This window comes from Argiope bruennichi, chromosome 2 (genome assembly GCF_947563725.1).
Source record: "Argiope bruennichi chromosome 2, qqArgBrue1.1, whole genome shotgun sequence".
NCBI classification, from domain to species: Eukaryota; Metazoa; Arthropoda; class Arachnida; order Araneae; family Araneidae; genus Argiope; species Argiope bruennichi.
Genome location: NC_079152.1, coordinates 84,237,799 through 84,309,887, shown reverse-complemented (window position 1 = coordinate 84,309,887; position 72,089 = coordinate 84,237,799). Strand labels below are relative to the sequence as shown.

General features: G+C 27.2%; 2 protein-coding genes across 2 annotated transcripts; one reads left to right on the top strand and one right to left on the bottom strand.

Annotated features, from left to right (window-relative positions):
- Positions 1-25,452: 25,452 nt before the first annotated feature.
- On the top strand, positions 25,453-36,210 carry LOC129954523 (cytochrome P450 307a1-like). Its single transcript, XM_056068148.1, has 6 exons — positions 25,453-25,559; positions 28,807-28,980; positions 29,911-30,135; positions 31,009-31,794; positions 31,938-32,037; positions 32,818-36,210. The coding sequence occupies exons 2-6, from the start codon at positions 28,833-28,835 to the stop codon at positions 33,074-33,076; spliced, it is 1,518 nt and encodes a 505-aa protein (XP_055924123.1). The 5' UTR covers positions 25,453-25,559; positions 28,807-28,832; the 3' UTR covers positions 33,077-36,210.
- Positions 36,211-40,082: 3,872 nt separating this feature from the next.
- Positions 40,083-64,900, bottom strand: LOC129954507 (junction-mediating and -regulatory protein-like). Its single transcript, XM_056068147.1, has 9 exons — positions 64,799-64,900; positions 61,179-61,994; positions 58,804-58,976; positions 52,446-52,611; positions 49,776-49,933; positions 48,798-48,878; positions 48,606-48,704; positions 45,327-45,954; positions 40,083-42,711 (listed from the first exon to the last, which is right to left on the bottom strand). The coding sequence occupies exons 2-9, from the start codon at positions 61,990-61,992 to the stop codon at positions 42,581-42,583; spliced, it is 2,250 nt and encodes a 749-aa protein (XP_055924122.1). The 5' UTR covers positions 61,993-61,994; positions 64,799-64,900; the 3' UTR covers positions 40,083-42,580.
- Between the last annotated feature and the right edge of the window lie 7,189 nt (positions 64,901-72,089).

Genomic DNA, 72,089 nt, shown 5'->3' with positions numbered 1-72,089 from the left:
TTTAAATGTTCTTATTTGATCCCAAAACGTTATTGTAAAATTGCTATTAAAATTTATAAAATTAACATTTAGTAAGAATAATTTTAAAAAAATAATATACTACAAATTTACCTACGGCATTACTGTAATTTATTTAATTTATTACAGTGTGAATAATAGTAAAATTTACATATAGAACAGAGTTTTAGAAGGGAATGATCAATTTAGTAATAATTCATATCATCCCAAATTAAACAAATACGATTTTAAATTAAATTTTTTGAATAACTTCTTTATTTATGTTTGGATCAAAATGCATATGATAAAACTGTACATTTTTTAAATTTTCGCTAAAGTATGTTTTTTTTAATTGCATTCAAAATTCACTAGTATAAGAATATTCTAAAATTAAATGATGGATTCATTTATACTTATTTTATTGCTGAAGTTTTGGAATTTCATATTCTTGTTTAAAATTTCTAAATAATTTACTTAACAATTTTTGTACTTTCTCTTAAACCTAACTGCAGCTGAAAAGCTCGCAAAATGCTCATAAAGATTGCGAAACCTACAATTTTCTAAGGCTACCATACTTGAGAAATTATGCTTGATTAAGTGATTGAAACAGATTTTTAATATTTCTTTTATTATTTTGATTATAGAACAAGCTATTAAGTACTTAGAATAAAACTGTTTTTTCAGAGTCGGTTTGTAACTTTCAATCGCTCACTTTTTCTAAAAATTGAAAATTAAAAAAAGAAAAGAAAAATGATGTGTAATTATTACAATATGCAATACTTTGTTCTCTAATCATTGCTATTATATTCACAAGTAATCTAATTGAAGAATTACAACAGGTAAAAGTATAAATATCAACATTTTTTTTATTTAAAAAATGACAGTTTCATTTATTTTCTTTGTTTATGGTGATGTGTCTATTCAGTCCTTAAAATAACTTTCTTTCTAAACATTGAAGACCAAGCTCAAAAATTGTATTACTTATTCATTAGTTATTTATTGTATAGATGTTTATTTATTAATTAAATTCAGAAAGAAACAAATATTTAGAGACCCCTGAGAAAACATTTCAGGCATTAAAAAATCTTTAATTGTCTTAAATGTTTTGCATCCAAAACAAACCAGATGAGAATTCATCTGTAGTAAATGGATTATTCTGGATTTACATATGTCAAGAAAGGTGTAAATTACTAACAATCACTACAATATACATAATATAAACTTCCATACATATTATTCTATCAAATATGGATCAAATGCTTTGTTCCGGGAATATTTTGTACGAAGCCTAGAAAAGAACATAAAATAGGCCATTCTTCTTTTATGATGGATCAATTTCTATTCACCATATAATTATTTTATTTAGACCATTATCTGATCATTTGGAAAAATCTGTTTCTGCGTGAAATTTGCCAGAATTTATTTTCAATATAATGGAATGTCGACACACTCATCTCTTTATCTATGCGTTTTAGTGGATGGATATTAAACTTAAAATAGGAATATTATAAGGACTCACGATTATTACCAGATTTCAATTCTTGGGAGTAATTCTTCCGATTACCAGATTTAAATCCTTTAAATGCTTTGTTTAAATAAAATCAGTGAAGGATTTTTTCAAAAAAAATCTGCGTCGGCAAATAAAACAAATATTCTCTGTTTCATGACATATAAATCTGTAAATCAACAATTTTGCATGATGTGTAAGAAGAATGTATTTCAAGGAGCAGCTCTGTATCTTCTCTCAAAGAAGCAACTTCAAACAAATATTATATCAAAGTGATTTTTTTTTATTAAATTTCCTCCATTTCTTGATTCTAACCCATATTCTTCATTTTGTAATGAAATTAGGTTGTTATTTTAATTACGATGTTTATCTCAGAAGAAGTGTTTAATTTCATTTATTTTTTAATTGAAATTGTATATCTATGTTACTCTTTTCAATTTGGACATTTAAAGAAATAAACTCCAAAGACATTTTTAACTTGGTTTTAAAAGCTAATAATTTTTGTTTTGAATTAATTTGTATAAGACCCTCATTTAACTTTAAACCTCAATTATTCGATCAACTTTAATCATGAAGAAATATAAATTTATTCTTGTATTTTTCAGGATGTAGTTAGGAGTTTTTTACTAGATGTAACTGATAGAATAAGAGGATTGCATAAAAATGTAAACTTCGCAACTTTTTCAGTAAAGCATTTGCTGGCCCTTATAGCATATAATTATCTACCTTATTTAAAGTATTTTTTCCTTTTGAAAGCGTATGCCCGTACTCGAAAGTTTAAATATTAGCTATTGATACAGGATTGCAGTGGATGTTCTGTATATAAAATTGAATGTAGATAAATATAGCTTATTAATTTTTTTATATACAAAGCCTAATAATCTCTAACATATATCATTTAAGGCATGTATGTTAAATTTTAAAAGGCCCAAACAAGGTGAAAGAGATTTAAAATACAGCACGAAAAGGTTTTATTTTCCAGTTTTAAGGGTCAATATTTATTTTTCAAGATATAAATATTGTTTAATAATTGTAAGCTGTATCATTTAGTTTTAATGTATTTTTAAATCCCCTATGGTTACGTAACTTTACTGGATCCTTTTTATACCAATGAAGAAATCTAGCACCCTAGATGACCAGCTGGTCATGTGATACTTACTTTTGTGCACCAGTGATACTTAATTTTATTTAAATCGTATAAATATTCGCGAATTTTTGAGAAAAAAAATCTGCTCTAAAAGGCTTGTATTTACCAGATACAGGACAGCATAAAATTCTCTTTTTTTCCCACGGTTCAAATTGAATGTTCATGGCAACCATCTTATTTGTTTAAGCAATAAAAGATAATTCGAAATGAATCCTGAAGGAGTTCCTCGAAAAGACTTTGAACCGTGTTTTGAGAATCGGAAAAATTTTGACAGAAATATATTGAAATCGGATGAGATCACTTTGAAGGAGATGTAATAATTATTGATCCATAAACTGATAAGTTTTATTTTATGATTGCATTCGTAATACTTTTGTTTCTTGGTAGAACATTCAGAGTTAGTTATAAGTACCACAATAACTATTAAAAATCAAGGTAATTCTGTAAAATGATGTAATTTTTGAAATTCAGAATTGTTAACTGTCCTGTCCGTGACAAGGATGGTTCCTAAAAACTTTGACTAGACAAATAAAATTTGATATATGATTATTATATGAAACTAGCCGCCTTTGGCGACCAGCCGGTTCGCCAATCTTAGTGTTCGTTAAAATTTTAATAATTAAATATTTTATGCAATTCCAACTTCTTCAGCAAAATATTTTATTCTTCAGCAAAATATTTTAAAACTTCAAATTTTGATAGTCATATAATTCACTCATAATATTATAAAGGCTTTCAGTCATAACGTGATATGTATCTCTCTAATTTTCTGTTACCCCTCGTAGAATTTATGCTTTAAATTAAAGTGTAAAGGATTAATCTGCAATTAATATAACAATATTTTTTACTGAAACAAAGCATTTTTTTAATAATATGATTACTGATAATAGAGTCACTGAGCGTTTAAACTTTATGGGCACTAAAGAATATCTTTCTTAATTTATGTAATATCTCAAGCATTTGTCAACAAAATTTTCTCAGATTCATCATGAATGGATCGATTCATTAACAATGTTTCATTTTAAATGCATCAAACACTCAGAAAATAAAATGAATCGTTTAAAATAATCTGTCGAAAACAGGTTTAAAAAAACTACTTAAAAAACGATGTACTTAAAACTATAAGCATATATAAAAAATATATATAACTAACATAAATACAATTTAATTACAAAAGCATGCAACTAACCTAAAAATAATTTAAATCATTGAAAACAGGTTAAAAAAAACTACTTAAAAAACGACGTACTTAAAACTATAAGCATATATAAAAAATTTATATATAACTAACATAAATACAATTTAATTACAAAAGCATGCAACTAACCTAAAAATAATTTAAATCATTGTAAACAGGTTAAAAAAAACTACTTAAAAAACGATGTACTTAAAACTATAAGCATATACAAAAAATATATAACATAAATACAATTTACTTACAAAAGCATACAACTAACCTAAAAGTAATTTAAATCGTCCGTTGATAATGGTTGCCATGCCAACGATCAGAACACAGTGCGCATGCGTGAATTTTCTTCGCCTTTTACGTAACGCAAATGCGTGAATTTTTCTACGCCAGTTGGGGTAACGCTATGAAGATTAGACATTTTTAATTTCCTTTATTCTGTGCTATTTTAATTCAAAAGTACTTCAGAATGAATCTGAAACATGGATTAATTAACAATGTTTAATTTTAAATGCATAAAACATTAAGAAAATAAACAGAATCGTTTGAAATAATCCGCCGAAAAATCTTAACCCTAGCCTCATTACTGTTGGGAGAAAAAAAGAACTAAAGCCTAAATCATTTGGCGTTGGGGAAAATTGAAGATTTTTTTGGCGGAAAAGTTGGCGGTGGGGAAAATGGAAGATTTTTTTGGCGGGAAAGTTAGTTTTTAATTAATAATTGACTACCCCTAACATTTAGGGGGATGAAAAATAGATGTTGGCCGATTCTCATAGATACCGGATAAGCACAAAAAATTTCATCAAAATCGGTCAAGCCGTTTCGGAGGAGTATGGCAACGAAAACTGTGACACGAGAATTTTATATATTAGATTTGTAAATTTTTATTAAATATTGGGCAAAATTCATTCAAAGTCGGGTTGTCCGACTTTGAATGATAACTGCAAAGCGAAGAGAGCCCGATGGATAAAATTCGGCATACAGACTTCACATTTATTATGAAGACACGCCTTCAGCTCCCAGAATGTCCCCAAGACTAACTCTATCACATTTGGCAAAAGAAATTTTTAGAATTAAAAATATAGAATAAATTTAGAACTAAAAGTATTTTTTATTTAAAAATTGGAGTTGCCAGAATGGTTACCTAAACACGATTCCTTAGGGCCAATGGACTTTATAAAAGTTAGACATAAATTTTTCCAAAAAACATTTATTGCCTGAAACAAAATAACATATTATTAATTTTTTATTTTTTCAAACTAAAAACTGAATTGTAAGATGCATCAGAGAAATTTCTATTGAATAATTCTTTGGGATATTGTATAAATTATTAAAAAAATATTCTGTAGTGCATATAAAATTTCAATGCTGAATGATTGTGTTTTATATTTTCATATGTAATTTTTAAATTTGTTTCCAGCAAAATGTTTTTGTGTTAATGGAAGTTTATTCACTTGTACTTCAATTTAAGGTTCCAACTTTACGGGAACTTATAAAAAAATTAGAGGGGTGCATTATACAATGAACGTAACGGCGTAAGATTTCTTTTATAATAGCATGAGTTAAACTATCAAAATTTAAAAATTAAACATATTTTGTTAAGGAAGATATTAAGAAATTAAGTTACATAAAATAATGAACATTTTGATGAGCATTCATCCCGGCGAACCAAAGCTGGCTGGTTTTACATAAAATAAGCATTTACAGCAAAATAAAGCAGCATAAAGATGTTCTTGCATATCTTCAAAGTATCAAGTCGCGTCTATCAAAAAATATTTCGTTTCTAAATTACATCAACTGAATTAAGTATCTGTCACTTCTTATAGTACTTGTTTGGTGCGAATGGATGGGGCTGCACAATGAGTATAATCGTTCTGAAACTTCTTTATTGTTAAATAATTTTAAAAAGCGTGTTCAATTAGTCTAAATATTTATCCAGATATAAGCTTCTCTAGATCTAGAGATGAAGTAGTTTTCAAATGCCAAGGATTAAATACTTTAATGGTTCTGAATTCACATTTCAATAAAGTAGCGAATTTCTGTTCGTTATTACTCAAGAAGAGAATTTATGTGGTCTACGCATTCTAGTCGCCGTTGGCGACAAGCTGATTCGCCGGGATTAATGCTGACTAAAATTTTCAATTAGATATTTTATGTAACTCGGTCTCTTAATAGCTTCTTCAGAAATATTTTTAAGATTGAAATTTTATTAATCGTATAATTCATATTATTATAAGCTTAAGCTTTTCTGTTCATTATACTATGCATCTCTCTTATTATCTTTCAGAACCTAAAACTGGAACAAATTAAACTAAAATGGAAATGATTAAACTTCAATTAATATAAAAGCCTTATTTTTGCTGAATACTAGCATGTTTTTTAAAAATATGAATACAGGAAGAATCGTTCAGCACTGAAGTTTTATGTGCAAGACAAAGTAATTTTCGTAATTTATGTAGTATCTCAAATAATTATTCAATAAAATTTCTATAGTTCATCATACAATTATATTTTTAGCTTTACTTTCAAAAGGATTTAAATGGCGTAAATAATAATATTTTTTGTTTCAGTCATTAAATACAATTTAAAAAAATATGAAGTCTAAATTTCATACAGTTCTTAGTGCCTAAAAATCGTATTAGGGCCACAGTGGCCTGGTGGTGAGGTCACGCCCCGTGAGTCGTAGGGTTTCAGGTTCGAGACACGATTCCATCGAAGAACCGTCGTGTAAGGGGGTCTGCTGCATGCTAAATCCGACAGGGCCAAACGTCCTCCGCTGGTGCGGTGTGGTGTGAAGAGGCGGGTACCAGCTCAGGTCCTCGTCATCTGACCGCGGCTCGAAAATACGAGATGCGTCCCAAAATAGCCCTAGTGTTTCTTTACAACAGGAAGGTAATATAACCATATATAAGAATCATATTTTGCGATATATTCTTAACACTTTAACTTTTAATGAAAAAAAAGAAGAACAAATTTCTAAGTTCTAAGATCAAATCTGACTGAATGAAATACTGAATATCATAATTTTAGAACAATCAACATTTTCAGAATTTTACGCCACTCAATCTTGGAGAAACTGGGTGCTGATTGATATATCTTCTTTGAGAGGATCTATGGAATGGTTTAAAATCATGCCTTTTTATAAAATAGTAATAATCAAATTTTCATAATTCACTGAGTTTTTATCGCAATAGAGCAAGCCTCTCTTTTTATTTAAAACAATTCACCTCTGGCAACCAGCTGGTTCACTGTGAATATTGGTTATATTTCACTTTTTTTAATCTTGTAGTAATAACTTCATGTGTATGATTCCACCAATTTTCATATATTAAAGCCATATTATTTTAATTGTCTCTTATATATAAGCTCTGTATATTTTGTATATGAACTTTTCTAATGTAGATCAGTCTCATGACATAATGGAGCTATTGAAAACTTAAATATTTGCTTCATTTATTTTTTTAAATTTATGACAATAATTTTATAAAATGTTAAAATTATGAAATTTATTTTGAAAATTATTTAAATTATGAAAATTTATGAAATGTTAAGATGAAAACAGTTTGAAATTTAAGGCAAAAATCTATGAAAATCAGGCAAAAGTCTATTTTTAAAAGATCGACAAAATTCAGCAAAAAAATTACTCGACTATCAAATTAGTGTAATGATAAGGTGTAAAATTTAATCTTGTGTAAAATTAAATTTATTAACAAGGTGTGAAATTTAGTTTTGTAAACGCAAAAAAAGAAAAAAGTAATTTTTGGAAGTTATCCAGAAAAAAAATTCTAGATTTCGCTCAAATACTACTTAATTAAAATTCCCAATAAAATCATTCCGACTTCCAGGTTATGCACGTGCCAAACTTGGTATTTGTAGATCTCTGTGTGTGTGTGCCTGGACAGGCACACACACACTTTCTCACTCTCTCTCTCTATCTTTCTCTTTTACACGCACATTCACTTTTATTAGTAGTAAGGATGGCCATCTTGTGGATAAGTAAAATAGACTTTGAAGGATTTCCTAGTATTTAATCTTATTTTCTAAAGATTAGTGATTTCTACAAAGGATGAAATGTAATATTATTTCTTTACAAGAAGTCCAGGGAAAACTTTTTATGAGTGAACTTCTTGGATTGCTTCGTGAGTAGTACATAGTAACATAAGAAAGAAATTCATACAAGATGATGCACGGTTTCTGTAATGAAGTCAATACTGTTTCATGTTTCATGTTCAAGTATACAAGCAGACAAATATTATTCTTATGAAAAGGTCTAAACTGAGCAATTGTTTAATTCCAAAACATTAATTCCAAATTTTGGTAGTGTTTGATGGTTTAAATCATGGGAATTTTGAAAATTTGTTGAAAAATTCATAATTCTTTCGGAGCATGGAAAATTCCATTTAACATTTGTAGACATATTTATTTTCTTCAAGTTCCTAATTATTTTTACATTTAAAGAAATAGGCTTGCATAATAGAACAATGGGCAACACTTTGTTTTCGAGCAAAATTATTTAAACTAGATTAAGCGGATATATACGTTACAAGATGCAAACCGATCCTTGAGGGGTCGTGGTTCTCAATTATAATACTTAAAAAAATAATGCACGAACTCTTAATTAAGATTTTATTTTCTTAGAAATAAGCTTTGTTGGATATGTTTAGTAAATATTTATTTGGTATAATATTTTGCTTAATTTTACAGCTGGATATGAGAAATAAAGAGTAAAATTGAACATGTAATACCCATTAAGGCCAAGGGGAAAAATTAGAAAAATTGTCGGCGTCTTTTTCGTGTACTGTGCGAAAAATAACTTCTTCTCATAAATATTGCGGTTTAATATACAAACATTTTGATGTCTCAAGGCAAAAGCACTACACGTGGCAGAAAATTACAATAGGAAATCGAAAGTATTGCATCAATAAAGAGTGCAGAAGATCTTATAAATTCATTACAGATATTAAATAAATTACGTTTTCTAGTGTGAGAAGCATTATAAGTTAAAAATTATTTCCGGCTCTCCCTGGCCTTTTTATACGAAACCTTGATCGAAAGATCTAAAACCATATACGTAATTACAAGGTTAAAAACACACTATTCTGTTTATATTAAAATTTTTTTAGAAAAAAGAATGCATCTGCAGTTTAGCGAAGCCTATTTAAATTACATCATTAAGAAAATCTGCCTGTTGTTGAAAACAAGGAAAAAAAATCTGTTGCCTGCATTTGTAGCGGAAAAACTAGTTAAAGGAAATTAGGTTGCCAATTAATTAAAAAATGTTTTAAAAAACAAATTCAATGTTTTAATTCTTATAATGGAAATACGCAGATGCTTTTAAAACTTAGACAAAATCTTTTTTAAGATACTTTAGTTCAAACATGTTTTCCAGTTTTCTTTACATGATAACAGTTAATTAGTCATCAATTGTTATTTTTTATTACTTTTTCCAGTTTTCTTTTTATATCCATCCATATAACAAACATTGTGTCATTAAAATAAGAGATCTTATTGACTTTTATTAAATTTACTAATAAAATTATATTAAATGATGAAATTAACTTATTAATTATGGTTTCATAATTCATTTTTCAACTTAACATCATTTGAAGTTGACACTTCTAAAGGAAAGGTATTTGTCTAACAGTAAAAAAAAAGAAAAAATCTTTTGACCTGAACTACTGATTTTTTCGAAAACTAGGATATTAAAAAAAAATGATCTCAGAATTTTTATGCAAGACATTCGTGATGAATAACTTCTCATAAAATAATTAGAAAAACAAAACTTCATTGAAGTTTTCAAGAATATTTTTTACACTGCTTTAATTATATTTTAACTATTATTTTATGATGAGCTACAATGTTAATAAAAGTTTATTCAGAAAGTAAAATATTATTTTTAAATAATCATATGGTTTTCTATATGTGTCAAACTGAACAAAAAGATTCAACTGATTTCAAAGCTATATCCACATAACTCATATAAGTTATAATAGCTGAAAGATTATGCTTTACCAAATTGTTGATAAATATAGTCAAACTCTGCTCATTTTATATTTCAAATTTTGTAAATAGAAGGACTTTAAATGTTTTCATTTTTTTAAATTAGTAGCTTTAGTCTATGCAATACATCGATTTTAGAATATTCAAAAGAATTACTTATTTCCAAGTGTTTTGGAAGCTCTGCATCAACATTAAAAAAAATCATTAGAGAGGCTCTGAAACTGAAAAAAAGACCTTAAAAGTCATAAAGATAGAAGAAAAGAAGATCATTAATGAATTGAATTTGAAATATCTTGTCCAATAAATTGCTTACAATGAAATATATGTACTGCAATATATAGTAAGCCTAATCTATTCCATCCGATATATTTTTTTCCTAAATTCGAAAGTCACTATGGATTTCTTTGAAGACTAAAGTTTTGATTATTTTAATTTTTATTTAACGCATTTAATTCCAATAACAACTGACAGCAAAATTATTGTATGAAAAAGAAATAACCGGAGTGCTCGCATATTTCAAAATATAGAATTCACATTATAAAGAGAGTGATTATACATTTTTTATTGTTTTTTTTAACTAAGTTTAAAATTTTATCTGCATCAACAATTTTTGTGTCCCCATTCCATTTATTACGTTTCTTCCATTTTTCTTCTTGGATTTGATCTAGTATTAGTGCAAATTTACAATTCTAGTTAGAAAATCTTACTGCACATTTCATTCATTTGCTTTTCTTTGCAACTTTGAATTATTACGAAACAAATTCCTTTAAAGAATATCGTCCAATATTTGTATGCAATTCTACAATTATGATATAAAAAACTTCAGCAGATTTCCTTCAATCTATCTTGTTATATTTTGGAGTTATACAGGCATTATTAAAAAGCTGATTTCTTTTTTTTTAATTTCAGAATGGCTGAAAAGTGAAATTAGTTCGAAGTCTCAAGTTCAAACTTTGGAAACAGTTTAAATTATAAAATACCACACACGTACGCTGCATGAACTTTTTCAATTTTTGGAACCTTTTTTTTTTTATTGTAATATTGAAAACGAAATTTTAAACACTATGAATTAAAAAAGAAATATTTAGAAATAAAAGAATAACATTTAACACAATTTTGGGTCGCATTAGGAAATTCACGTAGGGGACTCGAACATTATTTTTTTTATTATTTTGATTCAAAATTTATTTTTATTTTATATCAAAAGGACATGATTGTTATAGAATTCCACTTTTCAATTCAGTTATCTCATATTCGAAAATAATCGTACATTTTACAAGTTAATCTTGAAACTTAACCAATTCTGTAAAAGGCGAACATCTTTTAGACGCTTCTTTCGATAATATCAAAATATAACAAGAAATCCAACATACTACATTTTTTTAATTTTCTTTACCACACATTAAAAATAGTCCAAAATCCATCCTATTGCATAAATCATTAAGAGATTCTTTAAAGGATTATGATGTTTACTTTCTTGTCCATTTACAAAAAAAGAAGAAAGTGTAGAAAATGTACTAAATTCAATGCTTTAATTTTATATCCACCAACTTTAAAAAAGACTTTTTAAAAAGTAATTTAATGACTGGAAAGATGTCTTAGATATTGCTAAATTTCTCAAAAGATTACAATTTTTAACAACAACAGAAATTGTGGTTATCTCGAGAAAAGTGGTATCAACGGTCTGAAACATTATGAAAATTGCAGTAAGATAGAAATCCGACTTAATCTCTAGTAATTCAGATAATTAAAGTTAAATAAAATTCATCCAAGAAGGAATAAAAATCAATCTCTTTAGATTTATTTTTTTTATCTCGCTGAATATCTTTATTATCACCAGTTGTTGCATATAGAAATGTCCAATTCAACTCTTTGAGTGACTCATCAAGAATCTACCCAATCGTGATGATCAGGAACTTGAAATTTGGTAGATTTTTATTAAGAAATCAAAGTTCTGGAGATTCATTCTGTAAAGCAAATGTCATCCTCTACTTCACCGCCAGAAACGACGTATTCAAATGCTTATGCTTAACAATATTGCCATGATAATTACTGGTCATTATCAAAACGAATCACTATTTTAACATAGTAGCGATTGTAAATCTTAGATTTTTACACCCATTAATAGTAATAAAGAGAGCCAAGAAAGATCCGCTAGAAGTAGAATTGGTAAGAAAGGCGTTGTTAAGGAAGACATGCTGTACATCTGACAATCATTAGATTATCATTTTTATCCAAATTTTTCAAAGTTATTATTTTATGGGATGTTTCTAGGATGTCAAAATATTACTTTTTTTATAGTCATTTCCTCTGACTACTTGACCATTCTCCAGCCTTGTCGTCTTGTCTGGTCTATTGGTCAGCATGCTAGTCTACGGTTGCATGTCTTCTTGAAGGAAGAGCTACAAATGTTGTGAAATGGAAGTTATTTAAAATAACTTGTATTCTATACATTTTTTTTTCTGCCTTGTTGTCTAAAGATATAATAAGTCAAAAAATATATTTTATTCTTCTTTCGTAGTTGCATATTGGGGGGAGGGGGTCATACAGTCATTGGGGGGGGGAATGGTAGTCATAGATTAAGTTTAAAATGAGTCTTTGATTAATATATATAGAAATACTTGCATATTTATAGACATCAAAAAGGTTTCAATGAAGAAAACCTTTCTTGTATAAAACCATTTTTGATATTTTATCAAATAAGAAACACTGATCTGTAATTTATTTGACTAAACTTTTCTTAATATCGTATCTTCAATTAGGTCTTGAAATAAGTCATTGCTATAATACTGGAAATACAATAAATTTTCTCACTAATGGGTGGGATTTTTACAAATAAAGAAAAAAAATTGAAATATATTAAATTAGATTTGAAATTTAATTCAATGATAGCAAATAAATAGGTTTTAGAAACTGTCTAAGAAATCCGCTGTTCGCAACAGCCTAATTAATATGTATCATACCATGCTTCATCCACACTGCAGTCATTGTAAATGTCTAACATTTTAGAATATATTAGACAACTGATACAAATGCAAATTGAAAAGCAACTGAGTATTTCTTTTATCTCCTTTCTAATTGTAATTGTAATGGTGATCGTTTTTTATCCACTTCTAAAATATTCGCCGATGAAAAATTATTAGGTTATTTTACTGTAATCTGTTTCTGGAGCTGTAGTGGTGATCATTTTTTTACCAGTTTCAAAAAGTATCTGCGGTTGAAATCAATTATACCATTTTATTGTATTTAGCTAGAAAATTAGAATTCATCTTTCTTTTGACAAGCAGAAATTCTGTGTGTGGTCATCATGACAGGTTTAAAAATTTTAATATTTCAGACCTGCATATCATTCGAAATGACAATTCAATATAAAATAAATTTTTAATTAAAAATTAATTAAATGTATAATGCTATCAGCACATATGGTAGAATATCGTACAAAAATGAAAGCATTTATTCTTAAAAATGTCTTTCGAATTAATTATTGATTTCACACCTAATGCATCCATAAGAATTTGACAAGAAAAAAATACCTCCGAGTGTAGAAAAAAAAATAGAACATTTTTTTTTTATCACAAAACATAAGAAACACTGAAGCAAAACAATCTAGTTGACATTTTCCTTCGTAACAATTAACACTCGGTTCCATTTAATCTTTCACAACCTTACCTTCAAAATCCGCTGAGACCATGAACTCAACTTTGAACAGACCCGGTTTCCCATTTTTTTTTTTTTTTTGAGTGCCGATAAAATGCCGCCTAGATCATCTTACATATTTTAAAGCACCTTTTTGAGGCCTCACTTCTAAGGTTGGTCGCTCCCACCTTTTTTTCTTCTTACTCACGGTTTCAACGAGGCATTTGCAATTCCCCATTCTCTCAAAGCAGTTATTTGGTTTGAAGTGTGGTTCAAGCATTTCATGTTTCAATCTCAAGGTTAAGTTGCCGTTTTAGTTATAATTTTGGATGCGTTATATTTGCTGTCGTAAAGGGCATATGAAGAATGTTCCATCATATTTACCTTATTACCGAAATTCTATTCATAAAATTAGAAGTACATTTTAAGGTCCATATTTTAGTTTTTTTTTCAAGGTGGTGATTTTTTTTATGGTTAGAACAATTAATATGCTCTTTAAATAGGTTGAACACTTGTGAGAACTGCAGCTTTCTTTATTATAGAAATTTTTAAGGATTGAAATCATTACCAGAAATTTCGTATATTATTTAACAGTTTAATTCTGAACCAAATCGAATTTCTATCAGGCATCGTAAGCAATTTTCCTACATCTAGGTGTTGTTACCTTCCAACCTTATATGACAAAACATATTTCCTTCTTTGTGCCCATAAAGACATACTTCCTTTAAAAGAATTTTTATATGGTTCAAGAAGAATTGCATCACATAGTAATTTTTAAGTAAGCTTTTTATAAGGGTCTAACTACTTATTTCAAATTATCTTCGCACCGCTCGGTATTTCCACTCGGTATTTTCACAAAACTGATTTTTTATTTATTTATTTAAGAAATAGAAACAGTATATACGTTTCATGACGATGCTACAATACCTTAGCTCTCGGAAAAGTAATTCCATCATAACTACTCAACTGATACAAGAATTTTGTTTATTGGTCCGAAAAATGAATTTATAATTGTTTTAAAATGAATATTCTCTGAAAAGGAATACCACTCTATAGATATTTTCAACAATCAAAATATAAGAAATAATAAATAAAACTTAAAAATTCCACTCGGCAAGCTGGAAAGCAAAGCTAGATTTCTTGACATCTGAGTTATTATCTGGCAATATAAATTATTGATGTTAGAAACATTCAAAATGAGGGTGTGAAAATAACTTTTCAGTTCATAACTTCTACGGTATTGCAGTTATAGAAAAACTTTAAATACAAAAGTTTTTTTTGTCTTAATAATGCGCTAATTTGGCTAATTGGATTTATTTTTTATATTCAGTATTAAGAAAGTTATAGCGAAATGAAAATGTCACCACTCCACTATTTCCACCGCTTTGAGCTAGACGAGTCATTTATGAATGGGTCCGAGATTTTTACATTTCTAACAACACATTCCAAGCCAGTTAAAATTCAAACAAAATTACTCTAATTATCCTGTTCACATGGGAAAAGCGTTATACGCAAATATATATAAACGTTTGAACGTAGGGTTGTTTTGGGGTTTTAAGGACTATGATCGGTGAAGAACTGCAGAGATTTTTCCGCAATCCTGTCATGTGAATCATTGCAATAGGCAGTCTTTCTATAGTAATCTACTTAAAATGAAGCACCGTCTTGTATGGGTGCCTGAAAGAATCATCTGAATGCAAAAGGTTAAGTTCAACAATTTTCGGCAGGTTCAGATCGAATTAAAACTATTTTATTGAACTTACACCGTTCTTATTAACTGAGTTACCTTATAATGAAGTAAACATGCACACAATATATATCGCATATTTTATGTGATAAGTAGAAAAAAGGATTTATTTATAATTTCTATTTTCTTAAGTTTTAATCTTTTTTTAAGCAATTTATTAATGAAAACAAAATACCTTTTAATCTAGAACTCAACAGTATTTTTATTTCATTGTTAATTTCATAAAAAGTCTTAAGAAACAAATAGGATCCAGTTGGAGATGACTTTTTCTGGATTTCAGTTGAACACAATTAAGATCAAAATATCCTGGCTATGAATTGTCTTAAAACGAATCATTATACTTTTCAGTTTAGACCCAATCTTCAGGAATAAAGTAGTGTAGAATTCTGTCTTGGATTAATCTTAATAAATTGCAACAATGAGTATGACGTTAGGAAATAAACTTAAAATTATTTCTTAAATTAATCAGCGGGAGTGATCCCCAAAATTCTCTCGCATATTCTTAGATAAAGATGTTATTCCCTCACTCCGCACAAAATATTGGATCTTGGTTAAGGCAGAGAACGTCCTGCATAACATCGACATACAGTTGTTAGAAAATATTAATCTTTGACATGAACTTAGAATTTTTATTGAATCCATCGTTGATCTTTGGCATTTTTTTTTTTTGGCGATCGATTAATAGTACCAGAAAATCGAATTTGTGTTTTAGCTCCGTTTTTTTCCAAACTATAATTGACATAACTATAATTGTAATCACAAAATTATGTAACATATTTGATATATTTAAGTGATTGAGTCTTTGATTTTTAAAGCTTACATGCTTCTCAAAATACCGACTGACAGTTGGCCAACTCTTTGTTAGCTTTGATTCAAAATTTTATAGATGTCTACACAATAAATATTAAATCTGTGTACCAAATTTTATCCATCTTGCTTTCTTCGCTTTTTATCATGTTAACTTATATCTGAAAAATTGGGCAGTACGACTTCCTCCAAATAGAATTTGCTCAAAATTTGAAAGAAATCTTCAAATTGTAACCACATTTCAACCATCTAGTTCATATCATTTTATTTATCTTTGTCGCAGACAGACAGAATAAATGAAACGCATGTATTCTTCAAATGCAGGAAGGTCTCGAACTCAAGGAGGTCTAAAACGTGGGGACACGTTAAAAACTCGAGTTCAGATTTTTTTGACGATTACAATACTTTCTCTTATGACAAAAAAATTTCCATAAAATAAAGTTATATAGGAACTTAAATTCTATCAATGGAAAGATGATTTTTAGGATAGCATGAAAATGATTTGTGCGGTATAATATCTTCTAAAGTCATTGTGGGAAATTAACAAAATCTTTCTTAATTTTTAATTAATTAAAAAATTTTAAAATTTGCTACCAAAGGAATATTTCTACCTTTCAAAATACATTTGTAACAAATTTCTGAGCTCTGGGTTTGGCTTCTTCTTTCCTAGAGCGCTCAAACACAAGGAAACAGACACACGCACACATTCTCCTTTGTTATTAATAGAGGTATATAAATATAGAGTCTAGCTACTTTTGGCGTCCAGCTGGTTTGCCGGAATATTATTTGGATTTGATTTCAATTATATCTCTTACGTATAAATTGATTTTCCTGATTCTTTCAACCTAGTTTGCCCAATAGTGTTGAGTCCCAAAACCTAATAATGGCTTTAAATGCTAACATATTTCTAATCCCTCAAATACCACTTTATATTTTATAATAACGTTATTTCCCTTTCTGATTTTTTAAATAAAATGCACAGATAATTTTTTAAAATCTTTCTTTTTTTAGTTTTTAAAAATTGAAGAAAATTATGGGATTAAATATTCGATGCGATAATCAAAAGGGTTTTAGTTGTAGATTGCAACTATGAAATCTATAGTTGAAAATAATCCAAAAATTCAGAAGTCGTCAAATTTTGAAAAAAATGCATAGCAATTAAATTGGCATTATTCGGAATGCAAGTTTCAAATTTTAAACACTAAATGTTTCTGTACAAAAGTATTATTTCGCAAATATTGCAGAAATGCTGAAATCTCACTTAATTTTTAATTCATTAAGAAAATTAATTTTAATTCATTAAGAAAGCATATATCTCACCGAGATATGCATTCCCAACATCCAAATTATATCTGTGGCACATTTTGCATTTTTAAGTTTAAATGTTTTGGCTTATACACACATACATTCATTCTCTTTTATTATTAGAAGAGATAGAGATTAATTGCATTGGAAACATTTTCATTATAATTGAGGGAAGCATTTGTTCTTTCCATGTTTAATTTGAAATCGTCATTGAAGATTCAAAAATTTATGAAAATAAAAGCGAGTGTAGTGCAAACATTGCTACAATCTTGATGCACTTTAGAAGAGTCTGATTAAATCAACTTTCTTTTTTTTACAATTTAATTTAATTTAATCTTTTCAATTTGATAAAATTGTATTTAAATAAATTACTTCAACATATTTATAGTCTATTTTCAAGCTTGAAATACTTAAAATTACTGAGTAGCTCCAAAACTCGATTTTGTTTATAGGCTGATATATTTTTTTATATTTTCTTAAACTGGATTTTGAAGGTTATATTTATTCTCAATATTTGCATATATATTTTAAAGAAAAGACATACTACCTCATTTTAGTGATTTATCATCTACATATAATAAAACCTTCAAATAAGTTGAACTAATTGACGAAATAATTGAAATTTTTAATGTATTATTTTGAAAAGAGATAAAACAAAATTATTATTTAAAGCTCCGAGAGCTCCAAATTTCAGCAAGTATGACTTTAAGAATGGTGATACTCATATTGTCAATTTCTGAGTCTGTTGATAAACAGTTGCAAAACAAGTAGATAGTATATTAAAAAAAAGGAGCGGAGTTGTGTAACTTCAAAACTCAAATAAGATAGGAAGTTATTCTGCAATAGATCATTTAAATATTTTTCGACAGTTTTGTAGAAATAATAAACAACAAACCTCGGTTTTTTTAAGGGCTAAAATTGTAACTGCTTGAAATTCTTCAATGGATTCTACTTTAAATTATCAACCTTATATCTCTATAAACTTATATCTCTTATACTTATAACTCTATCTACCTAATATGCTTTGATGTCTTGACGCGTTAATCACTACGTGAATTGTGCTTAACTATGGCTTCAGTATTATTTATGTCACGTACGGCTGTTAATGCTAATAGACAAATTTAAACAAGTTGCTTGTTTTCTGCTTTCGTAAACAGTCATTAATTTTCTTAGTTACAACATAACTTTTAAGAAGGTATTTTTTCCGCCGTTTGAACCTAAAAGGATGCCATGTTTATTGTTAAAAGATCATAGTGCTTTCTTCCTTATCGGTATTGTTTTCAATATTTAGAGTTAATAACTAATCTACAATCTTTTCATTTGGTGTTGATTCTTTATCTATTAAATTTTTTCTTTGAAAAATATCAGCAATAGGAAAGATAGTTCCTCATATTTTTAGCAACAAAGTTTGTAAAGTGAGATTCCTGTCGAAGAATATCTTCATAAAATCTTTGTGCATTCTAATCACACTTTATATCATATACATTTCTCATTATGTCTTTCATTTCTTTTTTTCATTTAACTTTACATTTGTCACTTTCCTCTCGTCAAAATAAGACAAGAGTGAAAAAGAGTAAGAGAAACAGAAGAAAAAATGCACATTTATCATCTTTAAAAAGCTCAAAAATTAATATTCAGCTTAATAATATGCATCTATATATACATTTAGTTTGTGAGAATTCTATTAACTGTATAAAGATATCATCAAACTAGCTATTAAGTCCCTTTAAAAGCATTTTCAACAAAAAATATACTGAATGGAAGAAAGAAAATCTATTTTGAAAATGTGTCACAGTTGGTACGGAGGTCAAGTCATAATTCTTTATAATAACATCTTTCACACGACTGTGACAACAAAATTACAAGTCGGGGAAAAAACAAGCACTTACTGTGCAGCTTCCGAAATACTATACAGTAAGTAGACCAAGTAATATATAGTCATAAGAAATGACTTTATCTCAGGAAAGCTGATAAGAAAAGAGGGAGTGGGGATTGTTTGATAGTCGTTAAAATAATGCTGGTAGAATTCCCCCAGTATTTTGCAACTCGTGGTTTACAACACCGGTGAAGTGAATTGAAAGATTTAAGTGGTTTTCTTTTTTCTTACTGTCTCATATTTTATTATATACTTGTTTTAAAGATATGTGTCGTTTTATATTTCCTCACGAGTAAATTAGGATACCAAAATTTTAAGTAATTAGTGTTTGTAAATTATCAATTGACATGCAATGAAATTATTTAATGTCTTTAGATTATGTGTGTATATAAATTGTTGATATTTTCAAGTTATATGAAGAGTGGTGATTGGAAAAATATTGTTTAGTATTCATTATTTAATGCCTGGAGAGTCGAAGCTCTCTTAGTCTCACATAGAAAAAAACTTGAAATTTCAGCGTTTATTTTTACGATTCAAACATAAGCAACGTGATGAAAATATTTTCTTCTTTCTCGAGTACGAAAAAGGAAAAAAGAAATAGATTTTCGTTTTTTCTTTGGGAGTAAAAATATGCTACCCATATTTTTGATTATATTTCTTTAAATCCTTTACCTTTTATCTATTTATTTGATTGCACATCATTTGATTTTTAAATTACACGATTCTTACAAGTAGCATATTTTTTTTATCCTCTTCTGCTTCACTGTTATCGGTATTTACTAATTAAGTTTTAATGAAAAATTTTATAGGTTTTTTTAAAAGCACTCTAATTTATGCATGTACATGAATTTAAAGTAATAAAAACAATGAAACATTAAATATAACATATAAATGATATTCCTTTTTAATATAAATCATTAAAACTACAACTATAAATAAATTCCTTTTTGAGAAAAAGTTATTTTAACTTTAAATATAATATTTCTCATTTCTTTCATTAGGAGAAAACTCTTCAAAAAATGTTCTTAAAATTATTATTGTTATAAATGAACATTGCATTATGTTGGGATATAGTTCATTGGATTCAAGAACAGAAATTTTGAAAAAAAAAAAAAAAAAGAAGAAGAAGAAAACCATATTCATGCAATTTAGAATCAACCATATTTTTGAATTTTGAGTTCGATATTTCAAACTTTATAAGAATGCGAATACTTTTTAAAAGTCAAACCGATTCCAATCATTTGCACATTAATCTACTTATTATACGATAATCAATATCGGAAAAATACGGCTTCATAAATTTTTTTGTAGATTTTTTGAATCTCAAAATCTGCATTCTGGTTGTTGTTATTGAATAGTTCTTCATTCGAAATACAAATTTTTTGTACTGGATATTTTATTTGAATTGATAAAACTTTCAGAATTCAGAATCTGAAATGATTCCATTCACTACTTACAATCCTATTGTTATAAACATCACAATTTATCATAACATTTTTAGCATTCTATTTAACTCTGTCCTTTTACAATGTTTGCCTTGTTACCAGTTATTAAGTAAAAAAATTTGTACTAATCATTAGTTCAAAAGGAGGGTGGAGTAAAAATGGTTTAGTATTCATTTTCTCAGAAATTAAAAACTAAAATGAAACTCTAATACAAAATCTCTAAGGAAAAAAACTGAGACAACTGAAAAAACAGGCCCTGAGATTTCTTTAAAATGATCTTTTTATATTTCACCGAAAAAATTATTTTAACAAGCTAATATCGTGATCATTTTTCTTATAGACAGAAACGAACAAACATTGTATTATCACTACTAATAATAAACAAAACAAAAAAAGATTAGCGCCGATGTGTGGATGTATGTGCGAGGGCATATATTACTGCAATTTAAATTAAACCGTTTAAACTAGACTTACCAAATTTCAAACAAATATACTTTAAAGGTTGGAAATATGTACCACAGAAATGTCTTCATATTTTAACTAATTAAATAGTGAACGAGATTTCGAATGTCTTCAATTTTAAAATTCAAAAATTTTTCTTTTTAATGATATTAGTTTATATATTGCGCAATTTTTTTTAAAATTTTGACATTTTTTAAAAAACATACTTTTATTGTTGCAGTGGATGTTAACCAGTTTTTATTATCTTAGCAAATATTTCATCGCAAAATTTTCTTCCTTTATCCGAAGCTAAAGAAAAAAAAAGGTTATGTTTATTATTCGCCCAATTTATAAGATGAATAAAAAAATAAATCTACAGTATCACGGAAGATGATATGCAGTTAGGAGATGCTCGGACAGTTATATTTTTAATGGCCCTATAATGTCATGGGGTTTGATTTACATCATGAATGTTCATGGGCATAACAGAACATGTGTAATATTATTAAATAAGACGGCTTTAACAAGATCTGTTACAATTTAATGATGAAAAGCACATTTTGTGAGAAAATAAGAAGCATCATTTATAAGGCATTCAATTGAAATGGAACAATAACAGTATTTTCAGTGATCTTCAAAAGACGATAGGGTACAATATCTGTGTACTGTGGTTAAAGAAAAACGTTGTTCTCTATTCCATTTCTAATTGATTAATAGTCACTCTTAAGTAATTGGTCTCTATTCTATTCCTAATTAATACTGATTAACCAAGTTTACATTGCAAAGTCGCCATTATTATCGCCAATAATATTAAGATGCCTTTAACAGAGAATCGTTCAGTCAATATATGTTATTAAATTACAAGTTCATCCACAAAACATTAGCTTTCAATTTTAATATATTGTTTGAAAAAAAAATGCCTTTGTTTTCTTAAATTTCTTTGGTAGTTGTTAAATAACATTAAAATTTTATTTAATGTGATTAATAAATCACATTAAAATTGGATTTTCTCTTATTGATTATAAATGTCAATTTCAATTACAGCTCGAATTGATTTGCGTTCACGACAAATCAAAGATTTTAGTGATGATGATACAAAATCAAACTTTAATACTGGCATGAAAAAAGAAAGGACGTCGCAGAAAGAAAAAAAAAGATTATTAGAAAAAAGATTAGAAATTTTTATGGACACAATAAAAGTATCCGAAAAATTGTGTTATCTAAAATTGCTATTTAACATCACTATTCATTTAATTTTAATTACATTAACTCGAATCGATTGATTTATTGGCTGTAGAATGAGTGTAAAATTATTCAATATTTTACAATACCTCTGATATCAGTGTTAATATAGTCAATTCCGAAATGCTTCTAGATTAAATTATCTCTTTCCTCTGCCTACATCATCGTTCATTATTCGTCACACGGTTCTATTTAGCTTATTTTTCGTTACTGCTGACTTTAGTATGAATTTCTGAAGTAATACATGATCCTTCTGCTCTTTACAGGATGTTTCTGAATCGAAAAATAAATTTCAAAAATAAACAAGAAGATATGTTAAGAGAAAGTTCTAAAATAGTTAAATATATTTTATATGCTCACTTCTTATGTAGATGGGTGTAGTGCATCAGAATGCTTGTTAAACGGACATTTGACGGAAAATAAAGACCTGTGTCGTTCCCCCTCCCCCGTTGAAACTTTAATACTTTCCCATTAGAGAAGATATCAGCTTTTTTGTGAATTAAATATATTAATTTAGAATTATTATTTTATTTTGTCGCAGAAGAGTTGGAATGAAAATGGTGCATTTTGTGCGTTGAACTCTGTAATTGTTTTATTATTAATATATAGTTTTGATAAATAAAGTTTTTGAGAAAGTCGCAGTTGTAAATCGCATAGATAATCGAGCAGAAAACCAAATGGTATTTGAAGATTATTGTGATATTTTACAATTGTATGACTTTTTAATAATTCTGAAAATTAAAAGCAAGTAATAATAATAATAAATCAATTGATTAATCTTACTATTTGGAACAACGCAAAATATTCATCAAAATATGGAAATCATAATTACTTGCTTTTTCTAATTATCTAAATTGACAATTAGAATTATAAAAATAATTATTATTGCTTTTATTATTCTAATTATGAAAATATCTATGCATCTAATACAGAATATTGATGAAACAGATTATGTTTCATGCCCAGTGTGGCAGGTTTCTAATTGAAATTATGGATCACAATCTATTAAATTCGTATTATTATTCAATTAATATTATTAATTAGAATTACTTATCATTTTACCATAACAATTTTATTAAATATTTTATAAGAGTAATTTACAATATCACAAATCATAATTTATTAGACCAGATTGTATTTTTTATTCATAATATTTAGATCATTATTATAGACATATTTAAATTTCTTGTATGCTTATTTTAGTATTCGCAATGAAATTTCTTTAAAATAAAATAGTATCACTGGTAATTACACAATGGAGTCATCAGTTATTCGATTTTTCAAATCTAATTATTGATTTTTTCCAAGAATTTTTTTTAAAAACTAAAATTAGGAAAGCAGTTTCTTCGAATTCCTTTCAACAGTATGAAGAGAAAAGGAAACACAATTGATACTGCAAAGTTTTGAATTGTAGACTGCTGAAATAGCAAAATTTTTTCTATTGGTTGAAACTGATGAGCAATGAAAGTAGAGAGTTAGTAAATCTAATACATAAATGTGCTGTCCTAAGCCTCACGGCAGACTGAAAATTACGTCACTTAAAAAGTTATTGAAAGGTTAATGGAGAAAGCAGAGGAATACTTTGTATCATTTCTGCCGTGTTTTCGAATACAAACGGTAATACATTTTTATATCTAGAATTCTTTTGTTTAAATTTAACGTGATCTAATTTTTCATTTCAAGGCGCGCTAAAAATCGTTAAAGCAACTTTGATATCTGAAGAGTAAAAGAGGTAACTATGATCATTACACGTTTTATTTTTTAACACATTTTTGTTCTCTGAACCCAAATTTCCTTTTTTACCTTCTCATATTTAAATGATTTTACTGCAATTATCTAATGAGTTTTGGAATTTGAAATGATTACTCTTTTTCCCTAATCATAATTCATATTTACGTTATAACTATTTTTTGTGATTATTTTGCTTATTTTGAAATAATGCAACTATTGATTGATAAATTATATTGGACATTTGATTTGAAAAAAGAGAGATTTTTGCAATTAAATTCTATTCAAACATTCAGTGTTTTTAAAGTTTAAAAACTTTAACAAAGTTTTTATAAATTGTTAATTTCAAATTTATAAAACAATGCTTTTTTTTTTACTTTTCTCAAATGTTTATAGATTTACATAACAGTTATCAAAAAAGTTACATGACAGTTATAAAAGTTATCAATATCTTCAAAGAGAAAAGTATTTATCTATTTTTAGTATTAGGATTTTATTTCTGGTTTACCATAATATGCCATTATTTATTCTAGTTTCAGTAATTAGATTTTTTTCTATGTATTCCTCAGATCCAGAGGTCAGGAATCGTTCATTCATTTAAATATTATTAAATATTTTTTTTCTTCTGAAAACATTTTAAAAGGCTTATTTCAAGTGCTCATGGTTAAATTCAGACAAAATATTACACTTTCGTATAACAGGGCTTTATAAATCCCCAGTTTTATTAAATTATCAATTTTCTATATAAACATGTTCAAATACTTGTGAAGGCTATTGCAACTAAACAGAAAAAAAAAGAAATAAAAAGGGAAACCCCATTACTGATTTCTTTTTTAACACTTATTCTATCACTAAATGTAGAAAAAAAAATGCTTTGGCATTTTTTTTATCTAATATAAAGGAAAACTTCTTGTGCTTATCACGTAAACCATTATTCCTATATTTTTTATCAATTCGAACATTCAGCTTTTTTTTCCTCTTTCAATATAGCTTTTTTTTTTCCTTAAAATGATCACACTTACCAAGATCTCAAAATCCAAAGCACGAAATACGAAAGGATGGTGCTCATAAAATACCTTTAAAATGTCCGAAACTCCATTAGACAGATAACAAAAAAAGAAGGATTTTCCCCTACGATCTGCAAGGTGGGGGGAGGGGGGATCATAAAATGCAGAAAAAGAAAAAAAACTTGCATTGCACCTTTTTTCCTTTAGTCACTCCTCTCTTCCAAGCTGCAGCAATCAAAATAAAAGCAGTGATTGAAAGTCCACCCCTTCTACCAATGACGCGAGAGAAAAGCACTTGCTTTACAACTGAGGGTTTTTTTTCTCGAAGGATTTTCCTATCCTCCAATCAGAGATGCGTTAATCCGGTATATAAAGCTGTGGGAAGCCAGCAGGTTGGAGAAGGTGAGCTTCAGAAGCCTTTAGGGGAGCACAGCTTGAGGTGGAAAAAACTCTGATATCCAGCGTGTTTCTATACTCTTAGGATAAAGGTATGCTATTCTGAGCTTTTACGTTGCGGAACCAAAATAACTATAAGTATAGCCTACTAATAAGTTTTAATTAATCCTTATTTTTTTTCTAATAAAATCATAATTCAACAATTATTTTAAAAAGGAAATTCTAGTAAAAAATGCATTTCGAAGAAAGATTTAAAAATAAAATAAATATAATTATTTTAAAAGAGATATGTTTTTAATTTTTAAGAATTTTATTATTTAAATAACAACAGTTCTGTACTTTAAGGAATAGCAAATTCTTTTTAATAATGTGAAAGTTTGATATTAAGGAGAAAAATCATTAATATAGATGCAGATTATTTTTATAGTACCTTTGGACATTTTCTTCTGTATTGCCTTAAAATGTTTTGTTAAAAGATTCTTATAATTCATTATATTTGTTGCCTTATTTATTTAACAAAAACTTAAATACAAGATTTTCTTGAACGAATTATCACAATCGAATGTCTTTTTGATGTAAAAATGTTAAGATAAATAATTTAAATTATATCATTTTAGAAATTGTGACAAATCCACTTGTCACTTTGAACATAACAAATACTTGTTTAAAAATTTATCTTTTGTATCTCAAATTCTTTAATAAGAGAATGTATTTCTTTTATTGTACTTCAAAATTTTTTGTAGACTATTTTTCTATTTTGTTTCGAAATTTTTCAAATACTACTTTATAAAACAAATCTAAAAGTATTTTTTGATGAATAATTTTTTTTTCTAAAAAATCTACATATTTTAAGAACAGTTGATTCTTAAAATGTGTAGATTTTTATAATCTCTTAATAGCACTTTACAGTTTTTTTAGAAAACATATCTTATTATTTATGTGTATATAGTTCTTTTCATCAGTTTCAGAATAAATTAAATTTAGATTTGATTCCAAATTGATCAAAAAGAACTCTTTTTATTATTTTGAAATAATAATTCTGTATTTCATTGTGACTTTAATTTATATATTTATTAATTTATTATTTTTATACTTAAAATGTATTTGTTTTAAAATACAGCCAGTTATAAATACATTTTAAACAATGTAATAATAATTACATATATAATGTAATAGTAATACAAAATGTCTAAGAAAATTCATAAAACAAAACTAAGTGAAAATTGTATAAAAAGGAATTGTAGTTCCACTTATATAAAGAAAAAATTTAAGAAAATCTTGAAGTTAATAAATAAATTATAGTTTATGGTAAAATAAAATTTTTATTATCCATGATTCATAATCATATAATGATTATTAGTTTACTGGTCTTAAATAATAACAAAATGCATAAATGTAAACGATTTATCTTCTCTATTTCTCTTTTTTCAAAATATTGGTGTTCAAACATGTTAATAAGAAAAAAAATATTCCTTCTTTGTCTCAGCAATACTTTGACTCAATCATAATACAATATTCACTTTATTTTTAATATTATTTGCAGTTTTTATTATCCATAAAAGGGTTCAATCAATAATGTAATCTAAACATTGGACAGAAAGTTCGACGAATTATACCTGCTCAATTATGTTTACGTGAAAAACTAACTTGCTTCCTTCCAACGGCTTTACCTCGCGAAGTTTAACTTCAAGGAAAAGATAGATGTAACGGGGCATTTTCGGCTCGTGTCAAAATACGGTTTTGAAAATGGGTGCATAATTTATTACAATCGTATGTGTAATTAGTGGGGCTATTAAAATAGATGCGCGTAGTTCTTTACCTCCTAAGCTGCGGTTTGCTTCAAAAATTCAATTTATTACTCTATTTTACTTAAATATTCAATGAAATTTTTCTCTAATTCTACTTGTTATTTTTTCGCTTTTTAACAAAAATAATTTTTTAGGTTTGTGATAAAAAAAATTATAATAATATTCAAAAGGCAATGTTTGTACTGTTGCTTAAAGTTTTAAATATTGATTGATGTTAATTTTTAAATGATATTTGGATCACTAATTTTATATCAAAATTACTACGTGAATTTATTTATTTATTACTACAATAATTTATTTATTAAATTAATGTAGTTCAACTTGCAGTTAATATCATTATAGTATCAATATTTAACTAAACTGTAATTCTGATTTGGCCATTTATGCTTTGTTTTCACCTTAATTAAACTTTTGGTTCGTTAAAGGAATAAAAAAATTGCAACTGCAAACAAAATTAAAGAAACATTCAAAATCCAATTGTTTCCAATTTCATAAACTCTTCGGCGATACTTTGATTATTTGTTTAACTAATAAGCAAATTTTCTTTGTAAAATCCATTCATGTTAGAAAGTTACATACTGATTTAAAAAAGTTATTTAAATGCTGATAAATATTACACAGCTTACAAGAGCAAACCGAATGCACGTCATAAGCATTGTAAGACAACGTGCAGTTAATTACAGATGTGCGCATTTACACATATCATGTGATTCTGACATCACACGAATAGAATCTTTGATGCTATTTTATATTTAATAATATAGTAACATATATTTATAATATAGAATTAATTCAGACACTTACCGATCCAGTATTTTTATTTTCAAGGACTTCACAAGTTCTTGAATAAAACATAATGGTGCAACTAAAAATAGTTTTTATTATTATTTCCAAATTCTGTCCCCGAATTTAAATGCCCTCCTTTCTCAAAGTTGTTCTACCACATCTGGAAATCGTATTTCTTTAAACTGGGACATCAGGGATAGAAAGCCACTTCATTGAGCTCAATCACATCATTATACGGGGATTTCTTGTTCAATGCGCAACTCTTCCGTTTTGTGCCCAAGAATACTTAGTCGCGCTTTTCTTGCAACTATTAAAGCGGGAATTTAGTTTTATTTATTGTTATTACCTTCTATAGTCATAATACAGGTAAAAAAAGTCTCAAATTATTCCCTCTTAATCATGTGATTATTAATAAGTAATAAATTAATTTTTAATTGTTGTATGGTCATTAATACCTAAATAAAATGATACTGAATGAAGAGTTGTTTATTTCAAGAATGCTCATTTCATTAAAAATTAATTAATTTTAGAGAGCATTCAGCTAATTTTTAATTAAATATTTATTTTTTAATAAACTTTCCATTATTTCTTTAAATTTTTAATAATTATGTCTTTATTACTTCATTCGTTCTGTTTTTCTATTTATTCTGCAAATTAGCAAAGCTTAAGAAACCTTTTTTTTATTTAAAAAAAAAAACTTTTAAAATCATTTCATTTTTCTCCTAACAATCATTGTTTTTCACAGCCTAGATTGTCTGCGATTCGAAAAAGATGAGCTTTATCTCTGTGTCTCCCCTGACTTTGATTTTGGGCGGCGTATTGGTCGCATTTGCATGCGTCTTAATGTTCGTCCATCTCCGATCAAGAAAGAAGCAAACCTTGAAGACGCTACCCGGCCCCATAGGGTTACCAGTCATGGGTAAGTTACAGTGTCTGCTTTTCTGTATTTGTTAAAAGGGTAAATCCATAAAAACTCACAAAAATGTTTTCATATGAAATCATGCGCCTTCGGGACTTCAGGTCTTCATTTCTATTCCGTGTTCTTAAGTTTAAAATGTTCTAATTATAATGAATAAACATATTTAAATATCTCGAATTTATTTTATTTGCTTATATACTGTTGAAATTATTATTTAAGAAAAGTATTTTACTATTTTTTTTTCGAAATGAACGTATTTATATGGTTTTAAATCATAAATTTGATACAGTATTTAAGAATTTTTTTTACTAAATGTAACAGCCACCGTACTTTATTTTCTAAAAAAAATCCATCTAAATTTCCTTTATTATTTAAAATTTATTTTATATTTATCCCACTCTTGTTAGTCTATGGTTGTTCCACTGGAAAAATAAATTTGAATCTTAACTTTTTTTAAAAAAATATAAGAACATAAAAAATAATCATAAAGACTTATATTTATAACTAATTATAGTAAAATATAAATATTAATAAAATAAATAATTTTGCAAAAAAATACAAAAAAAATATTCGGTTTAATGCATTTTTGAAAAGTTAATTTGCTTTTAAATGAATCATTTAAAAAATAGGAAAAATAGAATATTTAGAAAAATATTTTTAAATTCGAAATTTACTTTCTACTCATTCAAATAATACTTAGGTGTAGAAATTTTGAGCTTTTGCAATCCTAGTAGCATACATATATTGTGCAATATTGTGTGATATGAAACAATATTTGCAATGTTTTAGAACATTCTTGAATATTGAATAATATAATATCGCAAAATATTGTGCAGCATTTAGCAACATTCAGTGCTACTTGGGAAGTAGCATTGAATTTGCGCTTTTTGTTGTTCTCAACTGAAAATTTTTATTTCATTCTTTAAACAGGTTCTTCTCATATTGTCGGACGCTATAAAAATCATTGGGATGCCTTCTCGGCTTTGCGAAAGCAATATGGCGATATTTATGGCGTGACACTAGGAAGTCGACGATGCGTTGTCGTCAGCAACATATCTTTGATCAAAGAAGTCCTATACGTCAAAAGCAATGATTTCGCCAACCGCCCAGATTTTCTGAGGTTTCATGCTATTTTTCGGGGAGACAGGAATCTATGTAAGTATTCATGAATGATGAATTCTCTAAACTAAAAATTATGAAATAACTTTCTTTAAAAAAAAAAAAAAAACATGTTCATATTATCAGCATAAAAACACTGATAACACTGTGATTATATAATATTCCTCAAATTAAACACAACACACATTTTAAAGTAATTTATATTATTACATGTAAAAAGTAATGCTTATATTTTATTATTTTTTTTGTCAAATGTTATTCAAACTGAATTCTACATTTTTGTGTATAAGTAATACTTACAATTATAATCCCTTTTATTTTTTAACAAGTAAAATTGTAAATGGCAAAAAAAAAATCTACTTAAACTCCGCATTTTTTGAAGTATTCATATGTTATTAAATTAGTTTAAGTTATTATGAATATTTAATTCTCCATTTTTAATGACACCTATTTTCTAAATAAATTGTAATGTCTGTTAAAACTATCCGTAGCCGATTTTTAAAAAAAATTTCAGAAGAAAAGGCTGGAGCATATTTTAAAGCACTTAGCTTTTAAAAGTGAGATAAAATAAGTGCGTACTGCAGTTTAACATAAAACTTGTTTTGCTAATAGATGTAAAAAAGAAGTCAATTTTCACATGTGTAAAATGAAAATAATGATTTGAGTGTCTTTCATAATCAAAAGGGTAATCAAAGGATATTTTCACATTCTACATTTTTTTTTCACATTGTAAATTTTAATTCGGTAATAATTATATTATTCGCGATGGAAGCGTACATTTGAACAAAGGAAGGACGAGGCAGGGGCATAATCGATGACAAAGAAATATGTTTCAATAAATAGATGTATATTGATTTTAATATAAACGAGTGCAACTTTTAAATCTCAATTTTTTTATTTATTTTGCAGCTATTGCACTTTGTGATTGGTCAGACAAACAAAAAGTACGCAGAGACATGGCCTATCCATTCATGCATCCAAAAATAGCTTTGTCTGATGGTAAACGAATGAATGACATCATCATGTTTGAATTACAAGAATTAGTTACCAGATTGTCCAAAGTTCAGAACCACTCAGTAGAATCACGACTCTTCCTGAATATCACCACAGCCAACATTTTCTACCAATACATTTGCAGCAAACGATTCTCCGAAACCGACTCCACTTTCCTGAAGACCGTCCAAATTTATGATGCAGTTTTCCGCGAGCTTTTCCAAGGGTATGCCATCGATTTTATGCCTTGGATGAAACTTTTCACTGAGCGCAAATTGCGGGTACTGAAAGAACAAGCCAAGGAAGTCTCCAAGGTCACAGAAGCTGTTCTTAGAGAACATACCAGCAATCCCGATTCACCAGATCTGATCGATATTTACACAAATTACTTGAAGGAGAATGAAGCTGAAGGAAAGTCCCCCTTAACAAAAGAAGACGTAGAAGTTATCATCGAAGATCTGATTGGAGGCCATTCCGTTCTGGGCAATCTGTGGCTGTGGGGACTTTATCTTCTGGCAGCCAATCCTGAAGTATGCAAGAACATCCGAGAGGAAGTTGCCAGGGTAACTTGCGGAATGAGAGCTCCCACAATGGAAGATCGAAAACAAATGCCTTATACCGAAGCAACAACCTTTGAACTTTTGAGAGTTGTCTCATCCCCTATCATACCACATGTTGCAACAACTGATACTTCAATCAGCGGTAAGTTTATCTTTTCATTTCTATATTTTACTCTAAATAGTGCTAAATGTGTATTATAAACCAGATATCAGTATCCTGTCCGAAATAAGGTCATTCAAAATTATTTGTGCTTCATAATATTTAATAAATTGCTTTACTTTCAGGTTACGAAGTTCAAAAAGATACAATGGTTATGTTTAATACCAACGACATCAACATGGACCCTCAACTTTGGCATGAACCACGAAAATTCAATCCAATGAGGTGAGTTCAACAGCACACTTGTTACCTTAGACTTTTTATAACTACTAGAAATACTCAAAAAAATAAGATCACACTCCCTTGCTTTCTAAAAGTAAGGAATCCATAAAAATTATAATCTGGATTATAAAAACAATTATTTGAGATGTTTTTAATAATAACAAAAAAAATTTTAATAATAACAACAACAACAATTAAAATGAAATCATTTTTTTTAAATGATATAACAAAAAAGTCAAATAAATATTATTGGAAATAACTACAACACTACAAGACTAGTCATTAATATTCAGTTACAAATGCTAAATCACTAGGAAGAATTATGGTAAATAATTGTTATCATTAAATGTTTTGTAAGGGATTATATATATATATATATATTATCACACATATATATATATTAAAGTGCTCATTCAGAGTATTTGTAACCTTCCCGACACATTTTAAGGCTACAAAAAATCAGTTAATCTAAAACGAAAAATTCTATCCTTGTTTTACGATTTGATGAAATCAAGGATTTAATCTGTAGACACATTGAAATCCCTATCTCCGTAAAACCTTACACGCTTTCAAAACCGATAGTCCACTTGGACGTGCGAACCACCCCCGGCGTCAACGTGTCCAAACAAAATAACTCGGATGCTCGTTCGCTCAAAGGGCTAAAGCAATTAGTCGATGCTGCTTAATTATGACACCTGAATATTCCGTAGCTTATTATCGCGTCCTCATTTGCATTCTCTCTTTTCCACCTTCTCTAAAATCTGTCTATATCTCACGTTTCAGGTTCGTAAACAGCCAAGGGAACGTGTTCAAACCCGACCACTTCATCCCATTCGGAATGGGCAAGAGGACTTGCCTCGGGGACGGGCTTGTCAAAGCAACTTTGTTCCTCGGCCTGTCCACTCTGCTCCAGAACTTCGAGATCTCTCTACCGCAGGGTTTCGCAGAACCAGACATGTACGGCATTCCGGGGATTGTCGTACCAAGAGAAGAAATCCGTCTGGTCTTCAGGCGGTTGGACATTGCCATCAACATGGCCTGAGTGAAGAGCTCTTTTCTTCCTCAGGCTGATGGTTCTTCATCCCACCAATATTTGATGCATAAAATCGTCTCCGTTGGGCCGGACTTTGAAATAGGTCAACTTATTAAATTATTGAAGCTGCACTGCTTAAAATGTGTGCAGCCTTATCCTTTTCTTAACATTTTTTTAATGGTGGTCTATATATAAAAAATATCATATTGGAAATAACGTGTGGATATGAATATCACTTTCAAATTTAGGTTAGAATATTAATATTTGTAATTTGTACAAATCTAAATTAACTGCAAGTATTATCACAAGTACTTATAGATTAATTTAGGGATAGTTTCAATCGTATTTTAAATTTCCAACAACCATAAAAATGTCTTTCGAAAAAAATTTCTTTAAAAAATTCCTAATTAATCATAATGCAGCGTCGATGATTCGTAAAATATCTACTCAAATGTTCTTGACAAGCTCATAGATGATTGTAAAACTAATTCAGAAATTTCTAGAAAGGACTGCAGTTTATTATAATATTTATATCTAAATCTTTCAGTAAAAAATGAGAAATAGTAAACCTAATTTCCTTTATAAATTATTTTCTTTTTTTTAGATGTTATTAATTTTTTAAAATGTAACACAGATATTTTATAATTATTGCTTTAAAATAATAAGCTTATTGCAAAACCAAATATATATATATTCATGTAAATAAAAACTGTAAAATAAAATTAATATTTTTATCTTGAATTTATTGCGATTTAAATATTATATCAGCTATAAAATTTAAAATCTTGATAAGTCAATAAAAACGAATTATCGGCGCTGTATTATGCTTCTTTTTTTCTTTTCGTTTTTAATATCTAATTACTGAAGTTCATTAATCTTTCGAACTTATAGTACTAAACTTTTAATAATATAGAACACCAATGAATTTTAATAACGTGCATATAGTTACGTTCTTCTTAAGTTTTTTTTTCTTTACTTTCATTCATTGTTCCGGCTCTTGAATTTGTTTAGTTATAATAAATTCCATTTTATGTATCGAATTTCGACAGTTGCTGGCAACAGTCTCTTCCACCGAAGTTAGTCAAAAAACTGGAATTTTCCAATCTCAGACCCTAAGTCATGATTTACTCGTCTTAATTTTTACAAAAGATTGTTGACAATCTCAACAGAACGGACTGAACAGTAATTGATTTGTACTGGTAAGGTATCCCTGAAGGTATTGACTGCAGAATGATGATAAAGTGATGCAAAATTTGAAAAAGATAAATGATCCAGCAAATTTTGCATATAAAATATTTTGCTAGTTGCTGCTTAAATTGATTCAATTTAAGAAACTGAATTTATATAGTTGAGTATTCATTTTTTTAAAGAAAAATGTTAGAGATCCTGATAGCTTTCCTCTTGTAATTCTCACAAACTTAAAAAAATAATATACTAATGCGTAGAGGATATTTTAGGCAAGAAATCAAAAGTTGTTTTGAAAAAAAATGTTAAAAATGTGATTCATTATTTAAAAATATTTAATTATTAAATTATAACTGTATAGTTTATCCTAAATTGGTAGGAAATTGTCGCCAATTTCTTCAATTAACGTGTACGCATGTGCAAAGCAACGTAAATAGGCAAATAAATCATATATCAGTTTTTTTCTCTTTAAAATAAAACGAACTATTTTCAGAAGCAATGAGGCAGTTTTAATTTTATTTAGAAATAATTCATTAGATTAGCAAAAGTAGGATTTGTGTTTTAACATAATCTCTACGCATTAATGCTTTTTTATATTTCTACAATAAATTTGAAAATTTATCAGAATTCATTAAAATATCGGAAGGTTTAACGGATCTTTTCCTATATTAAACAATTATCACCATATTCCGAGGTGATACTGTACGACTATCAAAAATTCGCGTGATGAAATTATAATTTATACTAATATGTATTTAAATAGAGTTAACAACTTGTATACTTCTTAACTGTGAGGAAAAAAAAGGCTTAAAATGTTTGCTGTACATTTTGTAATGAAATCATTTTTATTTTAAAAATAGAAAATAAAAGTGATTTCGATTGCACTAATATTGTTTTGTATGTATCGATTCTATATTAAATGTATCTGAATATTGATATTTTACATATATATTGTTTCTATGCATTGCTAATTTTTGCATACATACGGTAAAATATTTGAATTAGTATTATTTTTAGTAGAAAGAACTGAAATGTATTCTATTTTTTTAATCAGCATAGGTAGAATGTATGTATCATTTGACTATTGAAAAGGATTATTTTTGTATTTGTATTTCAAAATGTGCTATTTTATCATTTGCAAACATTTTTATGATTTTCTTTTTTGTAAATAATGTATAAAAGAATGTATCATTTATATGCTTATTGTACTCACACGTTATTGTAACGCCTGAAATATATGCTCTAAAAGGCAAAGTTAGAATAGATTTTCAAGTTTTTCTCCGTACAGAACTTTTAAAAGAAAACGAAAGTTGGGTTTAGGAATTAAGGGTATATGTGTAGTTTATATTTTATCCATATAATGCTTTTATGAATATTTTATATATTTCTTAAAGAAACAATATGGCTATATGCAGGCTTAAAAATCACCAAAACTATAAACGCATTTTAGTTCGTGTCTTGTATGTTCTGTATCTTTATGTCACTTTATTTTTCTTTTTTTAATTGATAAAGATTAAACATTTAACAAAAATGAACAACGCTTAACTTCTTTAAATTTGTTATCTGGCTATAAAACTGTGTTGATTAAATTATTTTAGAAATGAAATGCATCGTGTCTACCAGTTCATTCAATACAAAATAGAAATATTAAATCAATTATTAAAAATGCTATTTAATTAGGCAAAATTAAAAAAAAAACTCAATAAATTTGCAGGTAAAAGTATTCAATCATATATAAAAATTGCTGGAAATATGATTGTATAGTTTTGGTGATATGAGTGTGTTGCATAGACTGCTCTAGATGAAAGAAACGAAATGCAAAGGTATGAATATATTGATCTCAATAAATGAGTCTATTTATGTAACGTTGCATTTTTTTACTGATAATGCACGATTTCAAATCCTACTGTATTTTGTACAAATTATCTGTGCAATAAATAAAAACTGTAACTCCGAAATTGGGTTGTGCTGAAATTCTTTCTTAATTTAATTCAAAATATTCACATTATTTATAGCTCTTTTTAAACAATTTATTTTCATAAACAACATTTTTCAACTGTTACAGTTTTAATTCAATTAAACGGATAATAATTCAAACCAAATTCAACCAGCGGGAATGAGCTCTCAAAAACTTCCTCGCATACTCTCTAATAAAGGTTTCATTTCTCTTCAATTTCTAAAAAATTATGAACCTTTCCCAAAACAGTGAAGGCCAAGAGTGTTCAAATTTTTATTTTCCGTGTCCCACGCTTGAGAACTGTGCGCTTCATAGTATAAAGAAGAAAACAGGTACAAACTCTAAATGCTAAACATAGATAAATGACAGTTATGAAATCTCTATATTTAGCGTGAATTGTGTGCCTTTACTGAATAAAACAGCCAATCTTTGGCGATTAATCGCTGGCATATAATTAGTAAGTACCAGAAAATCGAATACATGTTATGAGCATCTTTTCCTCGACTGATTGAAATCAAAATTTGACATATAATTACAATTGTAGTCTCAAGATCACATACTTAATATCAGTTTATTTAAGACATTACTTTTTTGAATCATTATATTTACATGCATGTGAAAGTACCGATCGGCAGGTGGTTAACTTTTCGACAGATTTAATTCCAAATTTGATATGAATCTACATTTTAGATGTTTATTCTGTGTGCCAAATTTTATCTATCTTGCTTTTAACGTTTTGTGATTAACATGTCCACTTGTACTCGGGTAGCCTAATAGATATCGTTTAAAATTTAAGAAAAATTTAGAAATTTGGTCTAAAGTCCACATACCAAATTTCATCCGTATAGCTCAAAGCGTTTTTAAATTATTGTGTTTACAGCCAAGCAAACATAACTCCAAAAATATGCTTTTAGGATTTCGGGAGGTCTGAAATGCGAATACTTGTCAAAATCTTCAGTTCAATTTTTTTTTAAACTATTACATTACTTTCTCTTTATATACCTATGATAAAGGAAAGTAAGAATTTGAAATTTCTCAACCGATAAAGCTTCTTCCTTGAGGACTGAATAATTATGGTGTCATAATGGAAAGACATACTTTTATCAGTATATATTTATCAGTACATATTTATCAGTTTATCAGTACATACTTAACAGTATATATAATTGAATCAAAATTCCATAGGAAATATTAAAATTAATTAGATACCTGATTTCAAATTTAATATTTTATGATGTGGCACTAACGAATTGGATTTATAAAACAGATTTAAACTGGAAAACAAAATATACATAAGATATTAATTAAAGATCTTGTTAGACGTAAAAAGATAACTCGGTTATTATTTAAAGAAATGATTGAGCCTTTATAAAGATGCAAACCTTTTCCATTCAACGTTAATGAAAAATAATTTAATTCAAATTACACAGAGACAGTGATTATTCATATTCTTATATTTGTTATATGCACAAACAAAAAATGTGTATAATTCGTAAGTTTTTAAAAAAATATAACAGAAAACTAAATAACATATTTTTAAGAATTTTCATAAAATGGATGATGTTGCATACTAAGGAAATGTATTTCTTAATTCGACAGTTTGTTTTCGAAGCATTTTTTTCTTTCTTTTTTGCCTTAAATAAAAAATTTGAAGTTTCTTAATTTTCAAAAATATATCAAAATACAAACAAACAAATAAAAAACATACTTTTTAAAGTTCCATAAGAATCTTCAGAAAAAAGTTAATGAAAATAAAAATTATTAGATTTCTGCCCAACATGTGCTGTATGCAAGTAAAAATTCTTTAAATAATCCTAGCTATATTGAATAGCAGCCGCCTTTAGCTACCAGCTGATTCGCTGGTATTAAAGTTTGCTAAAACTCACAATATTTTATAGCCCTTAATCGCTTCTCTAACAAAGTATTTTTAAACTTAATATGTGACGCATTCTATTTAAAAAGTTTTATGCTGTTCAATTCATTGTGCAAAGCATCTCCCTAATTTTCTGTTGTCTCCCTTTAATCGGGAAAGCCGAAATGTTTAAACTTCAACTAATATAAAAAAAAACTTTCTTGATGAAACTAAAGAGTTCTAGTTGAAACATAAGAACAAATAGTAAAAGCAGTATTAAAGTTTTATGCTCAGTACAGAATATTTTTCGTAATTTATATAATAACTCAGAAAATTATTCAATAAAAATTCTTTGATTGCATTTGTGCACTAAAATGTGAAAGCAATTTTCCAGCAATAAGATAGATATAATTTTATATACCCTCTTGTATTACAATAAAATTTAGCAACGTTTAAAAAGGAATGCAATTTAACGAAAATTTTGTCATTGATATTCATGAAGTTAAATCTTAATTGAAAGTAACAAATTTCAAAATTATATTCAAAGCATATTTTAAATAGAAATACGTAACCATTATAGATTCAGCGAGAGTGGTCTCCTTAAAACTTTCTTGCACACTCTTTAATAAATTTGTCATGTCAGAGAACACCTTACATGGCAATGGCGTACAATAGTTACGAAATATTTTCTGACGTGAATTTAGTATTTTTACTGAATCTATCGTATCACCCTTGGCGAGTTATTTGGCGATTAATCACTGGCATTCGTTAATAGAATACAAAAATCAAATTTTAGACAAGTTTTTTTCCACCGACTGAAACGAAAATTTGAGACAAAACTTCACTTGTAGTCACAAAATCATATACCAAATTTAATATATTTAAGTCACGGCATTTTTGAATTATCGCGTTTACACCGCAAGTATAGACCGATAGCCAGTCAAACCATTGTTGGATTTGGCTCAAAATTTGATAAGTATCTACAATATAAATGTTAAATCTGAGTACCAAATTTTATCCATCTAGTTCTCTTCGTTTTATAATTATCGCGTTAACTTATATTCGAACAGCCTGAGAGATGGACTTCCTCTGAATAGAATTTCCGCAACATTTAATAGAAATCTGCAAATTTGGTGTAAAGATCGTAAACCAAATTTCAGTCGTCTAGCTTAAAGCGTTTTTGATTTTTTTCCAGACAGACGGACAATAGAGAATTATTAAAAGGTTAGTATAGCTCATAGATAAATTGTTTTATGTTTGACAGGTTTGGAAATACAATTGAATTGAAATAGTACGCTTGAAATAATAATTGAAATAGCTTACATAATATAATAAAATAATGCTTTCCTTTGAATTACTACTCTGTGTTAAGAATATTTCAGATTTAAAAGAAATATGTCCTAATCATTTATAAGTTGAATATTTTGAAAAAAAATAAAAATAAAAATTTGCAGTCATTAATTCACATTCGAAATATTTTTAAAAAATTAAATGCATTTTTAAATTTACCAATTCAATTAAAAAATTTCATTTTATTTTCATCACTGAAAATTACTAAATTTTGATTCATATTTTTTGGAAAATATTTTTAATGATAAATTTGCTACAAAAGACATCCTCCCCCTTCACATTATAATTAGGAATACATTAGGAAAATAACATTTTGACAGAAACGGTATGATTCAAATTAAAATTATGACCATTGTTTCATATTCTTCATACTGTTTGCTATAAATATATGAAATGAAAATAAAATTCTTGAAATACAAAGAGAATATTTAAAAATGTTTTTATGATGAAAGTTTCATACAATTATCTTTTAAAAAATTATAATGAAATGTAAAAATACTAATCCAAAAAAAAAAAAAAAAAAAAAAAAAAAAAACCATTCCAACGCTTTTAATGGTAATTTTTTAAACACATAAGAGTGAGCTTCATTTTGACATTCTTTTAATTAACAAAACTATTATTAATGTTATTGCAATATAAAAAATTTAAATAACAATGAAGGAAACAAAAACTCAAATCAACTTTATATTTTTATTATAAATATTTATAAAAATTCAATAAATTACAGATTATACAAATATTAGTATAAAAATATTAGATAATGTACATTTTAAACAGCTGAAAGTGAAATAGAGAGAAATAAACTAATTTCTCAACACATATTTTCAATAATCTACATTGCATTTGCAACATCCACATACATTGAAAAATAACCGAGAATATGATTTACTTTCTCTATTAATCAATCCAATTCAAATATGAAATCAAATACAAATCTGTTTATAAGCTTTCATATCAGAAAATAATGATAGTGTATTTAATACATTTATTTCACACATGAAGGCACATTCTGAAGATCAAATTCAAGCAACATTAAATATTTCTAATATTAGTGGCAACTTCAAGTTAACATTAAAAAAAGTATTTTTAACAAATCATTACATTTTTTAAAATTATTTTAAATGGAATTTTATTAAATCCTTTGTTATACATACTTAAATCAATTATACCTTTTCTAATAATCAAAACAAGCCATATTTTACATTCTTTAAACATATAACTTCAAACATATAATGAAACAGTTTTTTTTTTTTTTTTAAATCACTTACTTTTTTTTGACCAATAATAAATTCTTTTTTGAATATTGAACAATTTTTACAGAGAGAAAGAAAGCTGAACAAAAATTTTGAATATAAGCAATTGAAAAATTACATTCTAAAATATTCTAACAAACTTTCAAACCCAATTAATTTTGAAGGTGAATCAAACTTTTAAAAACTCAATAGGGGAAAAAAAGTTTTCAAAAAAACTAAAGCAATTTTTTTGAAAACAAGAAATATAATCTATCTACAGTACAATCATAATCAAATCATTCAACATCAAAATAAAAAAAAACCAAAATTTTCCAATTCAAATTTATTCAGTATCAGAAATATAATCACATAACCCATATATTTAAGGAAGAATTGCTATTATTACAGGAATTGTTTTAAAATTGTTTCTGCTAATGGTTTATTACATAAAAAAATATTTGTGATATTTACAAATTAATTAAGTAAATACTAATATTAAAATATATGTAATACTTAGTTAAAAATATTTGAAATGTACAAGATATGAACAGAAACATGACTAGAACAACAAGAAAATTTCTACTTAGGTAAGCTCACATCTCCATTATCACATGCAATTCTTAAAGACAGCAGGTATTCCTTAACATCATACATTTAAATACTGATTTTAACTGCAAACCATCTATATTTTAAAAAATTAAATTTACTGCACAAAATTTAATAATACATGTTTTGAGCACAGAACAATAAAAAAATAAAGCACATGTCAATTTATATACAAATAAAAATTTCTTGGAAATAATATTTTTGTTTATAATTTAAAATTACATTAAATTTATTGTGCAAGATTAAAAGTATATTTATTACCAGAAAATTAAATGATTAAATAATATGCTATAGATTTTTTTTTTAATTTTTGAAATTTATAAAAATTTTTTGGATAAATAACACTGAAGGGAAATTCTAATAATACTTAGTGTTATGGTTCAAAATCCCAAATCACATATATTACAATATGAAAGATATTTCTAAAGCTAGTTTATGATATTGTAACATCACCTTATTCAGCGAATTAAAGTCAAATAATTTATCATGCATTGATAATAGTGTCAAATCCTTAAATCTAATCTATTTCAGTTTTTGTTCAGTTTTTTTTTGTTTAATACTTTTACATTCATTAAAAAGAAAATTCTAATCATAATGTTAATGTAATGAGAGAATGCATTCTGAACAAAATGAATAATCCAATACAATACTCATGATTTGTGTTGTTACATTGCATTTCCTTTCAGAATCTCAATATTAATTTGCAAAAGCAAGTAATAATAACATGCTCAAAAGAGGAATGCTTACTTTGATGAAGATAAGATTTAACGGCTAATAATAAAAGTAAAATCGTCTTAAATATAGATTTTATAAAATACAGTTTTTGAAAAATACAGATAATTGAGTATCAGTTCTTTTTAAATTTAATAAAACCTTTAAAATAACTTAAAAAAGAAATTTAGAAAAGTAAAGTTTACCAAAGATAAAATTTTACTTATTAATAGATAGACATGAAAAAAACAGAAAGCAAACTTTTGAGTGCTTAAGAATATACTATGAATATAAAATTCTCGATATTTCACAACAGACCACAGTAAATTTCAGTTCATAATCATATCACCAGCACTAAAGCATGCAAGGAAAAAAATTAAGCAGATTCAAAACAGTCAAATGAAAAAGAAATTCATTGGGGAAAAAAATGTGCCAATGTACACAACAATACTAAAAATTATAAAGGCACATGAAACAGCATACAACATAGCATATAGCTGCACAATACTTATATCTCCCAGATAGTAACATTCTGTAGTATTTTTACAAAATAGCACATATACCATAATTAAGCATAGTTCAATCACAAATTTAATAGTTAATTTTAATACCGAAAAATTTCACTCGAAATCTGAATCGCTATCTGATTCTTGATCAGAATATTCTGTCATATTACGAATATTTTTCATAGTTTCTTTCAGAATACTACTCAAGTCCATTGGGCTGTCTATTTTCCCTCTTGGTTCTGCATCTGCAAAAAAGAGGAGGAAAAATTACACATCAGTAAATAAATAAAATGAATATTTCAAAAGAAATCCTTATTGTATTTTATTCAAAAAAAGCAACTTTAGGGTAGAAATTTTATTTATTGTTCATTACAGCCCTTGTTTAAGATTGAATTTGTATGCAATTTGAATCAGTTTCAAATTTGGAACAAAAATCACAAGCTTGGCACACATAATTGAAATATCACCATATATTTTTTAAAAGTAAATCATTTGCTCAATAATTTGTTTCATACTCTACAATATAGTAAATACATGTATGCCAATTTCCATACAGACACAAGATAAATGTAATTTTTGACCTAAGAATATTAAAACTATTCCTGAGAATGGGGAAAAGAAGAATACAATTTTCTAAGAATTAACTAAAAAGGGGCAAAAAAATATGAAAATTCGTCCGAATTTTTGCTCTAAACTTGAAAAAATATCAATGTAAAACACTTCAGACTTTCCTAAATATGAGATATGAATAGTTTCTCAATTACCATTTTTATGTAGATTTGCAATGTTTGTAATCACATGGACAAAAGCAGTAAGAGTAGGAAGAGTCAGCAGTAAGAATTGTACTGTATGCTAGGGTGTTACAGAAGAAAAACTTTGAAAACTTTCCTCTTTCCACCTCTTCTCATAGCTTTATACTTTGATATCATTCAGCTCATTAAAACAAAAATACATAAAAAGCAACTGAGATTCAGACACAGTCAAATGATCACATAACTTGAAGAATCAATAAAGAGTGATTGTACTATTAACTAAAAAGCATCAACCCTCCTGGCCAATTTAAGACAACTTCTTACACTCTAGCTTCCGATTTTTATTGCCATCTGCAATATTTAATATAATGTTAATGCAAAAAAAAAAAAAAGAACCTGAAACTTTTAAAATTATCTAGTGCACATGCATTTAATTGTTAAAAAAATACAATCAAATATATAATTACAATAGATACAATACATACAAATACAATAGAAATTCCCAATTCTTGCTATTATATTTCCCTAAATGCTATTATTTGTAATATGCTTAATTTAATCTTTATACAGAAACAAAGGACATCTTCCATAAAATTGTAAAAATCTTATTAATATGAATAGCATCAAAAGTGATTTCAAATTTGACATTTCAATTTTTAAAAAAGGTAGTATTCCATATAACACTGATTGCTGAGAAGCAAACACAGGCAAATAAATAAATAAAAAGTGAAAAAATATTTTTAAAATGATTAGCAAAAGAATTTTATAAATCTTAACACTACTATTATTACAAATTAATAATATCTAATGGTATCAAAAGTGATTTATTTTTTAGAAATGAATAATCTTAATATATATATATATATATATATATATATATATATATATATATATATATATATATATATATATATATATCATAATTTTAGTCTATTTGTTCAAATATGAATAAAATAATAATGTGTAGATTTGTAATAATGAGAAATTGTGTAAAACAAATGCCTTTTCATCAAAAATTAAAATGTGTTTTACATTCACATTTCTCAAAAATCTAATAGCTGTAATTTTAAATAATTTAATTAACAAATTTTTAGTCTTATTCTTCAAATGAAAGAAGAGCCCAATGCCTTCCAATGAATGCACAAATGCCTAGAATATATTCCCATGCTTTCTTTCCAATTATTTTATTTTGAATGCTACACCATTGGCATTCCAGTGCACTTTTCTTTAAAATGCCATGTCTAAAAACAACTTTGTAAAGAGTTTTAATTAATTTTTTATCATTAAAAGAAATATACTTCAATATTAAAATAAATTAAGGCCTTTTATCATGGCTTTTTTCCCAATATGTTAATATTTCAATCTTTCTATCATAATTTATTTCTATAATTGAAAGTTGTCTAATGAAGTTGTCATGTCACTAATATGCAATTTAATTAGAAACAGAAGAAATATCACTGAGTGAAATAAATACCTTATTTCTTTCTTTTTAACTTATATACAAAAGAACAAAGTTGGGGAAAAATAGCAAAAAAGTAACTTAAAGGACAATAAAAGGAAAAAATGTTTATTATAGCCTTATTTCTTCAAAGAATAAACACGATTTCCATTAAAAGTATAAGCTATAGCAGTGAAATTTGCTAAAATTATTTTCAGAGAAACTAGAACTAGATATTTTATTTTAATGATAAATTTACATATAACTTTTAATGATGCACACTAGATTTAATGAAGAAAGTAAATAAACAACCAAAAAAACTACATTTTTTCATGTTAAAAAATGCATAATAATACATAAACTTTGATATTACTCTATCAGATAAAGTTAGATTAAAATATTATAAGCCAATTTAAGAAAATTGAGAAAAACCATAAGAAATTACAATAAAACATAATTAAAGCTTTTAAACAAAAACTTGTATCTCATTTAAAACTATGCATCAAAATTTTAAATATGAACAATATGCTTATATTTTATAGTTCAATTTTAATATACAGTTCCAGAATGATTATTCATTTAACAGTTTGTGGTAGATTTTAATTATATAATTCATTTTAGGTAGTAGTAATACAATAGTCAAAACAGATGTAAATGACTAAAAACAAACCTGCAGATACAGCTTTCAATTTACTTCGTGTAGCTAAAATTTCATTCAAACTAAATGGATTGCCTGGTGCTTTTTTCTTGACTTCAATCACAGGTTTCTTCAATAATTTGAGCTGTTCACTGATTGATGATTGTGTTATCTCTACTTGACTTGGAGGTACACCTGGTTTTGAAGCAGTAGAATCTACTACAAATTTGGTTTGTAAATTCTGAGTAACTGGTAGAGGAGGTGGTATTGGTGGTAATGAAGAGGGTGGTGGTGGTGGAGGAGGAGGAGGAGGTGGTGGTGGTGGTGGTATTGAAGAGGGTGCAGAAGGTGGTGGTGGCAGAGGAGGAGGTGGTGGTGGTATCGAAGAGGGTACAGAAGGTGGTGGAGGAGGAGGAGGTACATATGGTAGCGATTCAGGACCAGGAGGCAATGGTGGAAGAGGTGGTGGTGCTACAGTTGTTTTTGATGTAGTTGTCTTTCCATCTACAGAAGTCTTTTTAATATTAATGGGTTTAGAGCCCTTTCTTTTTGAAGTTGTAACAGTGTGAATTTCGGGATTACTTCCAAGACTTGAAGTTGAGCCAGTCATTACAGATTCTTCATCAATATCTGGGGATTTTGATTCTACCAATAGTGCTTTCTGAAAAATAATAAATATATGTAACATATTTCCAAAATTTAAACATTAAAATTAAAAATTGCAAATTAGAGCGAGAGAACATTATAATACAATAGTCTTTAAAAGATTCTAACTTCAAAGACATAAAATCATTTTTTTTTTGTCATACATGTAAATTAAGCTCAATTTACATAAACAAATATATAATTAAAAAAAAGTTTGCAGGTCAATGGAACTTGGGTAGTAGTTCTTAAAATCTCAAAGGATGAAAATGATTTTGAATAATCCTCATATGATAAGATTGCAATTAAATAGGCAATAAGAAGGAGAGTTTCTTTTATTTCTAAATTATATATATATATATATATATATATATATATTTGTCACTGGATCATTTTTCAATATTTATTGGAATGTAAATAATACTGCTCCGCTAATAAATGAAACAGCTTTAATAATATTAATAATTTTGTAAGTGTTCAACATGTGATAGGATCTGCTGCAAACAATTGAATATGAAATATTATATATTTCATAATCTTTTTAATCCTATCTCAAAGATTCCAGGAATTTCCATATTTTGTTATTATATAATTGAGATATTTTTCAACAAAAGCTATTCCTAATTTTAAAGCATATTTTTATTTTGATTATTTCTTTTTTTAATTTCATATAATATTGTTCAAATTTTATGTCAACTTGTCATTTACACTCAATAAAATGACTATTTTGAAATTTATTTAGATTTTAAAAAACTATATCAAAATAATACTTTAAGTTAAAGGTTTAAAATATTCTATAGATTTTTTTTATCAAAAATAGTCCTTCACCTATTAAAATATCAAAGTTTTACTTTATTATAGAATGTAAAGTACACTATTAATAGAAGGTGGATGCATAACTTTTAAATAAAAGCACTCTTTTTTTTTATGAAGTATAATTTTTCTTAACTTTTTGCTTTTTTAATAATACTGATTAATATTGAAAGTAAGTAATCATAGATTATCAATGATTATAACTCCAAATTCATAAAAATGGAGGAAGAGAAGAGTAAAACATAGAGGTGCATATAATACTCTCTGTGTAAGACACATTTAAAATTGCAGATTTTTTTTTCTTCAAATGCCATTCAATTTTTTTTTTTTTTTTTCCAATTTTAACAAATTTTTTGTTCTATTTTAAATTGCATTATTAAGGAGCCCTTCAACAAATTCAATTAGAACACTAAAAATATAATGAAATGCATTTTAAATACAAATATTATGCAAAAAAAAAAATCAACTTAAAAATGTTAAGAAATTTTTTGTGACAATATGAATATATTTTAATTAAGCATATCTGTAAATTTTCAATTGTTTGGACAGCATGTTTTTAACCTTTAAACTTTCTAAATTAAGTTGAATTTATATGAAATAATACATTCTCATCCCTCTTAGTTTAAATGAAACTTACAATATTTTTAAAAACTTATTTTACTGTGCAATAAAAATTAATTAAAAACTTTCAGCAATATAGAAAGAATTTCACATAGACATGAAATAGAAAACTGAATTTAGTTGCTTCCCCAGTAATATAGCATTTAATTTAAAGTTCAGACGGATTTATTACAAATGACTGATTTTGGATATATCTGATTCTCATTACATAATTTGTGTAGTATTTATCTTATTTGTTTAAGTGACTAGTATATTTGAAATCATTTATATATTCACTTTTTTTAGCAATTAAAAAAATGCAATAATAAGTAATTCAAATGATGTTTGAAATTTGTCTATTTAATTGAATCAAAGGTGTAAAAGCTGTTGGATACTAGAAGCAATCATTAAGGAAATAAATTCCTTAATACTACAATTAATTTAATAAAGCATGGATTAAATAGAAATTTAAATTTCTATTAAAATATACAATCAATTTTTAGGTATATTTTATCAAAAAATTATATAAATTGTGTATTATAAAATTTTTTAGAAATATCACAACTGCTTTCTTTATTTCAAAGAATTCATCATTCATTTTTTTTTTTAAATTAAAACCAGATTAACAAAAAGTTAAACATTTTATTTAGGCATATCATATAATCATTATTTAGAAAACCTGTAGTAATATTTGGAAATATTCAAAGTAAAAGTCAGAAATTTATGATAAATTTTTGAATTTTCTAAATTATTTTGCAATCTTCTTGCTCATATTTACAATAATTTTTGTCATGCAAATGAAAATATTTTAAAAGAGAATCATTATTAGAAAAATTTCATATAGTTGCCAATGATAGTTTCTCCTTCTAATACCGAAAAAAAATCACAATACTGATTAAGATTATTTTGTACAAAATATTTCTTCACATTATCAAATTCTTGACGATGATTTCTTAACTTCAATTGTTAGAATAAAAAAAATCATTCACAGAATTATTTAAACATTTACTTCATGCATCTGCTTTGCAATATGGAATACTTTTTACATTCAAATTATATGTCAAGAAAATTTCAATAGAACAACTTCAAATTTTACTTTACACATTTTATTAGAGTGCAAATACAAGGAATAAGTGACTGAAAATGCTATTTAAAAGTAAAATATATTTGATAAAAAAGTTTCAGAAAAATATATTTTTATATAAATGTTAAAATATCAAAATGTCCTAAAACAGGGGGAAAAAAAAGTGAAATTACTTTTTTGTATTCTTTTAGCCTTTGGAGAGTTTTACGCCTTTCTTCTGCCAACTTATCTGCAGGCAATTCTTTGGTTTTAGTTTCTTTCCTTTTTCGAGTCTACAGAAAATTAAACAAGATTGAAGAAAAAATGCAAAATAAAAAAAATAATGCATTAAAAAAAAGCAACAGGCAATTAATATCAATACATACATATGCAGCTGCTTTTTCATTCTTTTCCATTTCTGCTGCCTTTTTAGTTTTCTTTCTTTGAATATCAGCCTTCAAATTTTTCTAGTAAAAGAAAAAAAAAAAAAAAAATGAAAAAAATTAATAACTGTAAAATAGTGCAATACTTCAAAGTATTGCACTATTTTTATGAATAATAAGAAAACCATTTAAGAATTCCTCTAAATGGGATGCTAAAAAATTGATAGTGAATTTGGCCAGAATTTAGGTTAGAGAAAAGACTTTTTTTTTAACAGCATATGAACGAAAAACAGAAGAAATTCCAACAAAAAGAAAATAATTGCTGAAAATTTGAATTTGCTGTTTTGAGCCCCCTCCCCTTTTTTTTGTGAAGGCTATTTGAAAAAGATTTTGTGATGTTAAAAATTGATTAAAGGATTACAAAAGAATCAACACTCAATTTTTCCAAAAGTTTACATCATCACAGTGTTAGAAAGAGAATAATGAATTTAACATTTATCAGACACATATATAAAACAAATTTTCAGCTGAATCAGTTTCATATTGGCATTCACTTTTTCACTATATTCACTACAGCTAACTGAGATGTGCAGATGACACTTAATGCTTTTTGTGTTATGTAAGCTGATAATCTACTCTCATAAGAGAATCAAAAAAATAAACTCTGAACTTAAAAATTTGAATAATTTCAAGCAAAGCATTGAACAAACAATATAATTAAAGAATAAATTTCAGTTTTTATGAACAAGCATTCATCTATATATTCATGTAACTTTTAGGAATTTAAACAAATCAGATATCAAATTTCAAAGTGCAATTGAAAAAACACAGAAAAATTATAATATCAAATAATTTATTAATAAAGATTCATGAATAGTTACAAAAGAAAATTTCTATCATTAATGACATTACAAACAATCTAATGACATTGCAAGCAATTTAATTTCTCTCTTCATACGATAATTTATATATAATACTTACCCTTTTATTACGTATAGCTGCCCTTTTTTGGTAAATTTTACATAACTTCTGTTTCAGTTTAGCAATTTTAGGATTTTGTTCAGGAACATCATTCAGTTCTTCTGGCATATCTTCAGGAGTTTCAGCAGCATCAAAAAATAAACCAGTTTCCAGAATATCTGTAAAAACAATATTGTTTCATAATTTCAAGGACAGTAATATTTATCAGATACATTTAAAAACAGGGGTGTTTGTGGGACCCCAAAAAATCCCCGGAAACTTTTACGGACTTACTACCGACATTTTGCAGTTTCGAGAAGGGGGGGGGGAGAGAAATGAAAAATTACGATTATTAAGTATTGAATGACCTAATTATAAAAGTTCAATGAATTACTTTTTTTGCAAAATTAATAACCATTAATTTTGCAAAATTAAGACCTTTGAACCCAGGTCACGTGATCGCACATCTGGTCGAACGAAGTCTCTCCCTTTTTTTTCTGCCGCGCCTACTTGCCGAAAAGAATCCAGAAGAGAATGTCCGAGAACCGGGGGGATGAGTCATAACGCGCAATAAGGAAAGAACAAAAAAGAAGTTTTTTCCCCCCTTTTCACGCATTATCACTGCCTTTGGAGAAAGAAAGGAAAAATTTTCACCACACACACTGACCTTGCGCTTTCTGCTTTCAAAGCAAACAAAATTACCCAGATCAAAATAAATAATTCATTATTATTCCTACTTCCTTTTGAACGACGATCCCCGGAATTTCCGGGTATCGAAGTTCAAAATCCCCGGAATTCCGGGGTTTCCCCGGAGCACAAACACCCCTGTAAAAAGAAACTTCCAAAACCTAAGAAATGAATAAAAGTGATTCATAAAAAGAAATTTGCATATAAAAATTTGTACTCTTAAAGTAATTTTGAATTAATGTTGATCAAATTATAAATGTTTAGCAGAAGTAAATTAAATATCTTACAGTAGCACTCACAAACTTCACAAATACCTAAAGAAACGACACAGTATACTTCACATTAGTATTTAAAAAAAAAGAAAAAAAAAAAAAACTAAATATAAAGCACTATAATAGCAAATAAGTCTGCCTACCTGCCTAAAATGCCACAGTAGATGAGAATTAGGTATATATGTAACATATTTTGTTTGAAGCAGAATGCAGGTTTGACAAGCAGTGAAGAGACTTTGTATTTTTAATTTCATTTTTTCTCTCTCAGGAGACAGGCACGATTTATTTACAAGAAGGCGCAGTGCGGCACAAAAGCAGAAGTAAAGAAAGGGTGAAACAAATGATCACTAGTTTTACATAACGTGGGACTTCCGGCCACGTGTCAATTGAAAACATGTGTTGAATTTGGACAAGGGCAATGGACGGATCATTTTCATTTGATACATAGAACTGATGGCGCAGTAATTTTTACACAGCTTTATACGTGAAATAGTATCAGGAAACAAGAGAGCACTTTAGAATCACCCCGATATGGGCCGAATTAGGCAAAGAATTTAGGAAATTAATTTGAATTAAATTAGATATTAAAATATCATTATATATATATATATATATATATTAAGAACAATGAATTTTTAAAAAAAATCCTGTATAAGTCTGGTATATTGATTCTAAACATTACATTTGATATGCTTTAAAATCAACAGAATTTAACAAAAGAACAAAAAAATTAAAGAAATGGATATTAAACATTTAAAGATTTAATCCCTCTCGGAAGAAAGAGTATAATATTACAGAATTTCACTTTTTTTTTCCTAGTGAAATATATGTTTATTTTATTTGAAATTTTGCATATGCACACAGGATGATAAAATTTAGCATTACAGTACTTGATAATATTGCTTCTTTGGAAAAAAAATCTTAAATATATACAAAATAATGGCTAACAAATTTACTAAATTTCATATGAAAAGCCATTAAAAAAATATGCATTTTATGAACCACTATTAACCAATAAAAGAAAATTAATTTTAAAACACAAATGCACTGCATTTTGCAGCAATTGAAGTAAAAGTAGTTCAAGTTACTAGAAAATATTGCAGCAAAAACAGTAGCTTAATTTATTTTGCAACAATACAATTTTGTGCATACTTTTTGGTTTGAATAATAATAATTTAAAACATTTAGGACACATTCTGTAAAGAATAATATAGATTGCCAATATCCATAACTCCAGTTTTTGCAATAACTTTTTCTTTAAGAATTGAACTGAACTAATAAACTCTAAAAAAATAACATCATAGATTGCAAGCCAGCCTGGAGAAAATATGATTTTATTTATCTTATATATTGTGACATGAAAGATGGATATGGTAAAGTGCTATTAGAAAAAACAACAGTAAGTTCCGGACACAATCAAAAGGGATAACAAATACGAAGTTTTCCCACTTAAAATTGACAATTACTTAGAAAGAATTTTCATCTCTAGAAGAATCTTGGATTATTTACTAATTTAAAGTTAATAAATATTTCTACAGTTGTTTTTTTACAGTAGAATTAAATGATTAGAAAAATCAGAATAGAAATATTCTAAAAAATGATTATGGATATTAGATAACATTAATTAATATAGTTCTTCAATCAAAATTTATTTTTAATTTATAAAGAGAATGAAGGTATATACAAAAATTTAGTTAAAAGATTTTTAAAATGATACAATTATTACACTAACCTTTGTGCTCTTGATTTAGAAGAGCTAACTGACTTTTATATAAGCGTTCTTCTGCTTCAATAACATCAAGATCTGCATCAAATACATTTAATTGGGCACTGGCTATCTCTTCTTCAATCCTTTCAACTTCTTGCACAGCACCATAATCATAACTTAGGAATGTTAACTGCAATTAGAAAATCGAATCTTTATATCTAATAATAAGAAAAATGAAATTGAGTATGATTAAAGATCATAGCTCATTAGACCAAGATCTTCCAAATTTGGTAGATATATCATTACTTCAAATAATGAAAATGTTCATTTTAAAATGTTTTTTTTATTTGCCCTCCAACATTTTAATTAGATAAAAAATTTTAAAATTCATAGCATTTTTTCCTAATTTCAAAAACAAACAAAAATAATTTTACCTTGAAATTCAGAAAATCAGGTTTACAATGACACTAAATTAATTATTGAGCAATTGTCTTTCACTTTTAATACTTTTTTAAATATAATTTCGAACAATACTTCTTAAGAAATTTGAAACATCAACAAAGATGAGTGCATGCTTTATGATGAATTCATGTTTTCAAACTTATAACATATTTTACTTTTTGATATATATATATAAATGCAACACTCAATATAACAATATATGCAACACTCTATATAACATCTTTTAAAGAATCATATGAAATTCTTTAATGATGTTCATTCTTCATAATTTCAATAAAATAGTCTAACTTCAATCCTTTGTCATTATTTCAATATCCAAATCATAGCAAGTACATAATTGCATACTGAATAAGAACATAGAAAGTACAAAGAGAGGGCATAGGAAAGTATTTGATATATATTTTTAAGAAAAGAATTTAATGAGTCGTTTGGGTTATGTAAGAAGGAAAAAAAAATAGCCAGTGGAACTAAGAAGTTGTGGTGAACTGCATATAAACCAGTAACAGCGCTTCTACCCGAACAGCTGTTTTGGCAAAATCGGTTAGTTACTGGACTGCTAACCAAAAGGTCCCAGGTTCTATCCTCACGCGTCTCATAACCTCTTCATTGGTGACCTCGGACGCTGAACCTTCGACCTTCGTACAGCTGTTGTGGCGCCATCTACCTGCAACTAAAGTCGACAGACTCACTTGGCGCATCAGCACCCACAAATGCTCGCCATAATGCTTGGTGCTATTCAAAACTGGGTACTGGACCATTAAGACAACAGCTACTCAATATATCACCTCTCAACGCCATTTCGTTCGTCTCCCCTTCGACTCACTGGAGGGAGAGTACTGTGGTGAATTGCATATAAGCCAGTAACAGTGTTTCTACCCGAACAGCTGTTTTGGCAAAATCGGTTAGTTACTGGACTGCTAACCAAAAGGTCCCAGGTTTTATCCTCCTGCGCCCCTTACCTCTTCAAAGTTAAAATTACAATGAAGATAAAGTCACTGAAGGATTAAGAAATTATTTTTCAAATGTAGATTAAATACAAAATAATACATATGTAGATATATAAATAATTCCAGTTAAAGTTTAATTTCAAAAGTCAGCAGCAATGATTTTTTTTATTTTATTAATTTGTACTTTTGAAACGTTGATATTCGTTCTTGCAAAGCTATTTGATGAACAAAAATCTATAATTGAGCTATTAGCTTAATTTTTATTTCTGATTGTAATATATTTAATTTTCATTGAACAGTAAACAAAACACTTTACTGTTTATTAAATAAATTATATGTTAACATGCATTTCCAATGTTATTTTTTTTTATCAGTAGCTGATCAACTTAACTAGTATATTATTGGAATTTCTATTATTTCTACTTTTAACTTACACTTCCAAAACATATTTTAGATGATACAGAGTCATTTCATGCTCAGCTAAACCAAAGATGAATTAACTATTTCATAAAATAAACTTGTGCTTAATATATAAAGAAAAAAAGCACAACAAAAAAATTTTCACAGCTATATTAACCATAATCCTGATACACCCTGAACTAGGATCTGCAAAATGGATTTCTCCCCAAATGTAATAATAATAATAAATATAAATATTTAAAAAATTACATGAAAAATATCAGTTGTATTGAAAATGAAACAATCTTAAAATCCCTTTCTAATACTACATTAGAGGAGATTAGATTAGATGTTTTTTAACAGAATCAACTATGAAATTTGCCCTTAAAAGTTTAAAGCATTAGAATCTATAACCAAAAGCCGATCACACTCAGACATACACATACACAAGAAGAAAAAAAATTTTAGAAGAGAAGAAAAATACTAAAAGTAAAATAAAAGAGCCAGAATTTATTTTGATATTGATTTTCTGGAGTGAGATTTGCAAAATTTTGTATAGTGTTAGATAAATTCTAAAAACAAATATGTGAACTTATAAATATGTGCAGATCTGTACGAGCTATTAATGGTCCAACTGAACACTTCACAAGGTAAATTAGAAAAATATGAAGCAGATACAAAGAAAATGCTACGTGATGTTAATTAAAAAGAAACTATAACTTACAAATGTATCAGAAAGAAAGTACTCAATACCAAAGATACACTAGAAGTACATCTGAAAATCAGAAATGAATTTAATATCATCACCTCTTACATAATTGATTGACTTGAAACTGAGATGAAGAGAAGAAAGAGAAACAAACAAACAGCAGAATTTTTTTTTTTTTTTTTTTTTTTCATAAATGATACGCAACATCATATTATTTCACCAACGGCAATTAAAACTGAAAGATTCTCGGTGCCAGTTAATAGATGCTTACACCGAGGACTTAAACAGTAATATTTAAAGCGGAATTTCAGCAATTTTATTCATGCATGCACCATAAGTTCTGTGCAACAATAACAAAAGTAAAAATAAGATTGATTCAAGTTAAACTTTATAAAATAACTGTAGAAGGCAATATTGAGCGAGTTTTTCAAAACATAAATATTCAACTCCAAAGACTTTTTTTTCTAACAATACTGGTCACAAACAGCTCAACACAGCATTTGTTTTCACAGTTGAATCATATTAAAAATCCCATCAGAATAACTACAAAAAAATATAAAAATTGGATGTCTTATCTCTATTAAATTTAGAAGCAGATTGTATTGTATAGTATTTATTTGGAGGAATGCATCAAATATTTTGTAATAATAAAAGGGGAGAAATGAAAAAATGTTCAAATATAAAGCAGAAAGTAGACACTCTTTTTAATACGACATTCCCATAATCTCAAGGCACCTGTTGGAATATGTTATTTGGTAAAGAGCTATTCTTTCCTGTTAAAACTTCATATCTTCATTCTCTCAGTAAAGGATTTCATATTTCCTACTTAAAGCCTTAATATAGTATTTCCCTCCTTTAACAATTGTTGACTTGCTTCTCACATATATGAAAAAGTGCTATTTATGTCTCTATGTTTTTATGATGCATTTATGTTGTATGTGTATGCATTTATGTTATTATGATGTCTCTATGATTCTGTATAAATGGGAAACTCTCTATAATCTGACAAATGTATAGTAACATGCATCAGATTAGAGTTTATTGTATATAAAACTAAACATCCTCCATTTTACTATAGGTTTTGGATAACTTTGATAAATGATTTTTAATGGTTTATTATATTTCAAAATTACAAATCCCCATCTTTAATTTTTCTAGTCATTTTAACTTGATTACTTCATATTTGCTTTGTTAAAACTGGATTTTAAAATATTCGTTAATGTTTCTAAAATGTTACAATTTTTTTCATTGTATCATGCAGGTAGTTCAAGCAGAGGGGAAAATCGATGCAAAATGGTGTTATATACAACCAATTAGAAATGAATTTGATACTAAAAAAAAACAAGTGTTATAGCCAGTCAGAAATCAAATTCACCTTTTCTACAGAAGCAACAGTGTGATCAATAGAACAGGGCAAAAATAATTTTAATCATCTTCCAAATCTGAACGAAATAAAAGGCATAAAGAATAAGAGATGTTATCAGAAATCAGTTTGGGATCACACATTTCTGTATGAAACAATGACTGCACTTTTCATCTGCAATAAATATTTATAACTATTTTAAATATATTAGTTATTAAAATCTTATTGTTTCATGTAAAGAAAGAATATATAGTAGATCACAAAATTGAGTATATACCTAAATGTATCAATTATATTTTTACTTAACATGCTAAATTTTACTTAAAGGAAATTGTATTTTTTACTAATGATACTTGAGATTATACCCTGCCAACATATGCACAAAAAAATTATGCAATAAAAATTGTTGCATAAAAATAAATATAACACTTAGACGGAAAAGAAAGTCACAAAAATAAGTATATAATTAATTTTGCTACAAAAAGTAAATTATTATTTACTTGCAAAACCTTTTGCCTAAATCACAGTTTGTAATCACTTAGTCATGGATTCCACCGGAATTTTTGGTTGTTTCAACTGAATTTCTAGCTCACTTTTTCCTTTTTTGAAATCCTTTTTACTTGTCATGTCATGTCATGTTAATGGGTGGATTTCTCCAACTGACCATAAATTTTCTGTAAAATATTTTAGTCTGAAGATTGGAGTGATATGTATAACTGTTGCCTATAGTAGTACTATATCTTATCAATCCTTGCAATATGTTTTGGATTGTTGTTTTGTTGAAAGATGAAATGTGGACCTAATCTTAATTTATTGGCACTTTTTTTAAAGTTATTCTTTTAAAATATCAGCCATACTAGTCTATCCATAATGCCACCAATGGCAACGAATTCTCCTACTCCATTTGTTGCCAAACAACCCCTAATGATGAAAAATCCACCCCATATTTAACTGTTTGTATTGTACACTTTAGATGCAGTTCTTTTCCATCTTCCCTTTTTCATCTTCATGACTTCTATATTGGAGTATGACCATGAGATCCTGCATTATGAAGGACACATTTAAAAGTTTCAGCTGAAATTTTTTTCCATTTTCTGAGGATATTAATGTGCTAGTTTTGGAACGCTTAATTTAGAAATTTTTTTTACTTAACATATAATCTTCCTTTTTGCAACAGCACTAAAAATTTCTTTACATCCTTTTCTTAGAATATGACCACACATTCAGTTCTACAATACTTCTTTTGCATTTTTTTTTTTTTTTGGACATTTACCAATCAAAGAAGCAATTTCTTAGAGATTTGATCAACCACTTGATGACTAAATAACATACATTCTCAGACGTTTTCCTCCTAGAACTTTTTACAAGAATTTTTATGGCAATATATATATAAGTGCATTTGTAAAAAATTATTAGGTTTATATGCTTGGAGAGCAACAGTTGAATGTTTTAAAGAACATTTTCAATAAGGTAGTGATTAACTAACAAATTCTTTTAAAATATACACAGCAAACCTAATTAATAATTAAGGTTATACTTAAAATACTTATTATTTCTTACTTACTTTGGCAAACACTTAAATACTTATTAAGTATTTAGATGTGTACTCAATTTCATGACTTCAAATTTAACTTTTACTGAGTGAAAATTATGAAATTTAAATATTCTGATGACCTCATATATGTTTTTTAATGCAATACACTTCTTAATGTATATTTTAATGTTTCTGTAAATATTAAGTTTAAATTAACTTAGTACTACATTTTTACACCTTTAAGGAAGAGAGTGATTGGTATACAATCAATTTTGAGACCCACTGTAAATTCCATATGTAGGGAATTCAATACTTATAATATAAAAGATAACCAAATTAAAAAACATATTGTGCAATATTAGCACAAAGTACAAAAAATAAGTACTATCAGCTATTACTTTGCTGTGGATAGTTATTGAATATAATTATTAAGAATTACTAAGAATACTAGATATAACTAGGAATAAGAATGAAATATTAATGTAAAAGAATAATACTATAAATGGGGACACCAAAATATTTTACAAAAAAAGTGTTTAAAGAATTGTAATCAGACTCAAGTTATATTAGTCAAATGCATTATAACAATTTAATTTTGAAATCTATTAGATGTCATAGATAACGAAAAAGAACAAAGTTGCAGCACAAGTTAGACAATGCATGGTTCAATGAGACATGCAATCAATTTTTTTTTAAAAAATTATATCACATGAATAGGTTTTTTTTTTTTTTTTGAAGAAGAAGAATAGTATATAAAAGGGCACAATGAACAGAATGAGAGCAAGACTTCTGCAACAGTATGAAATGAATGTTTTCATATTTTTGTAAGCATTAATGATAATAAATAAATAATACATAAATATTGAAAAAAATAAGATACACATAAAACATTTTCCTGAAATATATACACAATTCCTGGGAAATTTAATAATTGCTAACAGAGTCTAGTTTAAAATTCTGATTCTAACCTGACTTTTTATTTTGTCCCTTTGATACTCCTTAATTGCTTTAATAGCGTTATGTAGTTTTAAATCTTCTTGACAAACTTGAACTTCTAATTTTAACAAACGAGGCATTCCATGCAATCCAAAGGCAGCTTTTCCAAACCTTTTCTTATCTTCCAGCATTCTATCCCTTCCTCCTAAAAAAATTTTTTTTTAATATCAGGCACTCAAGTAAATTATTATTATTAAAATAAGTAAAAAAAAAAAAATACTAATTATGTAAAAAACATTACAAAGCATTTTTCAAAACAGACAATGCAAGCATATAAGGAGAATGTCTTTGTCAAAAAAAATTATAAACATTCTTCCATTAGCTAGAAAGCAATTAAAATGCACATCAAATGTGCGAGTTTCACACAAAACTGGCAAGCTGTCATCACTGCATGAAAGAATAGCAAATTTAATGAGCCAGTAATGTGAATTAATATAACATAGTTACAAAGCACAATTTCTTTTTATTTTCTCATATATTTTATAGCAAATTTATAGATATATTTTAGATAGTGGATCCTATAAAATTTCTATTTACATACATTCTTCACAGTCAATCTCGAGAAAGTTCTTATCATATCCAAATCTGAAGATCTTGCAGATGCAACAGTGATTAATAAAGCCAAAATATTTTTTTTAAAGAGTAGCAAAATTTAAATGCAATTCAAATAAATTATTTTTAAATAAATATTGTAATATTTGTAATACTGCAATCTTGAAAGACAATTCAAAGATAAATTTTATCTTTAATTACAACCAACTACGGTTCCATGTAAATCTTTACAGCATTTAGAAAGATCATTTTCAATCAGTTTATGAATATAATCTGTATTATATAAAAAACTATACAAGGCCTCAAGTCGAAATTTTGAATCTTATCTTACAAGAAAAAAATGATACTCTTAATTACGATTAGAACTACCTAGTAGGTACTGGATATCTGGTAGATGTGAAATATGTAAATATTGTCAACTAATACCAAATATATACTGTTTGTTTCAGTATTCTGAGACTACCATTTTTCAATAATTCTATCTTATAAGGGGTGAGACGCGGAAGAATGAGCACATTTACGGAATTCATCATTCTTTGACTTTCATTTCTCCCTATTGGATTCTTTTTCATTCATTTTTTTTTCAAGTGTTGCTAATTTAAGAGCTGGTTCAAATTCTGCTAATTATTTCATATAATATATTTAAAATAATAATATTTTTTAAGTAAGAAAATCAATAATATTTTTTATAAATACAATTAAAAAATAATATAAAATCTTTAAGATTTTAGGAGTTATAGCAACTTTTTAAATGAAAAGAAGTCTCGCTTATTCAAAGAAATGTCAAAAAATACAACATATAAAAAAAGATTTTAACATAAAAAAAAATCAATTATTTACTAAAAAAGTAAGTGAACAAATTTTAACTTCATCTTATGATGAAATCTCCCATTTATTCAATACAATTTAATGTTTATGCCCCTTACAGTAAATGAAAAGTGCTCTAAAATATTTTATTGTGAATTAGTATCTGCTTATCCATTGCCAATTATCTGCAATGTTTATGCCTCATAAGTCCGCGAGTAATCCGAGTTAACTTAATTGTTAAACATAAACATCACCTCCTTTCATCTTTTCCACTCACCCCTATTTTATCGAATTAAACTCATCCTAATGCATGCACACATGAGCAGAAGATTTTTGAATCCATTGGCAAACAATGCAATATCTGGATTTTTTTTTTTTTTTTTTAAATAAGCAATAAGAGAACCAACTTTTTTTTTTTAACATTAACTTAAATACTTAAAAAAAGATAGATTCCATCATGAAAAAAAGTATCAAGATATTTTGTTCTTTTTTTTTTTTTTCCTTAATTTTTTTTTTTTTTTTCTTCTTAACTGTACTTGAATTAATACTTTAATTCTTAATTATAATTTGGTTTAAAAACTACACGGAACACACAAAAAATACTAGCTTCATACTATTTTTTAAAGGAATTAGTTAAAAAAAAGTAAGTCTATGAAAAACCTATTCTAATGATTCTTCAAGGTTCAGCAGTGGATGAATATCTAATTAAAGATAAAAAAGAACATCAAAATATTAATAAAACTATCCCTGCTATATCTACAATTTTTTTATATATTGCTAGTTATTACATAATAATTAATACAATGAATGTTAAATTCAGCATTTATAATAGGGCAATATATAAAAAGAAAAAAGCAATATAGTAAGCATATGTATCATAATACAGAAACAAACTATTAATCATCATTCAGTTGAGATCAAATGACATTCCATTATTACAAAACTGATCATTAACTAATAATGAATACTGATATGGATATAATTTTACCTAAAATTAAGCTGTATGTTTTTCGATAAAACTCTAGGTATAGTTGTTGGATTGCTTCAGTTGCAATTAATGACTGTTCATTCCAATCTTCAAAATCTTTCTGAGCTTGCTGCCTAATATTTGGTCCAATTTCTTCTCCTAATTTATCTTTTGCTTGCTTGATTCGACTATGAGCCATTTCCCTGAGTTCCAAGAAAGGTTGCAAATGAAAATTGTATAATTCACTCAAATAATCAGATATGTTTTTAAATACTTGGTCTTCGAGTACATAGATTGTAGTGAGTTGCAAAAGTGATTCTGCTCTTTCTCTTAATTGAAGAACTTCTGCTAATTCCTTATAAGCTTTCTCTACTAAATCATCTAAGCTTTTAATTTTGAACTCATTCCAGTTTTCTTCATAGCAACTTAAAGGATCTTCATCATTGAACATAGAAGCAACAACTAGCTTTTTACCAACTTTCTGAACAGCAGAGCTTAAATAATGTTCGATACAGGTAGAAATGTAGTCATATTTCTTTCTGGAAGGAGTATAATTTGGTTTAATTTCTTTAGGAAAATCATGTGCTAAAGATGTATCTATTAAACAAAATTGTTTATGCATATGATAAATTTCACTCATACTAAGTAAGCAAACTCTGTTTTTATTATTCTGATCACTAGCTTTTCGAGATCCTTCATGAAGAGTAACAGCAACTTTAGATGCTTCTTCATTCCAAGCACAAATGAACTTTGTATGGTCAGTCTCCTCCTCTTTAGTGAAGATGTTAGCCTTCACTGCAACCCAATCACTGAGATCTTCTATTGGTGAACTCATCTCTAAAACAGAAGATATCATTGAGAAATTCCTCTAAATTACATAAAAACAAGATGAATAAACAAATATCTATACATCAACATATGCCATTTTTTGTGAGCATTTATTTTAAATAGACAATCTCAAGAATTAGTTAATACTTTTATAATTTGTTTTCTACATTCAATGCAAAACATTAAACAGTAGAATTAGAAATTTTATACAGTAGAATCAAATAACAACATGATTATGGTTTGTGTTATTCCAAATGACAACTTTTGCTGAAATAGGTGGAAAATATACCAGAAAAATCTGATACAAAATGATTTCAATGCATTTATGAATGAAGCAGAAATAATAAAAATGCCACATCATGGATTCCTCTAAATAGACTAAGCACTGTAATCAATTTTTGTCACCAAATGATGTATATGGAACAGTTTTTACAGTTGAATGAAATGCATACAAATGAAGCTCATTAAATGTTACCAAGTGTGGGTTTTTTTTTGTTTTTTTTTTATGGTCCAATACAAATGATGGTGCAAGATTGATGAGTGCTGATAAAGCATTGTAACCAGTGAAGGAGATCTGATCATCAGGGTAAAATAAATTGCAAAAAAGGACACTTTTACAAGAAAATAAATAACCATCTGGGGGAATGCAAATGATTTGTTTCTCAGTAAAAAACTATGAAGTTCCAAAAATTTTTGTTATTGAGAACATCTTTTAAGATTATATCATTTCTTCATAGCTAATACCTACTTTCTAATTTGTATTATACTATATTTTAATTAATTGCAGAAACATATATAACAATCTCATTCTCATTTGTACACACTTAAAACTGAGAGAACATGAATCGAGTAATTGAAGCCTTTGGTCTTTAAAAATATATCATAAAAAAATCAAATTGTCAGAAGAAATTCTCCAGCTTCACAATAGCTACAGTCAAAATCATTTGAAAGCTGACTACTAGAATTTTAGGAATTTATCCCTTTTTTCTTATCTCAAATCACTGATGTCCAGACCTCCGAAAACCTGACAAGAGTGTGTACTTTACAGTACAGAATTGCTTAGAAGACAGCAAATAAGTTTTATATCGAATTTAATAACATAGTTTTAATACTATCAATAAAAAATAATTTACATTTAAATATTATAATATCATATCAATCTATTCTTTGGTATTTCATAATAAAATTAATATTTTCTGAAGCATACATCTAATTTTCTATGTGTTATGTTAAGAAAAAAAAATCTCTCCAGGCATATAGAACCCAATGTGTGCCCTCGATTAAAAATACAAGGAACACATGACTTTGCAGCTTAAACATAAATAGAACAGTAAAAGAGCAGTTGTAGTTTAATAAAAAAATACTTTCCATTGTGTATTTTGCAATTTTCTCAGCATGAAAGCTGGCTTTCAAAATAATTATTAAACATTCATAGTGGGATAAAGATCATTTCCAAGATCAAATTTGCCAGGTTTTAATGTAAAGAACATGGAACACATAATTCATCTTAACTTTCACAACTATTACTCTTTTTTAAACAATTTTGATGACAAATTCCTGAGAAGTAATAAACATTTGAAATAATCTATTCTTAAAGAAAGAATTTAATCCAAAATTAAATTAATACAGATTCCTTTCATAAAAATAAATGCATAATAAATACATTTTTATGAAGATTTCAAGACATAAAAATTACTTTTAAGTAAACTTTAAAAACTGTTCAAAAGATTAAAATCAACATCTGTGTATTGAGAATTCACTCATTTTCATTTCCCACACAAAACCTATTGAAAATGATAAAATTAGACGAAGACATTACAGAATATATATATATATATATATGAAATGAATTAAGGATATCCCTCTCATCTCATTTGATGCATAGCAAAATCAACATATGAAATAGTTACTTTAATGTCTTTTTAGATAACTACAACTGATGAATGATTTTCTAGCACTATTTACAAATTATTGATATCTAAATTTATTTCGGCATAATCAATTATGTCATTTAACAAAAAATATTATTCTTATAATTAATTTGCTGTTATAGAAACAATGGGCAATTATGAATCACATATCTAATCATTTAGCATTATTTACAAACAATATTTAACATTTTATTCTGCTTAATTAAAAACATTTACGCAACATGTTGCAAAAGTGCATTTGGCGATTTGTTTAAATATTTATATTTTTTAATATCTTAAAACAATAAAAAGTTGAAAGAATTTCTATATATTTGTAATACAATATATAACGAACATCAACTAAAAATTTTTAATTAAATATTATAAGACAATCTAACAGTACTTTTCGCACATCAAACATAATACAAAAGAAATTTCATACTTCGATAACGCTGTTAATAACGCTAAAAAAATCAGTCACATTTTTAATTTGTGCTTTTTTTAATTGATTAATCTTATTGTAAATAAAATTCAGCAAGGAGGGCAATGTCAATATTTATTTTTACATCACATTTGGAAAATTACTCCAAGGTAAAACAATCCAATCAATTCCTTTTCGGCTGAACATAAAAGTATGATATGGTTCTTGAATGCGCATATTTTGTTAAACATTATTCGAGTGCTATTAGTAAAATATTTTAATCATTAAAATAGATTAATTGTAATAATTAGCAAGCATTTAACTACAGTAATGAACACAAAAATCTAATAAAAATACATTGTTTTACAATTTTAGTTCATTACAAGGGGCGTAAATGCATTTAACTTTATGTAAAGTAAATTGAAAAAAATTTAAATACTAAAGCATAAAATATTATTTAAAAAAATGTGAAAAATTCATGCCTTGCAACTCTTCATAAATGATTTCAATTCTATTAGAAATGAACGTCGAATCACAGTCAGCTGACGAAAATTTGAAAGCATATTGTTATTTCGTAAACAGTGTACTTCACAGTTAAAAACAAGCTCTCATGCCCATGGATAGAAGTGTCTGCTTTCGGACAATAGTAGCCTGTCGATAGAGCACTATTGCCGAGATGTTACTGTTGAATATCAATTCTGACTATCATGGCTGAAACACAAAAATTCTAACATTCTTTTTTGAAATAACTTGAAAAATGACAAACCAAGCCATTATATCATTATTATGATTTCTATTAATCAGCGTTCAGAATTCATCAATCGATCTCCAAAGTGCCATTGCTTGAACCATCATAATTACATTGTATTTCATTCGTACTAATACAATGTATGAAGCTTCATTCCATAGTGATTTAAAATGCGGAAATGGTAAGTAAATTTTCAATGGAGCTGCAATGGTGCAATGGCAGTCTCTTCAGAACCAGGGGATCGTAGGTTCTTGATCAAATTCTTCATCAATCACCTTGGAATGATGTCCTTATAAACTTCAGGAAATCGGTTCGCATGCAAGTCCTTCGGCTCATAGGTAAACACCTGATGGGTAAATTATTATGGGTAAACACCTGAAATTTAGGCTCAAGAGTTTACCCATAATCTATGCACGATTCAAAATTTGATGTTTGTCCACAAATAAATTTTTAACTTTGAACAGTAGAGTAAAAATATAATTCAATACATTTAAGATGACAGAGAAATCCAACATGTATTTTAGATATTTTCTTTTAGACCGATCGGGTTCAAAATTTAATATAGAACCACAGTTTTAATGAAAGGAGTGCATAACAAAACACATTTATCTATTTACTTGTGCTTTTAAATTATCATATTCACATGCACATGGATAGACAGATAGCTAATTGATGGATTTGCTAAGAATTTCAAGTATCATAATCAAAAATCAAATCTATGTGTAAAACTATGGCGAAATTCTTGAATTAAAAACATATGGTTCTTTTAACTCATCTGGCTCATTGTACTTACCGAAAACCATTGCGCTTCACCGTTTTCATTTTCAATTCCTAATAGCACAAGATATCCGATATCTTCATGATGTTGTTTGATATTCTAGATGTTGTATTGTATCATAAAAATATAACAAAATTTTTGGACACTTTTATGCTAATAAGGATAGAGTGACAGATATCTAGACCTTCTACTGATACTGATAGATGTTTATAATCTTGGAATAAACATTGAAGATCAATTTGTTTTTTGATTGTTGTGTTCTGAGGTAATATTTATTTTCAATATTGTTATTTCAAAACAAACTGGTGCAAAATGGGTTTTCATTTTATTTATTTATTTTTGCATTTTACCATTATTGCAGATAATTTCCCTGATTTCCCAAATAATTACCAAATTCATTTAATTCCTCGTTTGAAAGTCCTTTTCAATTAAATATTTGTACAAAAAAAGACATTTTTATCTGTACTCTTCCAAATTATTAGTAATAAGTAGCAAATAAAATTCTGAAATAGGCAAAACAGATGACTGCCAAGATACTTCACAAAAGTTTAGAGCTGCGGGGTGTTAAAATTTTGAACCTGTTTTGCAGTATTTTCAGGTTATTCAATCTTGCGTTTTCATTTTGCTTTATAAAGGTCTGGTACTTGATTTTATTTATCTAAATTGAAGTATATTTTAATTTGAAAATGCTATCCTTAGTAGATTCTTTCATCTCTTTATAGATCAATAACGTTTTTCTTTTTTGTCATTGGCTAATGATTTACAAGTCAACAGTCATGGAAAACTTTATTTAAAAATTTCGATTTTGTTGAAAAAAGTTAACTTTTAAAAATCTTTTTGTTTAAAATTAGTATTAGTATAATTTTTAAGTTTGGAAACTAAAATCGGTCATCTTAATATTTTATTGAAATGTTTAGTTATATCAGTTTTCCACAATATTTTTAATAAGAAATTGATAAATAAAAAATAAATTTAAATCAATAAAAAAGATGTGGTTTTGGAATAGGGAAGGAAAAGAAACTCTAAACTTGCATTGCCTTAGTGCCCTTATATGATTTAATTCAGGACCACTTTTAAGCCTTTCATGAATCAATAGATGTTTATTAACTGACATTTTTTTTTTTTAATTAGAGCTGTTGATAATTTCTCCTGTTATGTCTCAAACAATAAATCATCTGCGCCATTTTATTAAAAATTTATTATCTCCTGATAATATGCCTTTTGTCTCTTGGCCGTGATCCCTCTAATAAAAGCAGAATTTCACATATTGTATTCAATTATATCATTTTTTCATTGATGCACATTTAATAAATAATAGTAAAAATAAGGTAAAAAGAAATTTAAACTCAACAATAAAATTAAAATTAAGAATATTTAACACTGTTTTGCTTCAAGGGAAAGAAACCCTCTTCGAACTTTTATTAAAATTCGGAAATTAATTGAAAAGATTGTATAATACCGTACTGAAATATTGTAAGTATGTCTGATAATGTCTTAAAGAAACTAGTTAAATTAAAATTTTCTTTCAAAATTTGTTGAAATTTAAACATAAGAGGGAAAAAAAAACAAAAAAAAAAAAAAAACGGAATTTAAGAGAAACGGATGCAAGAGATACATTCATTTAGTTTCTTTTTCAAAGTCAAATTCATTTTTTATTTGATCTTCTTATAGAAACAAACAGCAGTTTTTCCAGATACTGGACATTCGATATTTTATATAGCTGCATCAATGAAATATTGTATCAACTGAGTTTCTGTTACGAATTAGAAGTATGAAAAGGAAATGCAATAAATTAGAATTCTAGAGATCATGTAGACCGCTCATTTCTGCTTTCAATAATTTGACTAAATAGAGATTATTTCATAAAGCATTATTTCCAAAAGTCCAAAGTCCGTTTGTGGAAAATAAGATTATTAGTCTGTCTATAATATGTATACAATAACATCATTTTTTAGCCATTCAAAATTGCTATGAGGCAATAGATTATGTTCATAATACTTACTTTTTAAATAGTGATATCAAATAAATATCTTTAATCATTAAAATAAGCATTTCATTAAAATAGCAGAAAGTTAAATTTAATATTTACACTAAACACTAAGATTTTCAAATTTTATCCCCCCTTGCCAGTACAAGTAAAAGTGGTCAAAGGACAACCAGCCAAAAAGACAACATATGAGAAAGTACAGAGAAGAATATTTCCGCTGCTTGATTTGCAATAATATTCATTCAGGGGTACGACATATTAATGATAATTTAGAGAAAACTAAATTGTCATGCATAATTTGTCTACGATTTCAAATTATTTCAGTCACTTCTTTCTGTATTAAAGATAACTCAAAATTTTCTCAATCACTTTTTTTTTTGGAGGTAGCAAGTGCTCAATTCCTACTTGATCCATACAACTAAAAATCTGTCTTTCATATTTCTGATTTCTAAGGGCAGAATAGTATTTTTTAATGTTTATTATGTTCAGTACTATACAATTTAAAAAAAATTCATTGCAAAAAAAAAGTCAAAGAATAAAAATTTTGCATACACTATAAGACCAATTCTATAATGCTCAATTAACTTCTAAAAGCTTAAAATCGTGCTCAATAATCGAAGATATATATACATACAGTTTTAAGATTAACAAAGCATAGGCGTAAAATTTTTTCAAAAATTATTTAAACGTCTTTTACTTTTTATTGATAAGCTGTTATGCAATTGTAAAAAGTCAGCTTTAAAAGCCTATGTAGCGATTATTGCCTACTTTTACTGAGAGAGTTTCGACATTGGGCACTTCTACCATGGAGTATTACGAGCTTGTTTCGAATAACGTGTACCTTTCTTCCATTTACTGCTAAAGATTTGTCAGTACCATTTCAGGATCAGTCTAAATGCAGAACTTTGGAGTAAGGGTTGTGTTACGGTATTTCTAAAGGATCTCCTTCAAGATTGCCATATTGGACGTTTTAAGGCCAAGGTTTAAATTTAAATTTAAGGCTTAAAAATAAATTAAGACTTCTTATTGGAAATTTGACATTTTCCTCCCAAAGGATTTGATCCTTAGGAATTTTCATTTTACTTTAAATTTATTTTTGAATTTATTTTCTTTTAGAGAAATATATAGAAATATTTTTAATAAATAATTTTACTTTTAAAAATAAAATTTTGAAATTACATTTTTAAGAGGAATGTAAAGAGAGAACAACTCATTACAAAATGAAATTCTGCTATGAAATGAAATACTTATTTTAGTAATTAAATAACAAGCGCTTTAATATTAACGATATAGAGAAATACTTTCAAAAATTATATTAAGAAATAAGTAATGCATTGCATTTGGTATTAGCTTAATGTTATCCAAATTAAGAACATCACATTTTTAGCAGTTTCAAAACAATTTTATTTGTACTATTATTAATATTAATGTTTATATTAGTTTATAATTATTGTTATTTATCTATCAATTATTGAACTTACTTGATCATTTAATATTTATTACTATATGAGATTAAGACTCCTTTCAAACTTTGCTGTGGTGCTTTCACTTAGTAACAATAGCTTAAAATTGTCATTGAAAACTTCGCATTGATGAATTTCTGAACTTGGCTAAGAATTTGAATCTGTTTACCACGTAGAAACTTGAGTCTATTCCATACTTTGTGAATGAGCTAGAGTATTGAAAATCTATAAAATACTTGACTATTTTTGCTTTATTAATTGTAAACTTTTGTAAATATTCATTGCAAATCAATTTTTGTTTGTTCCTCCTTAATTAAAGTCCATTCAATTCACGAATCTTTCTGAAACATGACAAAATCGTCAACTTGTATTGCATCATCGATTCTTGTATTCTAAGCCTGGGTTTCTTTCAAAAATTTAGCTTTGCAGTAAAGCTGTAAAAAAAAACGTGATACGGATAGGAAAAGAGAATTTCTTTATTTTTAGACAATATAATGCAATGCAAAAGAACCTCTCACTGATATGCAAATAAGAGAACGTTAGAGCTTTCAACATAGAACTTTCTCTGTGATGAGATTATTTATTTATTTATTATTTTTTTTACCTAAAGTAGATTGCACGGAGATTGAATTCTATACTAACTTATATTCATATATTAGAAAACTAATGTTCATGCCATTTTTAAAATATTTAGTTTTAAATAAAATACCGAACTGAAAGTTGAATTTTCCGACGGGTCCGTCGTTTGAGTCATACAGATTGCTAGAACAATTTTGTGAAAGGTAAATGATACCTAGGGCATAGAATTTATCAATATTATTATTTTGTGCTTCTCATCTGATTTGCCGACTTCTGCCATTAAAAATACAAAAAATATTATCTTTGTGGTGCTCCCCTAAATCCCCGGGGTACCTTTATTCCCTTTGCGCATCTTTCGTTGTACATGATGAGTTGTCGGAAAATAAGTAATTAGGTATTTCGATTCCAGTGCAGCATGCTAAGGAAGGAAGGGAGATTAGTCAAGAGTAACTTTCTCGATTATAGATAGTCTTTCTTCTCATCGAAATGAAAGTTGTACTTTCCTTTTTTGTAGAATGTTAGAAAAACTGTTTTTGAAATGCACGGTGGCCAATTATTTGAACTTAACTACATGACAAAGTTCTGATGAAGTTTGTATTTAAAATGCCGTAAATGAAATGAAATGAAAATGAAACCCATATGACCGTGAGTTGCAAAGTTCTCTTTCCACGTATGCTTCACGTATCTGTACGCGTATGCCACAATAACAAAGGGATAAATCTTGGCTTTCAGAGGCAAAAATTATACAGGTATTTATCAGCAGCACCGGATTAAGCCCGCTATGGACCCATAGGCTAGGTAAGTCCTAGGGTAATCTTTCTCTTTTTTAACTTCCGAAATCAGGTATTTTCGTCTTAATTTTAATTTTTATCGATATGGAAATAGTTTTAAATAATGAGGTTTGAAAAAACTGAAAGAACAAAAATTTAATTTCGGTTAATTTTCAAGACAGTTGAATTCAGTATCTGCCATTACAAAAGAAAATTTAAAATTTAAAAATAATTATAAGGTAGTTAAAAATGATTTAAAAAATTTGCCGCTTTCTAAATATTATTCCTTTATTGTATCGAATTCTAGATTACAAAATAATATATCTTCTTAGGGTTATAAAAAAACTTAATATAAAACTTAAAAAAAGATAATTAGTTAGAGATTAATTTAATATTATAAATGATCATAGAATAATGTTCTAGAATTTAATCACTGATTTCATTTAAACAGGCCTAAATGTACGACCCAAAAAAATATTTCACAAAAAATAACAACAAAATAATAATAATAATAAAAATAAAATAAAATCTGGATTGCTCGAGGGGTCTCTCAATCAGTTGTAGTAAGAAAGTAGGCAGTTGTCTACTTTGCATATTTATTAATCAGGCCTTGTTTTTCGAGATAATATTATCCTCACCACCACTTTTGTAGTATTTAAATATTGAGAAGAATGCCTGCTCAGGCGTCGTCCTCATCATCTGCAACTTACGATGTCTGAAAAAAAAAAGGTCCTTGTGGAGTTTCAAAGATGGCCATTAATTTAATTAAATAATTAATTAAATGTGTAGAGTTCTTAACAATAAAAAAGTCATAATTAAATCTTTGTTATCAATAATCAAAATTCATTTCTTAAAGAATCAACTCAAAATCTTCTCCAAAATAAAATTTGACCCATTTCTTTTCTCAATATTACAGAAATTAACTAATTTTTCTTTTGTTAATTATTTTGTAGGCATAAATTATACCTAGAAAGGAAAGTTAAAATTTCTGGGACGTACAGAAAAAACAATTTGTCAAAACAATTTTTTATGAATAATTTTAGAACTTTGATTTTAAATGCTAATAATTTTTATCGGATAACTTTAATTGGACAATTTTTACAAGAATTGGAGGTGAAAATTTAAAAAAATTGATGCCGAAAACTGAAAGTTTGTTAACAATTTGTACTTATTAATCTTACTAAGTCATTATTAATAAATATATTGTTTTCTTTTAGCATTTTTCTTGGGTCAACAGCGACATTAGGTTGCGTAAATATATCATACGCCTAAACACACATACAATTCATTTAAAGAAATCAAACTATATAGACAGACTTTACTGAGATCATATTTGCTATTAGTAGTTGCTAATCGAACTTACTGCAATGCCTTTTAAGGAATTAAATCATTAATTCTTTAATCCATTTAGAATCCGGCCAGTAAACAATATTAGCATCTAACTAGTT

What these genes read in the sequence shown, in the direction of transcription:
- LOC129954523 (XM_056068148.1), top strand. Translation starts at nt 28,833, where the DNA reads ATGAGCTTTATCTCTGTGTCTCCCCTGACTTTGATTTTGGGCGGCGTA. An exon ending in TCGGGGAGACAGGAATCTAT is followed by an intron (nt 30,136 to 31,008) that starts GTAAGTATTCAT and finishes TTTATTTTGCAG; the next exon opens with CTATTGCACTTTGTGATTGG. An exon ending in AACTGATACTTCAATCAGCG is followed by an intron (nt 31,795 to 31,937) that starts GTAAGTTTATCT and finishes CTTTACTTTCAG; the next exon opens with GTTACGAAGTTCAAAAAGAT.
- LOC129954507 (XM_056068147.1), bottom strand. Translation starts at nt 61,992, where the DNA reads ATGAGTTCACCAATAGAAGATCTCAGTGATTGGGTTGCAGTGAAGGCT. An exon ending in CAGCTATACGTAATAAAAGG is followed by an intron (nt 48,879 to 49,775) that starts GTAAGTATTATA and finishes TTCTTTTACTAG; the next exon opens with AAAAATTTGAAGGCTGATAT. An exon ending in ATGAAAAAGCAGCTGCATAT is followed by an intron (nt 48,705 to 48,797) that starts GTATGTATTGAT and finishes AATTTTCTGTAG; the next exon opens with ACTCGAAAAAGGAAAGAAAC.